Raw genomic sequence first — 72,089 nt, forward strand, 5'->3', positions numbered from 1 at the left:
GTTGCAGCAGCATAACAAGAAAAACAAACTATAAGTTATTATATATACAAAAGTATGTGAGGGATGGAATATTAAATTGAATATAAATGTAAAATGTACATGTGATTTTACGTCCAAGAGAAGCTATGGAGCCGAGAGTTCTCTGCCAGCCAGAGGTGATTTGTTATTAGTTCAATAAGTCAAACTGATTTCCCTGACTACAATCTTTAGTTACATGGTGAAACGTTATGCTGCTTGTACTAATTAGACTTATCATATAAGCCACACAGGTTTTAATAGGATGTATTCATTATCTTTACTTATGTTGCGGTCTTTTCAGCAGCGCCATCTCTAAAACGGCGATACAGTCACTACCCATCATTTACATTTCACCGTGACATGGACAAAAATGTAACGTCAGCTTACCTCATGGCACGAATCCAGACTCTCCTTTGGAAAACATTGGCCGGGAAACGATAGAACAAGCACGTTTCATGCGAAGACCTGTGGCTGCAACCCGGAGCAAAGCAACAAACCATTGCGTAGCTAACTAGTAGCGCTAGCTTTAGCTAACGTTAGCTAACGAAACGAACTGCCGAGTAAAATTGGAAAACACTGGTATATATAATATAATATAATTTGTAAAACTACGGTGTTAAAAACGACAATTTCAAAAATACAGATTCTAATAGACAGATATAGATATACAGATACTAAAGATGTCAAGGGGAGAACACTGAGGCATGAACTCAATTGCACGACTCAAAACTCAGACTCAGATAGCGTTTCAAAATAAAGACTTTACTGGAATTTGCACAGTAATAAAACAAGGAAAAACAAAAACACTCTTTCGAGGAAAACTATAATGCGATCTATAGCATAGGTCCGTGAAAGGTCCGTGAAAAGGTCCGTGAGGTAAGCCGATACGTGGTCTTCGAGAGACAACGAACTGACAATTAACAGGAGGGAGCTAACACAATATATACACAGGTAAAGGGGACACAGTTGGAAACAATCAGGGCGGGGAAAATAATCAAGGACGCAGGAGACAGAAAAGGGGCGGGGAGCGTGGAGGCCTGAAATGAGAGGAAGAAATAATTAAGGGTATAGACATAAAGCACAAGACAAAGGGACATGACTCTAACATAAAGAATAAACTTTCACAATAAGTTTCTTGGACATGACAGTACCCCCCCTTCTAGGGACGGCTCCTGACGGCCCAGGCTCCTCTGAGTTGAGGCGGTCAAAATCCTCAATGAGGCTTTTGTCCACGATGAAGCGGGAAGGAATCCATTGCCGCTCCTCAGGACCATAACCCTTCCAGTCAACCAGTAACTGTCGCCCTCTACCCCTTTTCCGACTAGCCAATAGTGACTTGACCGTGTAAACCGGACCTCCATCGATCATCCGGGGGGGCGGGGGGGGTTTGACGGTGGGAACCATAGCGCTCTCCTTCAATGGTTTTAATTTCCCTACATGGAAGGTGGGATGTACCTTCATGGCCCTGGGAAGCCGTAGTCTCACTGAGACTGGGTTTATGACCTTGGTGATGGGAAAAGGACCCACAAACCGGGGAGCCAGTTTTCGGGAGAGTACGTGGAGGGGAAGGTCTCGTGTAGAGAGCCAGACTTTTTGGCCTGGCTGGTATACAGGGGCTGGTCGGCGTTTTCGGTCTGCTGCTCTTTTAACCAGTTGTGAATTCCTGCAGAGTATCTTCCTAGCCGCAGCCCACACGCGCCGACAACGCCTGACCAGAGCGTGGGCAGACGGGACCGTGACCTCCCTCTCCGTGGCTGGGAACAGTGGCGGCTGGTAGCCATAAACACAGTGAAACGGGGACAGGCCCGTGGCAGAAGTAGGGAGGATGTTGTGTGCATACTCAACCCAGGTGAGGTGCTCGCTCCAGGAGGATGGATTCTGGGACACCAGGCAGCGCAGGCAGGTCTCCAGTTCTTGATTTAGGCGCTCTGTCTGGCCGTTAGACTCCGGATGATATCCAGACGAGAGACTGACCGTGGCACCGATGAGGCTGCAGAACTCCTTCCAGAAGCGTGACACAAACTGGGGGCCCCGGTCGGAGACAATATCCTTAGGGAAACCATGAAGCCGAAACACATTCTGCATCATGACCTCCGCCGTTTCCTTAGCTGAGGGCATCTTTGGCAGAGCAATGAAATGTGTCATTTTGGAAAATCTGTCCACTACCGTGAGAACTGTGGTTTTACCTCTAGAGAGGGGCAGGCCAGTGACGAAGTCCATGGAGATCTCTGACCAGGGCCTGTTGGGAATAGGGAGTGGTTGTAATAACCCTATTCGCGACCTGGAAGAGGTCTTGTTTCGAGCGCAGATAGGGCACGCCTCCACATACTCCTTCACCTCCTTCTCCATGGATGTCCACCAGAAACGTTGTTTCACAATGAACATAGTTCTCTTGACTCCGGGGTGACAGGTGAGCAGCGAAGTGTGAGCCCAGTGGATCACCTGTGGTCGCTCGGCCTCCTGAACAAAAATCCGGTTAGGCGGGCAACCCCTTGGTGCAGGAGCTCCAGCATTGGCACGTATTACCTCCTTCTCTACTGGCCAAGTCAGCGCTCCTACCACCCGGTTCAATGGGATGATGGGTTCCGGCTCCTTGGCTGCAGGCACAGGGTCAAACAGACGGGACAGAGCGTCAGGCTTGACATTCTGAGACCCCGGCCTGTAGGAAAGAACAAAGTCAAAACGGTTGAAAAACAAGGTCCACCTAGCCTGGCGGGAGTTCAGTCTTTTGGCCTTTCTGATGTACTCCAGGTTCTTGTGATCGGTCCAGACCACAAAAGGATGCTCGGCACCCTCCAACCAATGCCTCCACTCTTCCAACGCTAACTTCACGGCCAGCAACTCACGGTTTCCCACGTCATAATTTCTCTCTGCCGGGGAGAGCTTCCTGGACAGGAAGGCGCAGGGGTGAAGTTTGTTGTCCTTCTGTTGTTGCTGGGAGAGGACCGCTCCCACCCCCTCGTTGGAGGCATCCACTTCCACCACGAACTGGCGAGTGGGATCCGGCATGGTAAGTATGGGGGCAGTGGTGAACATCTTTTTCAGCCGAGAAAAAGCCTCCTCAGCCTGAGGAGACCACACAAAAGGCACCTGAGGGGACGTGAGGACATGAAGAGGGGCTGCAATAGCGCTGAAGCTCCGCACAAAACGTCTGTAAAAATTAGCAAAGCCTAAAAACTGCTGCACTTTTTTGCGAGAGTCAGGGGTAGGCCAACAGGCTACTGCGCTAACCTTCTCTGGGTCCATCATAACCTGACCTGGGGAAATGATGAAGCCCAAAAAAGTGACTGTTTCCACATGAAATTCACACTTTTCAGCTTTGACAAACAACTTATTTTGGAGCAGTTTCTGTAGAACCAGGCGGACATGTTGTTTGTGGGTGTGAAGGTCAGGGGAGTAGATCAGAATGTCGTCCAGATAAACAAAAACGAAACGGTTCAGAAACTCCCTCAACACGTCGTTGATCATAGCCTGGAAGACTGCAGGAGCGTTTGACAATCCAAACGGCATGACCAGGTATTCATAATGTCCTGAAGGGGTGTTAAAACCCGTCTTCCATTCATCGCCCTCCCTGATCCTGACCAAATGATAGGCGTTCCGCAGGTCTAATTTGGTGAAAACCTTGGCTTCCTGAAGCTGCTCGAAAGCGGACGAGATGAGAGGGAGGGGGTACCGGTTTTTAACCGTAATGTCATTGAGAGGTGAGTAGTCGATACAGGGCCTAAGAGACCCATCCTTTTTGCCCACGAAAAAAAACCCTGCACCTGCTGGGGATGAGGAATGACGAATAAGCCCTGTCTTGAGGGAGGCATCAATATAGTCCTTCATGGCCTCTTTCTCAGGTCCTGAAATTGCATAAAGTCGACCCTTAGGAATGGGAGACCCGGCAATTAAGTCAATAGCACAGTCATAGGAGCGGTGAGGAGGAAGAGCCAGAGCTTTGGACTTACTAAAAACTTCACTAAGGTCGTGGTAGCAGGAAGGAACTGAAAGTACATCCGGAAGATATATTTTTGGGACTGTATCCTGCCTAACACTCCCAGTGTTACATCCCCTGTCAATCTCTGCTACCTGCTTAAAACAGAGATCAATGCAATTCTTTCCCCACCCCTCCACCCTCCCAGATTGCCAATCTATGTGAGGGTTATGAAGTTTCAACCAGGGAAACCCCAAAATGAGTGGATGTTGGGCTGAGTTAAATAAGTGAAAAGACATTGTCTCATGGTGGTTATCATTACATCTTACTTCTAAAGGCTCCGTTTGGTGAGTCACTTTAAACAACAACCGCCCATCGAGAGCACTCGCTTCAAGAGGCTGGGGTAGAGGTTTAGTTTTTATGTCCCATTTTTTAACTAAACCCCAATCCATAAGACTTTCGTCCGCCCCTGAGTCAATGAGAACACCATGAGTAACTACATTGTCTCTGATTTTTATCTGGATCCGGGTCAGGGTGCGAGGAGGAAAGTCAGAGGAAGAGATCCGGCTCACCAACGTACTCCTCTTCATTGGTGAGCCTCCTCTTTTACCGGACAAGCCGCTTGTGGGTGTCCGTGCTGCCCGCAGTAGAAACACAGACCTTCCTTGAATCGACGCTGACGTTCTGCCAGCGACAGCTTGGCGCGGCCCAACTGCATTGGCTCCTCCACGGAGCCAGGGGGCGCTGTTGTCCGGAACGCAGGTGGTGAGGGGTGACGGGGCCTCCAAGAAGAAGTAATATCCAGCGGCGAGCGTCTCCTCTGGAGAGGTGGATCAACCGCATCCTTGGATTTATCCCTTCTCCTCTCCGTCAAACGATTGTCTATACGTAACGCCATGGATATGACAGAGTCCAAATCAGCGGGCAGATCGAGAGGCGCCAGCTGGTCTTGTAAAGAATCCGAGAGACCGCTGACGAAAGCGTCAAACAATGCAGCGGAGTTCCAGCCGCTGTCGGCTGCCTTAGTCCGGAACTCGATGGCGTAATCAGCCACACTCCGCTGATGTTGTCGCAGCTTGATCAGAGCCCGAGCTGCTTCCCTGCCCGGCGTGGTTTGATCGAAGGTCTTCCTCATAGTGTCTATGAAGTTTTCCAGAGACCCGCAGATAGGCGAGCCTCGGGACCATTCCGCCGTGGCCCACGCTGCTGCTCGGCCGGAGAGATGAGAGATCATAAAAGCCATTTTGGAAATGTCCGTGGGAAAAGCAGCCGGTTGGTGGTGATAGTGTAACTCACACTGCACGATGAACGGCCGGCAGCCTTCTGAGTCCCCGGAGTACCTTTCAGGTGGAGCCAGACGCATGGAAGCACTGTGCGGCTCAGTAACCCGGTTGGGATCGAATCCGGTCACCGCTGGAACCGGAGGAGTCGTAGGAGGAGAAACAGCCTGCAGGTGAGTGAGCACACGCTGAACCTCTGCTGCCAGTAGATTAACTTGGGTCGTCAACGATGTTTGTAGTTCCCCCTGGCTGCTGGTTAGATCCTGCACTCCCTGCTGCATGGTGGCCATACGCTCCTCTTGTTGCCCAAGACGTTGGCCCTGAGAACGGATAGCGTTCTTAATCTGATCTGAGTCGGCTGAGTTCATTTTGATGGTCAGTTCGTACTGTCAAGGGGAGAACACTGAGGCATGAACTCAATTGCACGACTCAAAACTCAGACTCAGATAGCGTTTCAAAATAAAGACTTTACTGGAATTTGCACAGTAATAAAACAAGGAAAAACAAAAACACTCTTTCGAGGAAAACTATAATGCGATCTATAGCATAGGTCCGTGAAAGGTCCGTGAAAAGGTCCGTGAGGTAAGCCGATACGTGGTCTTCGAGAGACAACGAACTGACAATTAACAGGAGGGAGCTAACACAATATATACACAGGTAAAGGGGACACAGTTGGAAACAATCAGGGCGGGGAAAATAATCAAGGACGCAGGAGACAGAAAAGGGGCGGGGAGCGTGGAGGCCTGAAATGAGAGGAAGAAATAATTAAGGGTATAGACATAAAGCACAAGACAAAGGGACATGACAACTCTAACATAAAGAATAAACTTTCACAATAAGTTTCTTGGACATGACAAAAGATAGGCAGGTACTTGCTTTCAAGCAGAACACAGGGGAAAACAAACTTAGCGGGACTGTTTACGTGTTCGGCGTAATGACGTACAACGGCCTCGACAATTTCTGTAGTCCTATTCAGCCACTCGGTAACAACCATCGTTTTTCAGACAGGTAAACTCTTCAAAAATCCCCAGTGGGGTCACTGCTGATGTATTTAATGTCGTAGAACAAAATATGATTTACCTCTTAAATTTGTGTCAACCACAGACCTTATTTCGAGCTATTTTCCAAAACCCTATGGAAAAAATGCATTGCTTTTAGAGGAAGGAACCGGAAGTGCTAAAAATGCTAACTTACTTCCGGGTTTTACGACGCGTCACTGCGGTTCTCTATGGCGTCACGTTCTAGATCGCTTTGGTCCTTGAAGTTTACAATGACGTAGACATACCCAGTGCTTGAATTGGAATAAAAACGGTGCCAGTACTCTAAATCAGCAACAAGTATTTGGCACAAAGTCATAGTATATCCTATAATGCTGGTGGGTTTGTCTCTTTACTGTATATTTTAGAAATGCTCACTGTACTTAAACAAAATGACTCAGGGTGCATCTGAGATTAGAGGGGGTGCAGTGGTAAAGTGCTATTTTTCTAAGTGGGGAGTGGACCTGACACCCTCTAGTCTAGGGGGTCCGGGGGCATGCTCCCCCGGGAACATTTTTTTTTAAATATTGAAGTTAGATGCATCAATCTGGTGCACTTTGAGAGCAAAATGAAGAGATATATGGATACCTCTCAACATCCATAATGAAACAACTGTAAACAGATTTACTTTTTCTTTATGGATATAAAAGAAATTAAAGCTTGACTCCTACTGGCTGGTTAAATGACTCCTCGTCCCTGAGGCCACTACCAGTTTTTTGTGCCATTTTGCTGGATTTATTTGTCAATAGCGTTGCTGCACAAAGTGATAGCCCTCTAGTTTAAATCTACTACCCAAAAAGAAACATATGGAGATGGGTTACTATTTAAAAAAAATTGCAAATCTATTTGGGAACAGTGATGCGGGGTTCAAATCCTATAGGGGGGTCTGGGGGCATGCTCCCCCGGTAAGATTTTTTTTAAAATGTTGGACTTAAATGCATCAATCTGGTGCATTTTGAGGGGGAAATAAAGAGACTACACCCATATGAAACAAAAATGTATACATTTAAATAATCATAAAATCATAAGTACAAGGCCATAACCAATAACATACAATATCCAATATGAAAAAACATTGAAACTTGTTTATTTATTTGTTTTTGGTTCATTTATAGTTGTGAGTGTGTCTGGGCTCCTGAATCGGCCTCTCCTGTCTCCCTCCTCTCCCCCCTGCTCCTCTTTGAGGCAACAGCAAAGAATAGTTTTAGCTCTCAACAAGTTTATCTTACCTTTTTTCACCTAGTTAACATTTTGTTTGTATTATTCATGCATATTTTACTAATTACTACCCCCTCAAATGGAAATATGTGTTTACATAAATGGTGACCGAACCGTTTGAGACCCACTGAGATAACTAAAACTAAGTTAACTATCTAAAGACTCAGAGAGTAATTTACCTCACCAGAGCTGTAGTTATCAGCCTCTCAGTCTGACAGCAAAGGACTCTCCCTCCACCTTGTTGTTGAAACAGCTCCTTATATCCGTTAGCGCAGATAGCTAGCACCAGATGCTAACAACAATACACGTAACCGGTGCGCGCGCTTTCTCGCTCGCTCGCGCCACACATACACCAACACACACCCTCCCGAGCTTGAATGACACACAGAGACCCATCGAGGGCATAAGTATGATCTGTATGAAAGTGGCAACGTCGGCAGGCCACGTCATGTAGACAGCCAGTCACCCTCTGTGAGAAGGAGTCAGACCCACATTTGCGCTGCGTTGAGTTTACAATATATACGTATATTGCCGGCGGCTGAGTACCGGCATTTTACAGAGTACCGCCACCTTGCCGGTACTCAGTAAGAAGTGCCGGTACCACATGGGTAAAAATCAGAAGTGCCGGTACTGCGTACCGGTGAGTACCGGCCCAATTCAAGCACTGGACATACCTTCCTGCAGATAGGAGCAGCTTCTACTGTCAGACAGTCACCTTAAGACCAGTTCCTTCAAATTTAGTACAGTAGTCCACACAGCATTGACAACAATCCACACTATTCTTTGAACAACAGGATATCTAAAAACAATCCACATTATTCTTTGAATATCAGGATATCTAAAAATAATTCAGATTGTTTTTTAAATTGCTAAATATTTAAAATAATCCCCATAATTTGTTCAGTTGCTAGATATTTAAAAATAATCAATAAAAGTATTGTTTAAATTGCTGGTTAGTGGGTTAATACAGTTGTAATGGCCATGAACAGCCAACAGACAGAGGCAATGCCAGAGCTCAGAGTGACTATGTTTCCTATTGTTGAGCCCTTTGTTAAAGGGGTGACAGGAGATCAGTGGCTTCTATTAAGATCAGGCAAACCTGATGGCGCCACCTTAATCGTGGTGGCAGACCTTGTTCTCGAGGTTGTAACGTCCCTAACTAAGGCCAGTGTTTCCCACACAATGTTAATACTTGGGCGGGCCGCCCAGGTATATTAAGGCCCGCCCAAGTATATTTCGGACCTTTTTTTATTTTTTTTATCCGTCCGCGAGCGACGCCATCTGCGAGTGATTAACTAATGGACAATGAGCCCTCGCTCTACGTCTCCTGTGCCTGTTCGCTCTGCGGTTGATTAACTAGGGGACAATAATCCCCCCCTGTTCGCTCTGCGATCGATTAACTAGTGTATGATCCCTCGCTCGACACCTCGTGTTCGTGCTGCCATCGCGTGGAGGGAAACGAGAAACGGAGAAGACGACGTTAATTTAGAAGACGTGGACACTAAGGTAGAGTAACTATTTTCTCCTTATTGTGTTGTTGTTTTCTGACTTTGGTAGGAGATTCGAATTATTTGAAGTTAGTGGCAACTAAGAGTGTATTTAACGTAATCAGGCCAACTTTGCTGCGTGCAAGTTACGTGTGCTAAATTAAATATAAAAAAGATTATAATTCGTTTTCTCTTCGAGCTATGCCAGTTAGAAGGACACAGATGAACTTTAGGTAAGGTTAGACTGTTAATTTCCCCTGCATTACTCCTCAGATATGAGTATTCAAAAATATTTTAAGAGAATATGGCGTGAGGATGAGGAGGAGAGACGAGGAGAGGAGGAGAGACCACAGGTAACTTAGCCAATGTTAGCATTTTGCTTGCAATGGCAATAATAAATGCATAAGTCTCAATAATGATATATGTCGGTTCATTTGACCTGAAATTATACAATTGCAGTCAACAGTGAGTTGCAATGCAGAGACCAAACTAGATTCAAGCTTGTTTTCAATTCTAGCCGGTGGTCAGTGAAGATGCTGGCACAACTAGTCAGAGTACTGAGGGAGAGGCAGCAGGTCCCAGTGTGGTAGAAGCAGCAGCAGGTCCCAGTGTAGAAGCAGGTGCAGGTCCCAGTGTGATACAAGCAGCAGCAGGTCCCAGTGTGGTACAAGCAGGTGCAGGTGAACAAGCAGCACAGTTCCAAGCATCACAGACACAGACACAGACATAGTATAATAGCAAGGAGAACTCTACCATTTAAATGCAGTAATACCAATGCATTATTTTCAGATTCCAAGCATCGCCACTCAGGATGGAACCCTGATTGGCTCAAAATGCCACAGTTCAAGAATTGGCTCTACCTCACCCAGCATGGTATGAATGGCATTTGCAAGTTCATATTTGTAATAAAACTTATTTTTTGTAAGAATTAACACGTTTTTCTTTTTAAAAAGGAATGTTTTGCCGAATCTGCAGGCAACACAAGCCTCCAATAAAGAAAGGCCCCTTAAAACGGGCTTTCATAGAAGTTGGGATTCTTGTTTTCCGCAAGGATTACATTGAGCGCCACATCTCCTCAGAGCCTCATCAATATAGTGTAAAGCATCAGGTCTCACTTGCATCAGGTATATCATTTTTTTATGTAAAGCTAATTTCTGCAACCTATCAACCATGTTTGGCTCATATAATGAATTATGTCTTTGCCCTTGGTCTAGGCTACTCAGTGATGCAGGCTTTTGAGCCCACAGTTATTATGGAGCATGAGGCCGTCATTGGTGGATTCAAATGTCTTTACTGGCTAGTAAAGAACGAGATTGCTCACCACACCAACTACCCTAAGCTCTTAAGTTTAGCTCAGCTTTTGGGTTGTGATTACTTTGAAAAGCTGAAGGTAAACCTAGTACAAAATGATGCTTGTGAAACTAAGAACTTTAACCAGCTAAATGTTAAATGATCTCTTTTTCTCAGGTGGATCAAAGAAACAATTATCAATCACACAGAATAGTGGATGAAATGCTGGAGATCCTTGCAGAGATAGTAGAGTCGCCTATTTTGGAAGAGATAAGGTAATCTCAAGCAATCAGCCTAGAGGTTGATGAAACCACAGATGTATCTGTAAACCGCCAGCTGGATTTACATGTTAGGTGGGGTATTTTTTAAAGGAATGATGTGCATTTAAATAAAGGCCTAGTTAAACTTAATATTTATTAATATGTGTGAAAACCTATACATTTTTATTTTAGACACCTGGATAAAGAGGGTTATGTTTTCAACCACTTCCTTGACCTGGTAACTCTGGAAGATGGGAAAGCTGACAGCGTTGTTGCTGCCATCAAGAGTGTACTACAGAAGAAGGATCTCCCGGTAGACAGGCTCTACGGACTCGGGACAGACGGTGCAGCAGTGATGACGGGTATGGAGTTTATTGTTAAATCTAATGGATTGTGTGAAATGTGTATTGTCAGCTGTTATTAAAGGAAACAAAATGACGCCCTCAACACTGCATTTAATTCTTAAACTTAGGCCGTCTGAATGGAGTGGCAAAGCAGCTCACAGACAGTTTTCCAAAGCTGGTTTCTGTAGCGTGTGCTGCTCACAGACTAGCACTGGCATGCAAAGATGCCTCAAATGCTGTCAGGTATATGGCAAACTTCAGGAACCACCTGCAGGAACTGCACCTATTCTTCCGAAATAGTGCAAATAGGTCAGCCACACTGAGTGCTGCCGCTACCACTCTTGGTCTGAACGACTTGAAAGTCAAGGTGTGTTTTCACCTATTTTCATAATACTATTGTGGTGTCATATTATTTACATATATTTTACTTACCAGTGTTTCTACTTGTTGTTAGGAGGTGAAAGATACAAGGTGGCTATCGCAGCACCTAGCCGTTCAAAACCTCCAGAGGAACCTTCCAGCTGTGCTGGCTGCTCTGGCGGAAGAAGCGAGCACAAGGAAGTGCCCAGTGGCCAAAGGTCTATACACCTTCTGTGCCACATACCGCTTTGTGGCTGCCCTCTACCTTCAGGCAGATGTGCTGCCCCACATTGCAATGCTGTCCAAGGTGTTTCAGAGAGCTGATGTGAACTTTCTCCACATAAAGGAGCAGGTAGATTACAAAAAAATGCATTTGATGCTCCCAGTTATTTGCATTATCCATCCTATTATATTGTTGTCTTTTTCCACATTTAGGTGCCAGTCACACTTGTTACTCTGAGGAGAATTCTGGAGGCAGGCGAGACCCCACTCCCCGGAACGTTCCTTGCTCGCCTACACCAAGACTTGGACAACCCAGGTGGACTTGGGGCGTTTAGCATTGCCGGAGAGGAGGAGAGGATCAGGAGGGGACACGGAATTCTGGAGCGCCCCCGGGAAGATATGTGGGCCAGATTTGTCAGAGATGTAAATACATCCCTTCTTACTTTTACATTCCAATATTTATTTTCCTTGAACTGAAAAATGTATAATATCATTCCAGGTCCTCAAACCTTACATCTGCAGCCTGGAGAGCAACATTGAGAGCAGGTTCCAGCATATTGAAGTGCTGGGGGCCTTCAGTGTCCTGGGTCCAAAGGCAGTTACCTCAAATGATGTAACCAACATTTCAATGTTGCAGACCCTTGCCAACAAATTCATCCCAGGGCAGGATGCCACAGTTATCCAAGAGTGGACCTCCTACAAGCAGCATGTTCTTGAAGGAACATTTAAGGTTGGTAAATACTTAAATTAATATGAACTTGACGGTTAGAATTGCTTGTTTTGACATCTGTAAATGTTTCAATTATACTTTATACTCATTTGCCCTGCCTTGGCTAATCTCTGAAGGACAAGACACAAGCTGAGATCATGCAGCTCCTGGCCAGTGAGAAGGACGAATGGGCAGAAATATACCCAAACCTCAGCCTTCTCTCTTCAGTGGGGTTGGTCATCCCTGTCTCCAGTGTAAACTGCGAGAGGGATTTTTCTACGATGAACAGGGTAAGTGTCATTCCCTGTTGCATGTCATTCTGTATAGTTCATTTAAAACAAACTGTCTGTTTTACAGGTGAAAACTGACATGAGAAACCGACTGAAAGGGGAGCACCTGGCTGCATGTATGCGGATAGCAGTCAGTGGACCAGCACCAGAGGCGTTCCCATACACACAGGCGTTGGAGCTGTTCTTCAACAAACCCAGACGGATTAAGTGCTCTGACAAACAGTGCCATCTTTGTACAAAATGAATATTGCCATACAGTAATGTAAAGTTAATGAATAAACATGTTGTTAAAACTTGTTGTTTATCACATGTGTTGCACATCACAAAGCCCGCCCCGTGGTCCGCCCGCACCGCGCTCCGCTCGCAGCCCCCCCCCTGGCACCTTCCCCCCCAAGTATATTTCAGATCTGTGGGAAACACTGAAGGCCATTTTGGCTGCTTGTACAGGCATGAAGACGTCTGTCTCTGAGGAGAGCATCAGGTCCAGCCTGGGGGACGCGCTCTCCCAGAATATCGCCCAAGCTCTGGACGTTGCGAGCCAGGTGGAGGACGACAGCGTGGAGCTTTGTGCAGCTGTCATTAGCAAAGAGGTGGCCGAGAGCGTAAACTCTGCCCTCTCTACCCCGATGCACACTGCTGAGCGCGTCCCCCCCCCCCGCAGGCTCACCATTATGGTGGGGCACACCTGCACAATGCTGAAGGCCTTTGCAGGAAAAATTTGAATTGGGAGATGCCAAAGTAGAACGTGTCAGAGAAAATTAAGTCCTGCCCCCCTGGAGAAAGCATGTGGATAACGGGGAGCCCAGAGCTGAGTCACCGGTCTCAGTGGTTTCCTTACTACTAGGAGTCCAGGAGCAGAGTTCGTCAGGGGACTCAGTGATCGACATCCGCAAACCAAAATCCGTCGAAGAACTCATTGACCAGGAGCTGAGAAAAATCACCGATCCTGTCCTGGACGATTTGCCTGACCAGGTTTATGCTCTGCTGCAAGAGGAGTGCTCTCTGGAGATCGCCAATACCGCGATGGGCATCACAGCCCTTCTGACCCAGCAGGAGGAGAATCAGGAGAGGACGCATGTTGGCAAGTCCACCAGTCAACAAAAACAGAAGACCAAATGTAAGCAGGGCGTAAAGCTGAGGGTGAAGAACTGCTTGGCAAAGCGTTTTGCCAAAGCTTGGATTCATCGCATGGTGGTAAAGCTTAAAAAGAAATTCCACCCAGAGCCCAAAGCTGAAACTACGAAGTCCATGTTGTCACTGATGAGCGGCGTAAGTGCTCTTCTCATGACTGAGGGAGGTGAAAAGGGGGGGAAAGAAATTAGTGTCTTTAAAAGGTCCAAGGACTTCTCCAGTGTCAAGCATTTAGTATTTATTGAGGCACTCACCGACATGTTGTACAGACACATTGCTAGTGGTATGTCGCACAGTGACTTCCCAGAGCCTGTCAGGCACTCGTCTGTCAGGACGTTGCTCGTTCCTCAGGTGCCTGCCAATATGTACGCGGAGATCCGCAAACAGCTGTGGCGTTTCGTGTCGCTGATGAGCTGGTTTGTGAACACTCAGGTCGCCACCCAGAGTCAAAGGGTCCAATAGGCCATAATGGGGCCTGAGGCTCCGTTTCAGTCAGAGGCCTTGGTGGAGAGGGGCGAGGTTTTGGAGCAAGCCACGCTTTGTGAGGAGAAAACTGCCAGTCCTTTGAAGGAGGACGCAAACAGGCAGCGGGATTTGAATAGAGTCTGCATTCAGATTTTTGTGGAGAAAGTGGTCACGCTGGCCTTCAAGAAATCTAAAGTGGGGCGCACTATTGTGGATGACAGGGACATCATTAAGAGCCTCTTTGATAGAGTTTGGGCTGAGGTGCAGCACAGGGACTTTTACACCACCCCAAGAACCTTCGCTGACCTTGACAAGATTGTCTACCAGCGCTTGTGCGAGATTGCGGGCTCTCAAGATATGGTCCTTGCCCATTTGATTTTAAAGGACCCAGGACTTGGAGCTTGTATAGTCTGGTCCGTCGATGATCGCCTGCTCAACCCACCTCAGAAACATAGAACCATCTGCAGATTCTTTAGGTCTCTTGGAAAAGCCTTCTCCAACATCTGGAGGAGCGTTCAGTAAGTGAACTGTGCCGCAGGGTTCCTCCAGGTTTTCCCTGCATTTAACTGCAAATGAAAAACCTGTAACGTGCAATATTTAGGGGGATATTAAGGGTAGATCTCCACGGGTCTTTGTCCTTCTAAATCCACACGGGTTTCCTCCGAGGGAAAAATGTGCTTCGGTTTTCCCAACTGATTCCAGAAATCAAGTAAAAAAAACTCTAAGAGTGGACAGCCATTTGGAATGAAAAATGTCCAGGGGCATTTTTCCGTTCAAAATAGAGGCGGGGTTGCTCCAATTTCCCCACATTGATTACATTAAAAAAAAACTTTTACATTTCTTAAAATGAACAATAAAAGCAATCAGAGACAAATGTCTCGAGGACAAAATCATGGAAATTAAGAACATTTAACGAGGAAGAATATTAATGATAATGATATTGTTAAGAATACTGTATTAAGCATTAACAGTATGCACATTCATTCAATACAAAAATATTGTAGCTGATTCAATCAATTAAAATCAATAAATAATTATAATCTATTCATCTCTGTATATTTTACATCTTTATTCTAAAAGTTATGTTCATATATAATTTATAGCCTAATTTGAATCATATTTTTTCATGCATCTTATTCATATTTAAAAACGTTGGTACTCAGTGGATTATCTCATTGCCACACACATTACATGGATGGTTCCCTGTTATGTTTTTTGCAAGAAAAAATTATGAGCACTCATTTAATTGAATTATGGGTATCTTAAAGTCAAAGTATTTGTGCTATCCAGCTGATTAAAATACACACACACACACACACACACACACACACACACACACACATACACATACACATACACATACACACACACACACACACACACACACACACACACACACACACACACACACACACACACACACACACACACACACACACACACACACACACACACACACACACACACACACACACACACACACACACACACACAAGAGGAGGGAAAAATGTACACACAAATGACCTAACGACCCAGGGTCGTAACAGCATATTAACACAATTAATTAAACATACATATCACGGCGACGGTGTACTGAGATTATTATTATTATGTTTTTCACAATTTTTTTTTGTTGCTAGGGGGACCCTAGTGGCTGCGGGGCCCTAAGCGGCCGCTTATGTCCATGAAATGTCCAAAATAAACGTTATTCTGTGTTGATAAATCGCTTCATCACTTTCCACTGTTTCATTTGACATATCCACATCAATGATTCTTTCCATAAATACCCCCCAAATAACATGAAATGTGTGCCACTTTCCCGTGTTATTCCGCTCCGGTAGCGAAAAGCTTGCCAGCCATTAACCCAGCTGTGTGACGTCACACGTGGCAAACAACAGCCTCGTCTGGATTGTTTGTTTTGTATCCTTCCGCTATTTTTGCTCAACATATGTGTAACCGGACCTCGCTAAACTTTTTTTATCTAACAATTCATGATGGGGAAGCGATGTGTAGTTGTGAGCTGTGAATGTTTCCTGATTGCTATAAACATTGATCATGGGTGCTGGAAGATTGTGCACAAAACTCGGGTCAGAATTAAGTTACTACAGGTGTTATGCCAGCTTGAGCTAAATGTCACCAGAGTACAGTGAACTTGCCTAGTGACTGAAATATATAAAAGTTGAAGTGAAATAAGTAAGGCCAAAAATGAATTACGTCTGAATATCTTTATTATTTTTACCACTTTTAATTATTTGTGGGCTCGCACATATACCAAAATAGACTAATGTACACTGCAATAAAGATCAAATGTTACAAGTGAAAAATTAACAAAAGAACCCTTTTTTATTTATCAAACAGTAAATTAATACAATCTTACAAACTTGTGATTTGGAAAATGTTGTTATATTTAGCTACATGTTTCTTTGGAAAAATAATATTATAAATGATGTACTTTGTAAATTATTTACATCATGCGAAACCATTTTAACCAGTTCAGCTGCATGATTTATGTCAAATTACAGATTTGGCCATTGAAATCCTTGATAGCGGCCTCCCGGTTCAGGGTAAGTCTTCCGTATCTCGGTTACAGCACATGCAGGCAGCGGGACTCTGATTTTTGGGCCGAGTACACCCCAGCACCAACGTACAAACTGTCGATAAGCTGTATATCAATACTCCCTAATGAAAAAAAAGTATACAGATTATAAATATATTTGGAGAAAAATAAAATGTTATGTAGTACTATTATGTAGCAATGGTTACAAATTGGCTTATAACATGATATTTGTATTTTACTTGTACAAAATAAATATGAGGTTGTACATGACTGCTTGACAGAATCATAGACCTCTTATATATTTCCTCACATGTGTAGTTGTTTCTTTTCCCAAGCATACATTGAACTTGCATACACAGAAAAAATAAAAGCCAAGCTGTTTTTGACTGCTTGAAAGAGTTTAATGGTATCTTTAAAAGTGTACCATATCTGTAGCGACTAAAAGTATTATATGAAAGCAAAGCTGCAATAGGCAGTTGGGTCAATCAATATTTACTTACTGGTGTAGTGGGCCATCAACTGCTCTGTGTTGTTGTTTGTATTGAAGATACGTTATTTTCAGTGTCCAAACACTGAGACAGCCTTCTCTAAAGCCTGGGTGGCTAATAATGCACCTTGGTTCAGAGTCCTGCATCGGGTCGGGTACCCGCGGGTACCTGACGGGTGACCCGCAAAAAAGGTGATTCGCGGGTGGTATTTTTTCAAACACTTTTTTCCGGGTTCGGTTCTGGGCAAAACAAAGATGATGCGGGTCGGGTCACGGGTGTTGCATAATAAATATATTAAAATAATAATAATTTAGTTTAATGTTTAAATCCTCAGACCTCTCCCCCGCGGGACCGTGTATAATCATAACCTCTGCAGCGCATCAATCTGCTTCTGAGCGCACATTCTGAATGGCTGAGGTGAAGCTCTCCAGCGGAAAATACAGCATTTTCCAACACTTCCTCAAGAGCGAAATCCAACGTCTGGGAGGCTTTTGGTGTCCTCCTAGATGGAGAAAATAACCAACATCCCACGCTTTTTGAGACAAATATGCAACTGCGTGTGTTAATAATTGCACGTTTTCACTGCTCAGTGCTCATATATGCGGGTTCGGGTCGGGGATCCTGTGCCGACGGGTCGGGTCGGGTTGCGGAAATAATTGGTAATATGTGCGGGTAGCGGGGCGGGTTCGGTATTGCACGTTGCGGGTGCGGGGTGGGAGCGGGTCTTGAAAATCAGACCCGTGCAGGACTCTGCCTTGGTTTGTCGTCGGTGTTTTCTATCTGGTCAGTAGGTTGCAAACTGTCTATTTGTTCTATCACCTGCCAGATCTCTCTGCAGCATACACATTCATCTGCAGTGGGCATGCTTTCACAGCATTGACATGCACACCTGAATATTGTACATAACATTAAAAAAAACAATATCTGCCGGACGTGTGAGGAACAGATGACAAATTAAGATCGACATTTAGTGCAGGTCAAATTAAATAAAACAGAATTTACCATTCAGTAGCCTATTGCCGACTCGAGTCTCGCCGGCTGCGGAATCCGCTTCTCTTTCACAAGTTTCTGCCTCGTTGTTCGATTGCCGGGCAGGAGGCTCGTACTGATAAGGCAAGATGCCTTGAAGTGAAAGGCTAGCTGGTTCACTCTCTACTTGTGTAACTGAATCCAGATAACCCACCGAATCTGAGCTTGAATGATCGCTGTCGCTGTCGCTGTCTGAAGTTGTCGCGTTGCTTGCCATTTGGACTGATTTGGTCAAATGGCAATATTTGCCACGTGTGACGTCACCGCTCGTTCGGGAGTGATCGGGGGCGTACTCGGCAAACTTCTGAACCAACATCGGTTTTTAACGTATATGTCATTTAATTATGACCAAACTTTAAACATTTTTATTTATTTTTATTCTGGTGATATCTAAACTACATGTTAAAAAACACCTGTGTTAGATGCATTACATGGCCTTTTTAATGGGTCGGGCCGGCTCTGATTATTTCTCTGCTCCTAGTTCATTCCTCGCAGATTCTTCCATCAGTCCCAGTCATTGCATGTCAATCAATAGAGCTTTGAAAAACGGGTCCAATTCAACTAAATGTTTTTTTGTGAGTGAAGGCCAGAGCTAAATTATAGATTGTTTGATTGTGTAATTACAAGGTGAGAGAAAAATAAATCCACATCCTCCTATGAAACGTATTTTATTTCCTTTTCCATGTTATACTTATACTTACTTGCATTAGAACATTTGCATGTTGAACTACATGCTGGATATCTTCCCAGCCTCAAGGAAATACAATAAAAATAAATGGATTCATAATTAAAACATTTTTATAAAAATGTATAAATTAATAATGTTGTGGGCAAACATTTCAAATTTAAATATAAAATTAAAAATAAGTTTACTTTTTAAATGATTTCTCACAAAAACCTTTCTAAATGATAGTAAATTATTAAAAAAGGTTTAGTCAATATACGTTTTTCTGCCTAAAATAGTTAACCTATTTTGGCCCGCTATTTAAATTGACTTTAGTTATTTAATACAAATATTGATATTATATATATGTATATATATATATCTATATATACAGTATATAGCATATATAAGATGCAGTTTTCTGAACACTTTTAAAAAAAAATACTGCAAATGAAGAATATTTTAAATGTTCTGCACAGATAGTGCCCTAACTTACATCAGTTGAAAATATGTGTGGAAGGATACATTATTGATGGACTTCAATGGCTCTCTAGATAAAGGGCGTTGTATGGTTGCTTGTATTATCCTCAGATAGTGGTATGTTTAAATAACTAGTGACATTTTAATAAATATTGCAAAAAAGGGCTCCAAAAAAGGCATATATAACCTGTCCGGATTAGCCAGTGTGTATTTCTTCAAGCACCACAAGATTCATAGTTTATAAAGTACAATTCTGGGACATTGATTGTGTCATTTCTCCAAACACACACAGTAAAAATGCCTGTTTTGAAGCCTTCAAATGGTGCAGGAAAAGGACTTTACATTGTATTATACTTAAAGACAGGGCTATTCAGTTAAGAGAAGAGAAAAAGGAAAGCAAATAGTTATAATGGGAGATTTAACATTAATGACATAATATGAGGTCCTTGGCACTCAGACTCTAGAGGGGTCATGTTGTGATCATGGGGCATCACCCTTACAGCATCAGGACAATATAATATGTAGTCAGACACTGGAAGTGTGCTGGAGGCTGAGGCGTTGACTGGGACTGATGGAAGGATGAGGCTGATGAGACTGAAGAATCTGCGAGGAACGAACTAGCGGCTGAGAAATAATCATATATTAAAAGACAGCAGCATCATAAGAGGCCAACAAGAGTGACAGAGTGTGTCATTGTACCATCCTCTTAAAATACTCTGTCCAACAATATCAGTCTCATGAAGAAAGGTTTTTTAACGCTTGTTCAAAATAGCTGAGAAACATGCATTCTTGTTCTCAGGAGGGGACATTGACAGAAGATTGTTGGAAAAGTACACTGTAAGTACTTCATAGTACTTGTGGGGGTAGTTTCAGTACTACTGAGTCGAACAGGATCGATCTCACGAAGAACTAATGGCAACAAAAAGGAATTCCCTCATCAAACTTAGCAGAAGTGGCTTGATTTTGTTCTCAGCAGGGGACTTTGACAGAGTATTTCTCAAACAATACACAGTAAAAGTACTTCAATGTATTGTAAGTAGTAGGCTAGCTAATACAAAGTCAAACAGTATCAATTTCATTAAGAACTAATGGTAAAATTATATTTTTATCATTCATCAAAGATAGCAGAAAAACATGCATTACTATGGAGGGGACTCTGACAGAGGATTACTCACAAAGTACACAGCAAAAGTAGTTCATTTTATTTCTGGTAGAAGTCAAACTAGAACCGATTCCAACAGTGTCAGTTTTCTTAGGAACTTGTGGTAAAACATATTTGTATCACTCGTCAAATATAGCAGGAATAATGAAGAGCAGTTGATTTGAAAAAGCAAACTCGAGAGGCGGCTGAGTGACCGCAGTGCAGAATCGCTGTTTACAGCCCTTAATAACATCAATTTTCTGGGCTCAATCTGTGTCTTGGCCATTTCCGTTGTGATCGCTAAATTCCCCTTGTTTATAATAATCACCGTTCCTTCAGCAGGATACTGTAGTGATTCAAAGTTAGACCCTCCAGAAAAACGCGATCGCAGAATTCACCGCATAATCAGCAAAATGGCGCAGATTTTTAAAAGGCCACATATTTATCAAAAGGCCGCATAATCCCCGCATTTTTCCACACAAAGTTGAGGGGAAAAAAAGTTAACTCGTCTTGACGTGAAGTAGTGATGATGATGATGACGTGACGTCATCAGCTCGCGCATCACAGAAGGTAAACAACACCGTAGAGTGAACGTGTGGAACTCACACGACGAAGATTTCTGCTAAAGACCAGGCAAAGCAGTACCCCGATGTCTTTCACGAAAGTGGGGGGAAACTATTCTGCACCCTGTGCAACTGTGTGTTGGAGCATACGTCTTAGAGAAAGTCGACGGTGACGACCCACTTTGATTCATTCAAACATTCGAAAATGCTTTCTGCTGCTGCGGACAAGAAAGCCAAACAACTCATGTTCACCGAGGCATCGACCTCCAAAACCCTTTCGAGGGCTACAAGAAACGAAGTGAGTAGCCTACAAGATTGAAGCTGGTCAGAGAACGAACGAGTAAATGAAAACAGAATGAGGCGGGGAAGTGTGTGTGAGAGAGAGAGAGTGTGATTAAAATAGCCCCATTGCTTTTACAATAAATAAACATTGAATGTGTTTAATTGAATAGGAAAGGGGTTTAACGTTAGTGGCAGGTTGTGTGTGAGAGAGAATAAATAAGACAGCCCAATATTTGAAAACAAATCTATTCTTTTTCGCAACTTTCCGCATATTTCGCAACTTCCCACAATTTCACCACATAAAATCACATAAAAACCCTGCATGTTTAATCACATAATCAAGGACTTTAGCCCGCATAATCAAGGATTTTTGCCCGCGTTTTTCTGGAGGGTCTACAAAGTGTGATTTTAGCAAACGAGTGCTTTTGTTTTGAAATCACTTCCGTGAGTTTCGCCCCGCCCCTCGCTCCAAGGACCATTTGACCATTTAGTAAGGTAAAAAGCAAAAAGCAAAAACGCCTCTCAGACGCTCTTCCGTTTACGTGTTTAATTAAGAAAAACAATTGGATGGTAGATACACGGATTATTTAGGCAAAGTTGTATAGTTGCTCACACATATTTCCCCTGACTGTCTAACCGTTCTGCTGAGAGGCTTTCACTGACAAATCATCTTCAGTAATCTCTGCTTTAAAACTGTTTGTGTTGTGTTGTTTCTCAGTTTAAGTTAGTTTTTTCTCTTTTGTTAGTGCCCAACATAGGAGCAGACGTTAAGGCCACACTTCGTCTCTTTTAATTCTTCTTCTTCTTTCTCTCTCATGCAAACAAACCGAGGCAGGCACAGTAATTCTCTCCTCTATCTCCCTGTCATGGTGCCTAATCCAGGTCCCAGATGCCCTGTGGTCCTTAGCCAACTCTCTCTCTCTCTCTCTCTCTCTCTCTCTCTCTCTCTCTCTCTCTCTCTCTCTCTCTCTCTCTCTCTCTCTCTCTCTCTGTCTGTGTGTGTATGTCGATTTAGCATCACACACACACACACACACACACACACACACACACACACACACACACACACACACACACACACACACACACACACACACACACACACACACACACACACACACACACACAGACACACAGACACACAGGGATTCTGTTTGGAACAAAGCAGGAAACAGCTGGAATCAGGAAGTGCGTTGTTAATTTTTTTGGAGACTCTGCAGACTTTTGGATGTGAGTCACAAACAGCAGGTCTTGCACTGGCTGATTGCTAACGTTCATGTTAAACTAGGAAAACGAGTTGGCCCATAGTCAGCAGAGACCTGAGGAATCGTAGAGACGCTGGACAATGCAGCAAAGGAGTCCAAATAAAAGAGAGGTCTTGTTAAAAAAAGCAGGACATATACGGACAAAAAGGACCTACAATTGGCAGTTAACATGATAAGACATCATAAAAACGATTTATGGAGCATGCTTTGTGTGTTATAGTGATAATAGTGATGTATAAACTATTTTCAAAGTATCTTTTCCTCTGAGTTGATACATGTAAAGTTATCAAACCTTTTGTATCTTTTGAGTTTTGGCATTTTTCTTAACATTAGTTACCTATGTGATGAGAAATGTACGGGGTACTCAAGACTTACCTAACTCCCCCACCTCTCAACACACACACACATTTATCATTTATGGGTTTTATTTCTATGTTATAGTACATTTAAGTAAAAAACTTCTTATGTCTAACTTTACATAAATAAAATATAACAACCTGTTAATTTGATTGCTTTGATTTACCCCCCTCCTGGCCCTGACAAAAGAGAAAAGTTAAACTCTTTGTTTGTTTGTCAAAAAACCAGTGTGCTCCCAATCATCATGAGGCATGAGCAGCTGCACTCCAGGCAGTGTGAGTAGTAATGGGCGACCAGTGGAACATTTGGGATTCATGACCACTCATATGTCCGACTGGCTTACCCAGTAAATACCGGACAAGTTCAAAAATACTTTTACTGTAGGTTATTTTTTGCACATCACTATGAGGTTAGTATGTGTTCCTGCATTTGTGACTTCAGCCGGATGCAAGAGGCAGGTGGAGAGTAATGAAGAAGTGGAGTGAGACGACCAGAAGGGCTGCTGCTTTTTTCACCATTTACAGAATTGTTACTGAGCAGGCTGGCAACCCCACAGGGCAGAAAAACACATATATCATCTGAAAAATAAAACACTGTTAAAAGGACAGAATGTGATCAGGCCAAAAATGTATAGCATCATCTCTGCATTTAAAACAGATCACATATTCTGGACCCTTCTTTCTTCACCAAGTTCTTTACTTGAATTTTGTAACATATGGACCACCAGATCCGAAACTTGAAGAAGTGCCTTCCACCTGCCTTGTCTCTGATATTCAACAGGACTCATTTGGTTGCCAAAGTCAGATTGTATAGAAATTTACAAGAAAATTACCGTATCGCTTGAATGTATCACCTCAGTAAACATTTTTTCTTAAAGAGTTTATGGTCTTAATCTCAAGTGTTTTAAAGTCAACGTCAATACAGCACTACACTTAGCTTAAGTCTGGCTTAATCATGAATGGGGATAGACATAGTTATATTTCGTATTGAAAAGTATTTGTAGATTTAAAAAACGCTGAAAGGAATTTATTGATCCAGAATTTTGTTTATAAAATTAGGTTGAAAACAGTCTCCCATCAATATTTCTTTCACTAGATTTCTTTTTGTATACCCATTTACACATTTAAAGAAAATGCTGGTCACATCAGTGAATTTCGAGTGTTTGGCTTTTGAATAAAGATTATTCAAAAACGCTGTTCGGTGGGTCGCTGTTATCAAGGTTAATGAGTTAATGAGCACAGCTTAAAGGTTTGGTGTCTAAAAAACATAAACTGCAGGGATTTTTTCAAAGCTTTACCAAAAGTGACAGGTCTTTTTTCTATATACTGAAAACTCAACTTGACAAGACGCCTTTCACAGGACACTCATGAGAAATGTTAGGCGACAGAGGTGAGGCCATTGGGACAAGGCCATTTTAAACGGCAGACACCTGAAAATGTTAGCCCAACAAAAGAGGTTAAGGTAACGTTTCCCATCTAGTTTCTTGACGGCTCTGCTGACATTTACAGGTGCCCGAGGAGACGTCGGGTCACAGGCTGTCTTTCAAACAGCACGACACATGTGTCGCAGGGGACCCAGGGGAATAAATTGTGCAGGATAAGGACATTTCCAGACAAAAACTGTGGGGACTTACAGGCTGATTAGTGTGATTGCAAGTCCTCCAACTCATACGACCAAATGGGCCGATTGTTCAGGCCCTTATTACGACCAAATATGTCGTTTATACAAGCGCTTAATACGTCCTATAATTAAGTTTTAAAGTTTTCACCCTCTAGTGGTCCCGTTGAATGCAAACGTTACAGATGGTCGTTTCTTCACAAATAACCCTCTCTGTAAAATCCTAAATTGTATGATAGTTTGGCCATTAAAACGCTTTTTTATTCGATTTCTAGCGAGAAGTGTATATTGTACTTTTAGAATCCACATCCAGTCGATATGTAGGATCTATAGTTTGATAGATATTACAAAGATGATTTGAGGTATGCGGCAGCCTCCATGTAAAGTTACGGGTTGAAAACAGTATTTCCGGTCTCGACGTTTTCATAATAAAACCAATGGTCAAATGATTTAACATTGACATCTGCAGTACTCATCCACTAAAAAACATCAGTTTATCCTTGTTAATTATACGACATTTATTGGTTTAAATTGTGTACAATGCTTTTGTGTTTTTCCCATAGGTTTTTCTCTTTCGATTCTGAGAGACATCTTTTTTTTTTCAGAGGTTTTGAGCTAAAACATAGATTGTTTTAGCCGCAATGCATTTCGGGATATGGTGTTTATAGGATATGAAATCGGAAAAACATTTTTTTAAAATTAAATAATACTCTATTCCGAGTGTGCTTGCTTTTCTCTTTGGAAGTCATCACATAAAGGCATTGTAATATAAGCTTTGGCTCCATTAAATATCTGCCGTAGATATTTATTTATAGAGCCCTGATCAGAAGACCTTTTGACAAACTGTAATAAATGTCACCAAAACTGAATACGTGACGTGGATCATAAATATATTAGCAATTAAACAAAATCTTCCATTTATTTTCACACAATACGTCTCCCCGCAGTATCAACACTAATTCGGCTGACTTTTATATTTGATCCAATTGGTAGATACACCATATTATATTTACACCATAACGGTGCAAAGCTGATAGAAAGGGATTTTTTTTGTAGTTTTTAAAGATATTATTTACTACCTTTCCAACTCCTCATGCAGTTGACTGTTACAGGTCTATACAGGTTCATGGTACAATGCATAAGCTTCAAATCGAGAGACTGAAACTGTATTTTCCTTTACCGTTCTGTTTTAATTTCACAATAAAGTTAATAATCATATTATGTTTGATATTATTATGTTTTATTAACTACACCACTGGTTTTTTAACCCACACCACCTAGTGGTTAAAGCACGTTATTGAATTTTGTTGTTGAATAACTTTTATTTGATGAAAACATTTAAATATTAAAAGTAGCCTTCATACAACATTGGGGGAAAGTAGAAGGCATGATGGAAATATAGAATAGAAAATATCAAGAAGATACTGTAGTGATCTCTACAATAAACAGTTTAGTGCAGGACATCCAAAGATATTAACAGGAGGATGTGCAAAACAGACAAACTAATAAGGCTTTATTTAAACATGCCAAAGAACAAAAACACAACACAAAGAATACTTTAAGTTAAGGTCTTCTTTTGAATAAGATAAAAACGTTGGGGTTATCCACAGATAAATATGAAGTCTGACAAAGTACTTAACGTCCAATATATTGCATGGTTTATTTTGGCACTTGACAATCACCTTCCCTGAATTTGACTCAGGTGTAACTAAAGTCTGATTTGATTAAGGGTTGTTTATATTTCACATCATTAATCAGAATCTGCAAAGTAACTAAAATAAATGTAGTGGAGTAAAAATACCAGATTAACCTCTGAATTGTAGTGGAGTAGAACAAAGTAGTATGCTGCTGTAACAAAAACATTTCCCAACTTGGGATCAATAAAGTATATCTTATCTTAAACCTGTTAGGCCCCAAGCCTGTTATTCAGGTTTCAGGCTCGAAAATGACATTCCCAGAACAAATGACCATATCTTCCCTTCTAAAAGGGTTAAATTAATAATATTTTTTCTCAAAGTAATGATAAACCTGTGAGTTGGATGTAGAAAAGTCAGAATCAATATAGATGTTTTTTATTTTAAAGAAAATTCAGATTGAACATGGTAAAAAACTGTAAATTATAGTGTCCGTCCAAAAAATATTTTGTACTTATAGTGAAAACTAACCTTGGATGATGGGTTAGTAGACTAAAAGCTTTAGGAATCCAAAGTACAACATATAATAAGTACCTTGTATCAAGATTGATGCAAAAACAAGTGATATTTGACCTTTTTAGACAGATTTAGCAGAATCATAGAAAAAGCGAAAACGTCCCACACACACTCACGTAAAAAAAAAAAGGTGGCGTCTCTGTGCATGCTAGCTTGCAGCAGAGGGGAGAAATATCGCTGCTCTGATGTCAAGCAACGGAAAAGCTGTTTTATTGCTTATGGATTATGTATCGTCAGTTAGCTGAGATTATTCCCGTTAATCTGGTATAACACATTAATAGGTTCTTAAATATTAAGATCCCCTGAGACACAGTGTCGTGAAAAACAAAACAAAAAGTACCCACCGGCGGGGACCTTGGGGTTTAACAGGTTGCTGATCGATGGCTACTGCCATATTTGCAAAATTTGCCTCTGAACCTTGACAAGTGCATGTTTCAGGCTTATCAATTAACAACAGGAGGGGTCAAATACATAAGACCAGCTGTTAAATAAAGCTCTTCTGACCTTAGGTGTCATGTGGCTATATTAATTCACCCATTTATTAAGTATATGTTTTAAATTTGATAACACCACAGTGTTTCGTGTATTGGACCCGTCCAATTCTAGTTTTGGAAAGTCTGCCGTGGTTTCAATCCATTTCATAGAGCTGTGACACTCAGCGTAACCTCGTCGCACTGCCACTCCAACATCCAATCACAGGGCTTGATGACTAATCACGGGGTTTGTAAAGCAAGGCGGATGTTGTAGTCCCAAACAATAGCTGGGGATTCTGGGTAGTGTAGTGTCTTCGGAAACTGTAGTGTCTTAACTCAGAAAAAACTATTTGTTTCTCTGAATCGAAGGTTAAAAACACAAAAGCTGTTACGTCCCGTCCCTCTACCAAGCGGTAGTGGCTCGTGGGAAGACCCGCAACATAAAAACAACCACGCCAAACACAGAATTTAGTTATCGATGGGCATTTATTTTCAGCACAGCCGTAACTCACATGCATGCCTACCGGCAATAAGGAACCAAGTCTGGAGGATCGTAAAACCAACAGAAAGAAATAAGAAGGGGGCCTGGGCCAGCCACACCATGAGCCGTAGGACCCAGACTTCCCTCCTCTACCCAAAGGTCCAAACACAGCCTACTGGGAAGGAAACAAAGCCGCAAAAAACCTATACTAATATCCTCGGGAGTTCACACAAAAAGAATACAGCAAAATATATATAAATCCACACGAGGTGAGAGGAAATCCACGGTCGTATTCCCTTGGTTTCAGGACGGGGAAAAAAGAGCCCCCTTCTCCTCCAGCTTTTCCTCTTTAAGTAGTCCCCAGCTAAATGTCATCAGGACACCTGGGGAAGGCGGAGCCAGGGGCGGACCAGGTGTACCTGCGCAGCAGAGACAGAGAAAACACATAGAGCACGTAACAAATGCATTGTACACAATTTAAACCAATCAATATTGTGTAAACAAAAATGTTTTTTAGTTGATGAGTAATGCAGATATCACTGTGTAATCATTTGACAGTGAGGGGAATATATCCGGTTTTATTATGAAAACTTCAAGACCGGAAAAACTGTTTTCACCCACGCTAACTTTACATGGAAGCTGCATACACGTTATCCTGGCGAGACCTCAAATCGTCTTCGTAATATCTATCAAACTATAGATCCTACACATCGACTGGACGTGGATTCTAAGAGTACAATATACAGTCCTCGCCAGAAATCGAATGAAAAAGCATTTTAATGGTCAAACTATTCCACAATTTAGGATTTTCCAGAGAGGGTTATTTGTGAAGAAACGTCCCTCCGGAGCGTTTGCAATGAACGGGCCGGGAGCATGTTATTTCTTAAGGCCGCTGCACACCAACCCGATTTTGGGAGTCAGAGGCCGTCAGAGGCAGTCGGGCATTCGCGGCGCCCTACTCAGGTTGGTGTGTCCCGCACAGTCGTCTCTTTACGGCACATTTTCACACCGATTCAACATGTTGAATTGGCCGCGGGAGTCCAAAGAAAGTCGGGACAAAGAAATCACTCTGATTGGCTGTTCAGCTTAGCGAGAAGCGAAGCGGAAGTGAGGGACCAAAACAAACGGACGGTTAATCTTTTTCATTTTCATCTCACCTGGACGCAAGAGTTTCTTTTTTATGTTTACATGTTTTCGATCGACGAGAGAGAGTGAAAATGGAACCCAGACGCTATTTGTTGTTTGTTTATATCACGCAGTTTGTTGTTCTTCTCTCGGTGTATAGTATGTCTTCCGGTTGTTCCCTCTTTTGAATGACGAATACACACTACCGCTGCCTGCTGGAAAGGACAGTTATTGCCACTCGTCAACTGAAGTCTTTGCGGTGTGTTCGTAGGCGGGCGGCGTAGGCGGGCGGCGTAGGCGGGCGGCGTAGCCGACGTAGCCGACGTAGCCGACGTAAAAGTCTGGACGCCTTCGGTACGCATTCTTTGGTCTCAGGTTTGTGTGTAGCGGCCTTTACACGACCACTAGAGCACCTCTAGTGGTCGTGTAAGAAACAATATACACTTTAAAACGTGTCTCTGGGTCGTAATAAGGGCATGAACAATCGGCCTATATCGTCGTTTTTTGTAGGAGGACAGGCTGTGTGATTGGGATTGAGAGACGATGGAGGCTCCTTTTTCTATTTTCTTCTTTGATTGAAGACACCAGGAAATATAAAACCGGAAGCAATATGAGTGAGCTATCGAGGCGACTTCTATGTGATCGTGTTTGAAAGCTTAGAGGAAAATAGATTAATCTGAGTCCAATCAGTCCAAACCAAAGCTGCTGAGTTCTTCGTGTTAAATTGGTTGAATTGGGAAAACCGTTAATCACAGTCTATGATCAATAAACCTCCACCGGGTAGAAAACAGCAACAGAATGTGAATTAACTCCCAGTTCAAGAGAACTAAAAAAATGGTGACCCTATTTTTTAAAAACCCTATAAAAACATATTTTTAGGTTTAAAAGGTGCCTACGCTTAATAGATACATCTTATTTATGCACAAACGATTAAACAATCACACATTAAATTGTTCTTCCCTCGTCATGAAATAAATAAAGTGAAAATCAAAGAGAAAATTTGAAAATCAACTATGATTGAATGCCTGTAAAGGAAATTTAAATTATAAATACATTTATACATTATAAATGTCATATTCAGCCAGTTTTTTTGCCAAGTGCTCATAACACAAAACCACAAAAACGTAGTCATGTCCTTCCAAAGCGAGCCATAACACTGTTACCTAAATTAATTATATCAATATTTATTTATTCACATCCTCTGTGAATTCACTGCAGTTATTAAATCCAACAGCAAACACCAGTCATGAAAAACTAAAAACACAAACTGTTAAAACCACTCCTGCAGTTGAACCATTTCTAACATAACGACTGACAGATAGTGGTTTTACTACCCAATAATGGGTCATTTTGACAAGCTGCATGATGAACAAAATACTGTCTGATACTTATTTAAAGCAGCCTCCATTGGACTTTTTTCTTTTCGGCCGTGACGTAGTGACATCACTTCATAACACTTGCACTTTTATTGGATAGCACTTCAACACATTGTTATATGCTAAGGGAAGGGACATCGCTTAGTGTTTGACCAATCAGGGATTTTAAAAATAGTTAGTCCAGATGTCACAAAGTTTGACTCATTTAAAGAAGAGAGCAGGACGTAAAATAGAGACACAATACAATAAATAAATGTTTCCTGATATTGTTTTTGCCTTTTATATACATCTTCTTGCTTGTTTTTATTTCTCCTTAATGACTGCCTTCAAATTTTATAATTGTATCATGTCTTATTTTTGCACTATGGCTTAATGCTTGTAATGTTCTTTGTGAAGCACTTTGAATTGCCTTGTTATTGAAATATGCTGCCTTGCCTCGCACCACTCTCACATTGTAAAGGTTTATACAACGTTGCGGAAAAACACAGGACATTCAGATGTATTTTAATGAGTGTGCTACAACACACAACATGTTCTTTTCCAATCTTAATAAATTGCTGGAGTGACAATGAGCATGCCGTGTCAGCTGTCAGCTCACACTTGTCCTGTGATTCACTCAGTGTTTCACTTTGAACTCACAAGGTCAGACAGTAATTGACCTGCCAGAGATTCACTGCCTGCGATTTAGGAGAGTCACAATATGCAGCACATACAGAATTCCTTCCGGGATGCAGAAGAGAAGGTAAATAATGCTGCTGTCCCTACATTATAAGAAACAGCAAGAAAAAACATTTGAAGTGAGAATTTGATTAAGTAAGAACAAACTTTACTTAATTTCAGAAACAACACAAGTTGATTTAGAATTTTGTTTGCAATTTTGAACCCATATAAATATTTTTTCTGCAGCTTTTTAGCTCAAAGATTTATTTTAAATCAAAGAATGCAAAGTGAATTTGAGGTGAAACAATTGCAAAGCTGGTTAGCCCTGCTTAGATATTTGAAATGAGGAACAATTTCCTGCATTTCTAGGGGATTCAAAGCTGCTACATAAACATACATGGACAAAGGGGTAGTACGTAAATAGCAGCGTTTTATGATGACTATTGTAACTGGCTAACGTACAGATGCCATATTGCCTGTATCAGGAAAATGTATAAAAGCTCCAACTAAACAAATGAAAAAATGACTATGTAAGCCCAAAATAACTAATCAATTTCCAACTCTAGAAGAAGATTTATGAATGTTTGTGGTTAATTTGTGGAGGATTTATTAACCATTGTCTGCGACAGATACTACAGATATCATAGCCTTCCATTCAAAACCCAAACTGGTTTCTACTGTAGCAGTGAATTAATATCAAAATCATAAAATCGCTTAATTTATCTGCGTCCCAAACTTTGGTGTTATTTTGGTGACATTACTTAGGGTTTGTACAACCTTTTTGTTTATGGACAATGAACCCTGCATGAGTTGTTTCCACAAATATGAGATGAAATGATTTTGAAATTGTATCAATCAATACATTTCTTTACTGGAATCAGTGTGTTTGAGTGTGACAGAGATTTCCTTCCAGTGGGACAGAGGAGCCTCCACTGTCATCTGATGCCAACCATGACAGATGTACCCACACGCACACGCACACACACACACACACACACACACGCACGCACGCACGCACGCACGCACGCACGCACGCACGCACGCACGCACGCACGCACGCACGCACGCACACACACACACACACACACACACACACACACACACACACACACACACACGCACAGTTCCAACCTCCTCCGTCTGCTCTATCTTCGTGACTGGCCTATGAATGATACATATATGTGTGTATTTGTGTGGAAGTGTGTGTGTGTTGCGCCCTCGACTGAAGGCCATGTGGGCCCCACGGGCGGTGGGACTGCAGCCCATCTACTCGCCTGTCTGGATGTCAGTAAGTGTTCATTTTTGGAAATGTTTTGCACAGACAAGAATGAATGTCTACAGTATGTGTGTTCATGTTTGTGAGCTTGTTCAGATCACACGGAAAATCTGAGACTCAAGACTTGTATATCATCTTTATACATCTTAGTAAATAGTCTCGTGAACAAATTCCCTGAAAAAAGTGTGAGGGAATAATTCTGTCTTTACTCCTAGATATTTAACCTTTTCTGTGTGTTGACATTTCTCTGTTATCTCTCTTAAGGAATGGGAGGCTCCAGCTATCTTGATAAACCAGTTCAACTCTTGGTCACAAAATGGTTTACGGCTGTGGGAACGCCGGCTTAAAGGCCATTAAGGGTCAGACACAAGTGATTCAGGGTGCCCAGTTGTTTAGTCTATCTCCCCAAATATGTTGTTTACTCTCTCTGAACTAGTTAAAAGGGCTATCGAGAGAGAGGCGCGGCAGATTTGACATGGCAACCCACCAGTGCAGTCAGAATCTCTGGCTGCTGTGACTTGTGATGTGAATCTCTCCGGCCGATACTTGTAAATAAACATCAGTGTTTGACATCAAAGCTCCAACTCTCCTCGTGTCTCTCTGAGTCCTGACTCTCCATTGCTGCAGAAGTTTCCCTTACAAAAAGGACTATTAATAGTCTTTTTAAAAAGGACTATTAATAGTCCTTTTACCTCTCTACATATTTTTTTTAAAACTTGTGATACACTGGAGCATGCTTTACCAATTAGATAATGCTGTCTCAAATGTAACGTGACATATGTCAATAACATTCAGGTTACAATAGCGGGTGTAAGGGCAGCAGGATTCTCTTCTTTTACACTTTCTTTTCCTTGAAATATTCTCTCCAACTCATGAGGTTTTAATCAAGGTCAAGAAAATAAAATAGAAAATACATGGGACGTAATTTATTTTCACTTTTCCACTGCATCTTGAAACCAAACAAATGATTGACTTGCTGTCTGTGTCTCTTAGCTCAAAGCTAGCTAGCATACTGAACGCATGCATTTAAAAAAAAAAAAACAGTAGGCTATAGATTGATTTTCTTTTTAAGTTCTCAGTTACATTCACTGTTGTAATATTTTATTGTTTTAAAAAAGGATTCCCTATCTCTTAGCTTTGTCATCATACATTGAGAAAACTACTTGGCTTTTAAGCTGCTAGCCTTAAGGCTCCTCAATGTTAACAAATTGTCGCTAGCTTTGTCTGTCTGCGGGTTAATTTGAGACAGGTGAAGCTGGCATGAAGTCGATTTATCAGAGCTAAATGCTGGAATGTGGTGACGTAAGAAGCGAGGAACCCTATCATCATAACATTTTTTAAATCTTTATGGTAATATTTTAAAACTAACTCTATAAATCAACATCATTATTAGGCATGCAGGTTAGCCACATTTTATTCAGTACAAATATTTTATTTCTGAACAAAACAACATTTGGATTAGCTTTTTGTAGGTGTAGTCATACTTGACAACCCTCCCGATTTTCGTGGGAGACTTCCGATTTCATTGCCCTCTCCCAATTTCTTCCCGGGGGCATTTTCTCCCGTATTTCTCCCGATTTCTGACAAAATCAGATTTACTCATGAATTCCTGTAAATTGAACTATACAGGTCCAGCCCACACATATACTCCATCAAGGATGGTGCTACATGCAGCAATGCATTGCACCTACAACAACAATAAGCCTGTGTAGATGCTTATTATGCTTATTGCGGACGATCTATGAGCGAATATGGCGCAATTACGCTCCACAGTTTCAGCCGAGGCTCCGGCACTAACAGTTCTAACAGTTCTAACAGCTCCAGCAATCCACTAGCCCTAGCGCCCCCCCTGGGCGGTGGTTTTTAAATGCTCCCGATTTCTGAGGTTTCATGGTTGGCAAGTATATGGTTGTAGTTGGGGATTTAAGCAACCGAATAAACTTCAAAACCAATTATTTTTTAAGTAAAAGACAGATAAAAAAGTCTATGCTGTTGATTTGAATATTAAAGTGTTTTGTTTTTTTGCCATCTCCATGTGCAAGTGTTAGGTCCCGTCTTTCATAATCAGAAGCAAACTTTGTGTCTCCTCTCCACAGTTCTGGGCTCCATCTGGACTCATCAGCTCTGTGAACAAAAATCCATTTATCCTGTCGATGCGAAGCATCCGGGGAGCGGCGCATTACGCTGACGTAGAGCCACAGTGGTGCCACCACATATCGTAAAATGCTGAGAATGAGAAAGTCACATAGAGGAAGAGTTAGAATCATAACAGAAATGCCATATTATGCATATTCTCTGAGTTTTTTTTCTTCCATTAACGCTGCTTACTAAGTTCACACATAAGTGTTCATAGTCTTTAACCTGTTTAACCCTGAGCCTGTTTTTCAGGTCTCAGGCTCGAAAATGACATTCCCAGAACAAATGACCATATCTTCCCTTCTAAAAGGGTTAAATTAATAATCTTTTTTCTCAAAGTAATGATAAACCTGTGAGTTGGATGTAGAAAAGTCAGAATCAATATAGATGTTTTTTATTTTAAAGAAAATTCAGATTGAACATAGTAAAAAACTGTAAATTATAGTGTCCGTCCAAAGATTATTTTTTACTTATAGTGAAAACTACCCTTGGATGATGGGTTAGTAGACTAAAAGCTTGAGGAATCCAAAGTACAAAATGTAATAACCCTGTATCAAGATTGATGCAAAACAAGTTAAATCTGTCCTTTTTAGAGAGATTTAACAAAAAAAAAACACTTCTGGGGTCATTTGGGTGGATTTTCCATATCTCTGGCCCCTACACTGTAAAATGTTTGGCTGTAAAATTACAGTAAATTACTGGCTACTAGTTCCATGGATCTCACAGTAATTTACTATAAATATTTCACAGTAATTTACTGTAAATATTTCACAGTAATTTACTGTAGATATTTTACAGTAAATTAGAATAAAAGTACAACTAAATACTGTGACTTTACAGTTGCCAAGCCCATGGAATTACTGTGATATAGCAGAAAAGATCTGAGGTATTATGGTACCTTGCTGTACATAAATTACAGTCATTACCTGTATTTTCATACTTTTACTGTAGAAGTAATGCAACACATTAGCCAGTAATTTACGGCAAATATAAAAATGTAAATAATACGATATTATATTGTATATCTCACTAGTTAACTGGGATTTTACCATAACTACACAATTCAATCAGCTCAATCAACAAAGAAAAACAAAGAAAATGCCCATTTTAACTTTGTATTACTCCATTGAAGTGCAAAGTGCATTTCACAGTGCCTTGGACACAGCCTGTCCTCCTACAAAAAACGACCAAATAGGTCGATTGTTTAAGCAGTGTTGATCACGATATTACGACCCATAGCCACGTAGCTTTCCCATTATTCATTTCTAGCAGCAGTTTATTACAACCTTTTGTCACGTTTTGTCACGATCGTAATCCCGTGAACTTTAACCTTGCGCATCAATAAAAGTGCGACGAGCCAAGAAGATGAAGATGAAGAAGAAGATGAAGAAGAAGAAGGATTGTTAAAGAGCGTCAGAGCTTTACAAGTGGTAAATCTGATTTCTGTATTTCATTTGATTTGTTTACGCTTTTAATTAATCCTGTCGTTTTTCTACTAATCATGTTTAACCACGATATTTCAGTTTTACGTTTTAGGGCTGGCCCGTGGCATAGGCAGTATAGGCGAATGCATGTTGTTAGCAATAGCATGGCTGTAAAGGTTAGCGCTTAGCGCTTAGCTTAAAGGACTGTCTCAGAAAATTAGAATATTGTGATAAAGTTCTTTATTTTCTGTAATGCAATTTAAAAAAACAAAAATGTCATACATTCTGGATTCATTACAAATCAACTGAAATATTGCAAGCCTTTTATTATTTTAATATTGCTGATTATGGCATACAGCTTAAGAAAACTCAAATATCCTATCTCTAAATATTAGAATATCATGAAAAAGTATACTAGTAGGGTGTTCAACGAATCACTTGAATCGTCTAATTAACTCGAAACACCTGCAAGGGTTTCCTGAGCCTTGAAAAACACTCAGCTTGGTTCAGTAAACTAAATCACAAGTATGGGGAAGACTGCTGATCTGACTGCTGTCCAGAGGACCGTCATTGACACCCTCCATCAGGAGGGTAAGACACAAAAAGAAATTTCTCAAAGAGCAAGCTGTTCACAGAGTGCAGTTTCAAAGCACATCCACAAAAAGTCTGTTGGAAGGGGGAAATGTGGCAGGAAACGCTGCACAACCAAGAGAGATGACCGCAGCCTTAACAGCATTGTGAAGAAGAGTCGCTTCCAGAATTTGGGGGAGCTTCAAAGACAGTGGACTGAAGCTGGAGTCCAGGTATCAAAAGTCACTGTTCACAGACGTGTCCGGGAAATGGGCTACAATAGCCGTATTCCCATGGTCAAGCCACTTCTGAACTCAAGACAACGGAAGAGGCGTCTGACTTGGGCTAAGGAAAAGAAGCACTGGACAGTTGCACAGTGGTCCAAAGTCCTCTTTTCAGACGAAAGCAAGTTTTGTATTTCATTTGGAAGTCAAGGCGCCAGAGTCTGGAGAAAGGCTGGAGAGGAGCAAAATCCAAGTTGCTTGAAATCCAGTGTGAAGTTCCCACAGTCAGCGATGGTTTGGGGAGCCATGTCAGCTGCTGGTGTTGGTCCACTGTGTTTCATCAAGCCCAGAGTAAATGCAGCTGTGTACCAAGAGATTTTAGAGCACTACATGCTTCCGTCTGCTGAAAAGCTCTATGGAGATGAGGAATTCATTTTCCAGCATGATCTGGCACCTGCCCACAGTGCCAAAACCACCAGTAACTGGTGTACTGACCATGGCATTACTGTCCTCGATTGGCCTGCAAATTCCCCTGACCTGAACCCCATAGAGAATATGTGGGGTATTGTGAAGAAGAAGCTGAAAGACACCAGACCCAACAATGCTAATGAGCTAAAGGCCGCTATTGAAGCATCCTGGGCATCCATAACACCTCAGCAATGCCACAGGCTGATTGCCTCCATGCCACGCCGCATTGATGCAGTAATCCGTGCAAAAGGATTCCCAACCAAGTACTGAGTGCATTAATGGACATTTTCAAATGTTTGATTGTGTTTTGCTGTTATAAATCTTTTTTTTTTACTTGGTCTGAGGAACTATTCTAATTTTTTGAGATAGGATTTTTGAGTTTTCTTAAGCTGTATGCCATAATCAGCAATATTAAAATAATAAAAGGCTTGCAATATTTCAGTTGATTTGTAATGAATCCAGAATGTATGACATTTTTGTTTTTTTAATTGCATTACAGAAAATAAAGAACTTTATCACAATATTCTAATTTTCTGAGACAGTCCTGTATATGCGCTAACGGATATGTATTGCAATATAAGAAGGTTCGTCTACAACAAGTTGTAGGGAGAGTTTTCTCCTTCGCACAAAAGGAGCTAAAATCTTGCCTAAAAACAAAACCCTTGGTAGCACGTGACATAACACATAACAATGGCAAAAGTATGTATATTCAGCTAACCAGACCAGGACATGATATGAACGTAAACAATGCGAAAGGAAATGGCACTTTAATAATAATAATAATAATAGTTGACATTTACATGGCGCTTTTTATAATGCACACACTTTTTCTTTCTTCGAAATGTCACCTAACATGTTGCATTAATGATAGTTAGGGTAAGTTCAACACTTGAATATCATCAGGTCATAGTTGTTTTACTACTTTAAACATTCGCTAATTCAACTTAAGTTTTGTGAAAGCATCACATCTAGTTAAAAAGAGAAATATATTTCCCTGTAATTACTGATTTACCTGGGACTTGATTGATTTTGGTGCCTGTAGTTTTATTTTGGCGAATGCTTAGTTATGAAGCAACAATTAAAATACATGGTAGCACAGCTAATCTGAGTTCATCTGTTTGGTTTTTTTCAGGTCATCTATCAATTCAATTATATGAAGTAGCCTATTATCATAAAAAAATCAACGGTTCTTTTCAGAGCCATATTCCTCTTCCTACTCTCTTTCACCCCTCTCGTTTTCTTGTCTTTTGTTTTGTTTTTCTCCCTCCCTGTATGTCAGTTCATCCTTTGTTTGTTGTTGCCCTTTTTATCCTCACTTAAAAATGTCATCCAAGCAACTGAATGAATGGCTAGAGATAGGGAATGCCCTCGCAGATGAGTTGGCAAATAAGGCAAGTACAACATTATCCAAAAATGTATTATAACATTTACTCAAATGATAACAGACACACACATTACAAAGATGTGTGTGCAACAATTAAGGGAAATATATAATCTCTTTTATATATTTATATATTAAGATACCAAAGAAACCAAAGAAACCGAAGATACAGAAGATACCAAAGAAAATAACGCAAGGATCAAATGTTTCCTGGAGGAAGAGGGACCTGGATGGGAACATTATAGCCCAACATTGGAATAAGAATCGATTTGGTCTGTAAAATATAATCTAGTTCTAGTGTTTCATTAAGTTTTAATGTCGTTGGTCGGTCCTCAATAATGTTTCCCATATCATCGTACTTTGTTTTATGCAGTTAAACCTTCCAGCTCTCAGAAGTCCCCAGAGGTCGAGGAGACACATGAGATTCCTCTACAGGTCCCAAGTCTTGGTATGCACAATGAATTCTTAAATTATCCTTCAACTTGAAATGTAGGTAATTGTTTGTAGTATGTAATAGCTTTGTTCATGATACATTGTAAAGTGAAAAGCCATGTATGGAATATCTTTTTTAAATTAAACTAAATTCCATGATTTGTTTTATATTTTGTTATTTTAGATCAACATCTTCAGACACTGAGAAACCTGTTGGGTTCTCTCACTGTCCCTGCATCATCAGAAGAAACACCCACTGCATCAACATGGACCCAAAGACAGTTGAAACGTGAACAAAAATTCAGAGCTGCAATGCCAGAGCTCCTTAATTTGAAATTGGCTGCAGAGATTGTCACTACACGTTCCTGTCTCCAATGCAAAACTGCTGATGCTGTGGTCCGGTGCTTGGACTGTGTTCCACCAGGAACTCCCTTTCTTTGTCCGGCATGTGACCCTATTATCCATGGTAAACATGTCTTCCATGACAGGGAAGCCATCTTTGATGGGTTTTACAGACCTATTCCTCCCACATCCTTAGTGGTTGTGGATGAAAGTGGCCAATATGGACTCTGTGAACAAGGTGGGTTCAAATAAGGTATTACATATTCCCTTACCATGGTTTCCTAATGTGCACTACATATACAGCGGCATCATTTTCACCATGTCGGAAGTTTGCTTTAACAGTTAAAATGTCTCAATTTGTATTGACTACATTTCCTAACATGTCCTAACATGCATATGAATCTCTGAAATTGTCTTTGCTGCAGTGTGTCTGCTTCCAATTCCTCCGCCATCCCAAATCTGCTTCTGTGGTCCAAGCCAAGATTTCACCATCATCCCAGGAAAGCAGACCGTGTTGGTGACTATCAATGGTTTGTTGCCACCAGAAGACGATCAAGCAGAAATACAGGATTACTATTATACTTTTGTCCTACATTGCATAGATAGCTGTCAAATTGCACATTTATATTTTTTCTCAGGTCCATACAACGTTCGTCTGCCTTCTGTGTGCTGCCCAATTTGTTCCGCCAAATGGTCCCCGAGCATAGGTGACTTGCTGGGATACAAATACTGGCCAGCAACCGACAGCTGCAAAATTATTTTTAAGTTTGATGTGTTCACATCATTCGAGCAAATTAAATTGGCCAGCCCAGCATTATCCCAGCAAGTATTTATAAAAATGCTTGAACATCGATCGTTTTCCACAGGAAGGGTAAGAATAAAATGTGGTTTTCAAGATTTTTGAATACCAAACTTTTAATTAACCAAATGAATACCATTCTTTTTTCCAGACAGGCAGAATCTGTAGCGATATCTTCCACAGAGTCTTTCGGGAGTTTGCCTTCTGTAATTACAGACAAGAAGATCTATGCCTGGTGGAGCCCTTTAAATGCCCAGCATGCACACCTGACATGCTGGCTATTGCTGTAGATGGCAATAGAAAGCATTATCGCTTCAAGAAGTCCAGAGGGTCAGTGAAATCATATTCTCATTTTAGTTGTTGTTTTATTGACTAAGCTGAATGTCTTTGCTGAAATGTCTAACTTTCCCCAACTCTGCAATTTCTTTTTCCAAAGTTTGTAGACCATCAGAAAACAATGGTTGGTGTGAAATTACACATAATTATATAAATCCAATTCATAAACATTATTATATATGACGCCTGTAAAGTTAACTCAACTTTAAAATGTTAAATGGTTGACGTTAGTTGGATATGTTGGAGCTAAGAACCAGTTTTGGATATAATCGCTTCATGAAAAATGTATTAAATTGCCCAGGAACCTTTTTCTATGCCTTCCTCTGCCCTATTCCATGCCCATCAATATAAAGGATGTACTTTTATTTTTACCTTTTTACAAGAAGTCAGTAAACTTTTCACTAATGTTAAATAATGGTGGCAAAAGACTTTACACAGAATTACAGATCAAATTCACAAAGACCTTTTCCACATTTATGAAAATGTTATGGCAAAAGCAAATTGGCCACATTAAATAGAGGACACAATCAAACTTATGTATGTATGATAATGTTGCTTACAATGTCTTTCTCGAATTTCGCAGGACAGATGAACCGTCTCTATTTGATGGACTGTTCATTGCCCAGGACAGTAAAGTGTCTGCCTTTGTCGACAAAATCAGGAGCCAGATGACGATTGTAAGAATCTATTCAATCCCCTAACCCTTTATTTATTTATCTTAGCACAGGGTTAAATGTAACAGATTGTGTCTATTTCAGAAAAGTGGTCGTGATGTTTGTGGACCGGCAACATTCACAGCTTGCAGAGAAACCTCACACAAGTCCAGGGCCAAGGTGGATGAGGAAGGACTGCAAATAGCTGTGTGCAGACATGGCATCTTACTACAAGGCCTAAATCACTACCGTGGTGAAATAAATGCCTACCCAATGTTCCTGCAGAAGGAGCTGGCTGAAGTTGCGAATGCAACATTCTTTTGTATGGATGTTGCCTGCAGGTAGTTATAACTATTGCAAAATTGGAAGTGTTTGTGGGAAACGTGTTATCTATTTAATTCTTGCACATCCAGTAGATGTAAAGCAAAAAAAACATTCATTTGGATAAATGCTGATGTTGGTTACAAGGATTGTACTGGTAATTTTAAGGACCTGGTTTATCTTTTTACTATTATGCCATCATGCAACTGGAAGAGCTAATTGATTTTGTCATTACAGGTACTGGCCTTATTTGGAGAAGATGGCAGCAAAGTTGCCTGAGCTCCAACCACTTACAGAGATGAAACCTTTTCTCTCTGTAATGCACGCCAAGGCCCACACAGGCAAATGCGAGGTACAGTATGCAAATTAAACATTTGTGTCACTAGATTCAAATGTTTTAGAAATTGTAGTGCACATAAGAATATCATGTAGTATATTCTATTCAAGCCTGTGGAATAATTGTAATAGTTACAAATGTTGACAAAATTGTTACAAAACAGACTGTCACAAGGATAGGCTTCCAAAACCCATTATGTTTATTTTAGTAAATATATCCGCACTGTAGAAATAATTAATGAATAGAGCTTCAAATAACTGCAGTTGTGACATTGTAGTTCAAAGCATAATTCAATATCAGAACATTTTAACTTTCTGAAATTGCTCCTGACACTGATGATAACTAAAGATGTACAGTACAAGAAATTATAATATTGAACTAAATAGCTAGATCTCATTGTTTATGATTCTGAGCAGGTGAAGTGGGGTGGCAGAAGCCAGGAAGGTGCTGGAAATACTGTCGGCGAGGAAGTGGAACAGGTTAACAGCTTCCTCTCAAGGGCAGCTCTGACAACAAAATACATGACCAAATCAGGTTGGTAGAGGAAAACAAATAGTTTAAGTAGTGCCACATTGTAAAGCTCATATGAATTTTCATGTTTTTGTGTTTACAGCTAGAGCAGATATGATAACCGTGCTGGCTATGCAATGGAACCACAGGAAGGTGGAGAATCTCCACAAGACACTCTCAAAGAGATTTGTCAAAGTAAGACGTCCATGCTGCATTTCAAAATGTATATTAAGACTATCCGAGTTTGTTGTTGTAGTAATTTAACACCATCCTTAGCTACATGTTGTTGAATTGAATGTATTCTGCAATCATTTCATTATGATGGTGCTGCCATGGCACACTGTTCTGCCAAGAGAGTCTCTGTTATGTTTGTTTTTAATAAAGCACTATAGGTTGATTCATCTGAATTTCTGGATAATAATAATAATAATAATAATAATGTTAATCCTGCTTGATCTTGAAAAAAAAGGGACACTAAGGTGATACTTGCCAACCTTGAAGAGAAGGTGTTTAGCATTTCATGTTGTTGTCTGGTCAGTTAATGTGCATAAAGGAATTCAGTAAAAAACAACCTTCTCAACCAACTGGAACGCATATTCACTTTTTCCTTTGAAACATTCTAACCAGACTACACAGAGAGCACAAACTGAAGTGGACAATCTTGAGAGTCTCAAGCAAGAGCTGAACATCTCCCTGGAGGACACGGAGCAGTGGGTGTTGGAGGTCAAGCAATGGGCAGCCACTGGTATGTTATATGATCACTGTGGTATAGATTTGGTTCCATATTTCCAAACATTTGGCTTCATGTTTTATGATTACACCTTGTTGTTTCTGTTTTCAAGAGAAACATGGAGCCCAGAGTAGCCAAGAGGAGCTCCAGAGAGAAATAGATGAAATTATTTATTCCCTCCGAAGAAAGAAACACGACCTCTATCGACAAAATGGTATTTATTATTACGTTATCTAGAAACAATATTTGTTTCTTGTTGTTGTTGTTTGTATTATTAATATTAGTTTATTTGTATTTTGTTTTACTTTACAGACAGCAACCAAACAAGGCAACGCAAACGGAGAAGACTGACAGAGCTCAAGAAGAAACTCAGAGAGAGGATACTGCAGTACAACACCATTGATGCCTGTTCAGAGAAAATTGACACAGAAGCAGCATGCGGTCTGTCTGAGGATGTCATTCTGCCCTGGGAGGCGCAAGGAGATGGTAAGAAACAACTTGTTTTTGTTTGCCCTAGATATTCCATAAATTCAGTTGAAGTACTAGAATACAATCACCAATGTAACACAGAGCTATCAACATAGGTGTCACAAATCATCATGATCACAACAAATCATTTTAAAATAATTATATTGAAAGGTCTGTATGATGTTGCCCTATCAAGTCTTAATAGTCTAGTCTCACTGGGACAGGCATATCTATGGAAACAGTAAAACCCTTCCTGACCACCCTGAACTGCATACTAATGTTGAATCTCAAGACATACTGAATGTAATTCTGCCAACATAGACAGAATTGAAAAAATTCAGCAAGCGGCGAGGTTGAATTTTTTTTTACCAGATTTTAAGGTTTTGGTCAATTTAATTAAAAAAGATTGAATACAAACTGATATTATTTGTTTTATTAGCCTTACCATTGTGGTTGTTATATTTTGTGTTTTTTCCATTATAGTGGTGAACCTGCGCACAAAGAGGCGACTTTTTGACCAGGTTATGCTGGTCAGGCGTATGGAAGAGGAGAAAGTCATCATTGTGAAGGAGATGACCCAGCATTGTCAAAATCTGAGGCAGGCACTGGACAAACTGGACCGCCTCCTTCATCAGACAAAAGACGACATCAGGAACCAAAGTATGTTCCACAAATACCGATTTATAATATTTGCCACTGCCCCCCTCCCAGTGTCAAATGTCTATCACTGAATAGCATCTGTAATGATTGCATTTTTTCTGAATCACAAATCTTTTTAGCTAATATACAGCCTCGGAGTTAAACATTCAAATTGCTTATATGGAACCAACATCAATGCTAATTAAAAGTTGCCTTACATAGACTGTCATTTTGTCTTTTTATTTTAGTTTCTCCAAGCGATATAACAGAAGAGGGATACAGGGGACTGCACTGCTGTATTTTACACTATCAATATCTTCTGGAGCAGAAACTGAGCAGAGTCACCAGCACCTACAGCTGTATTGGCTCGGACTCGTCTTTTCTCATGATGGAGGAAGACATTGAAGACGGTAATGAGGACGACGAACAGGACGGTGATGAGGACGGTGATGAGGACAACGAACAAGACGGTGATGAGGACGGTGATGAGGACAACGAACAAGACGGTGATGAGGACGGTGATGAGGAAAACTAACAGGACGGTGATAAGGACAACAAACAGGACAACGAACAGGACTTAACAAGTCTATTGTGTTGTATGCATGTCAACGTATTAAAACGAGTATTACGATTGAATGGCTTGTTTATTACCTTTTTTTTTATATGATCCTGCTTTGCATTTACTATGTCTGGTATCCAAGTAAATGCCATTAGCAGTTATCAGTCACCTTCAGATCCGAGTTACCTCGAGGGCCAGAGGTTCCCCACCCCTGGTATAAGGTTTTGGTGATCACCCTTATTATCATCATGTCATTTAATCATGATCTGTTTAATTAGCCAATGCTTACATCCAAAGAATGTGTCTAGACTTTACTCCTACAGACACACACTAACAATACAAATTGAGCTAAGTAATACACTCACGAGCCACTTAATTAGGTACACCTTGCTAGGATGGGTTGGACCCCCATCTGCTTTCAGAACTGCGTTAAGTCTTCATGGCATAGATTAAACAAGGTACTGGAAGCATTCCTCAGAGATTTCACTCAATATTGACCTGATCGCATCACACAGTTTCTGCAGATTTGTCGGCTGCACATCCATGACGCAAATCTCTCGTTCACCATATCCCAATGGTGCACTGTAGGATTTGGATCTGATGACTGTGGACTGTGACATTTGAGTAAAATTCATTGTCATGTTCAAGAAACCAGTTGGAGAATATTTGAGCTTTGTGACACGGTGAGTTATCCTGCTGGAAGTAGCCATCAGAAGATTGGTACACTGTTGTCATAAAGGCATGGACATGGTCAGCACAACCCGGTATCACGGCAAGACGTGAACATGTGACGATTTACCATGATGGGAGACGTGAAGCTGTCACGATTTCGTCCCTTCAAACGTGACATTTACACAGTATTGTTAACGTGGCCCAACCAGTGGAGATATACCCGGAAATGCCAAGCAAATGCTACCCCGACGGTCGGTTGTTATTATTATCAATATTAATATAATAATGATTTCATTTGTAATAGTCACACTCAATTTCGCTAATTTTCTGTTGCCCCAGCTGGTCGGCACCTCTTTTAGCAGATACAAAGGCTATATTCATTTATTAAATCGATGTGTGTGGATGTGGAATTAACGGACGTGACGTTGCACGATTGCGTTACCAGGCAACAGCTTCGGTTCATGTTAATTTATAAACTCTTCAACTCGAACCGTAGTTATATTTTAAAACATTTTAGAAAGCCTCATGAAATATTTTAATGTACATTTTAAATTAAATGTGAAGGAATGTGTGTATAACAAAATACATCCGTCAAAAACAATACCGGAAACAGACGTAGGCAAGATCCTCGGTTATGGCTAGAAAGGATCCTTCTATTGTAAATATGACGTCACGTTCTCGTTGTAACTCTCGTTGTAATCGGAGCGGCTCGGAAACACATCTACAGCAGTAACATGATGCAACATACACATTAATGCAGCAGCAATATTAATAGAGAAACATCAGACATAATAGTAAAACACTGCAAGGGAACATTTTATTGCACCAGGAGCTATCTTGGGACTTTTACTGCGACAACGTTGACTTGCCTGTGAATAAAAAATAAACCATAGTGTTGGTGATCTACAGTGTTGTCATTCTTCTTTGAACACCAGCAAGACCGCTTTTCAACGATCACACTCCCTTTCATTGACATAATTAATAGATGGTTTAGCTTCTCACCATCATTTGCTGTGGCCAACTGATGTTAACGATCCTAACTGAAAGGCTGCCTGCCAAATTTAAACATTTAGCCACGTGACATTCAGCCGAACTCTCGCGAGAGTTTTACACAAGACGGATCCTTTCTAGCCATAACCAAGATCCTCAGCTCGGTGATTCATGGTTTAGCCGCAATGCACGTTGGGAAATGGTGTTTATGCGATGTGAAATCCGAAAACATTTAAAAAAAATAAAATAATACTTTATTCCGAGTTTGCTTGCTTTTCTCTTTGGAGCTAATCACATAACGGCATTGTAATACATGGTTCGGCTGCATTACATATTACATATCTGCCGTAGTTATCTATCTATAGAGCCCTGATGAGAAGACTTCTATACAAACAGGAAGAACTGCCGCCAAAACTGAAAACGTGACGTGGATCACAAATATATCAGCCATTTAACAACATCTTAGATTTATTTTCACACAATATGTCTCCTTGCAATATCAACAGTAATTCGGCTGACTTTTATATTGGATCCAATTGGTAGATAGGCAGTATTTACACCATAACGGCGCACAGCTGATAAACGGGCACCTATTGGTTAAAGCATGTTATTGAATTTTATTATTATTATTAACTAACAGAATAAGAGACCTGACAGGTGATGGTCAGACGTTGACCTGGCTGCACAGTCACAGAAGCTGGCTGTGTCAACTGTTCACACTTCACACCTGTACAAATACAAAAAAAAGTTATATGACAGATTATCCTGTTAAACAGCAGTATAATAAGTGTTGACTCACTTCCAGCTGCCAGCAGCAGCAGCAGCAGCAGAGAGAACATGATGATGATGACTCTCATTTCATTTCATTTCAAACCTTTATTTATACAGGTGTATCCCATTGAGATCATTGATTTCTTTTTCAAGGGAGACCTGCTCAAGTAGGTTCCACACGAAACATAAAAACATAAACAGAACAACAAAAGGACATCATACAGCACCATTTACATAACTATCCACATAAACAGGTACCAATAGCTTCCGATTGAGTAGCATCCAACCGAGCTTTAAAAACATTTAGTGGCACCAGATTGCTCAGTTTCCATTTAATTTGCAGACTATTCCAAGACAGAGGAGCTGCGCATATAAAAGCTGTCTTCCCTAAGACAGTCCTAGCAGTTGGCACATTTAATAAAACCACAGCATTCGATCTCAGGCAGTAGCCACTTACAATTTTCCGTGAGATCAGGGAGCAGATATAAGATGGAAGTTTCCCTAACATGGCTTTGTATATAAAAATGTACCAGTGACTGAGCCTCCGTACAGTTAGTGAAAGCAAACCAGCCCTTGCATATAGGGTACAGTGATGGGTTAATGCTTTACAGTTTGTCACAAATCTCAGTGCACTGTGATACGCAGCATCTAACTTGACCAGGCAATTGGCAGGTGCATTCATATAGATCAAATCACCATAGTCCAGCACAGGTCAAAAGGTCACAGTGACTAGCCTTTTCCTGGCCTCAAGCAGAGAAACAGGACTTGTTCCTGTAGAAGAAACCTAGCCTAACCCTCAGCTTTTTAAGCAGGTTATTGACATGAAGTTTAGAAATGTGAGACAATCATCAAGCCAGATACCAAGGACTCTGAGAAGACGTGAGCTCCTGATCCCCTTTAATCTCCACTGACAGTCTCTTGTGAAGGCCTTATAACTGTATCACAATGGATATTACTGAGTTTGCATAGAACCAAACGTGTTCACGTGTGAATGTGAACATTAATAGAATATCACCTCCCATCTTCAGAGCAATCTGACTATTATAACATTAGCGTTAAGAAAGCTTAATTAAATATCTGCCTCAACATAACTAACTGGATCAAAGTCACAGTACAGTCCGCGGCATCACATCATAATGTATCATATATCTCCTTATCTGAGTCAGCTGAGCCGTATCTGGCCGTGCAACACTTACAGTGTCACATACTGTATGCAGAAGTATTATTTTAAGCAACACATTACGAAACACTCGAGTCAAATGTAATTAAAGTCAGATCGTGTCTTAGACGGGGCATATCATAAACCTGTTAATGTACGCATTCAAACACTTTTTCTTTTACCAGCTGTGTTCACCTTGCAGGTGCAGCTATGTGGCTTTTATCCTGGATAAAGTGTTTGAGTCATGGATGTTTAAAGTCTTCATATTTGTCTAATTATATAGTTGACTTTTCATTCAGGAAGTATACGCGCTGCGCTGTCAGTACGCTTCTCCATGTTTGTGATTGGTCGAATGCTCCAAATACTACCCCTTTTATGTGAACGCGCACCTAACTAGATAGGCACGGCTGGCTTGAGCGATCCACTTGATAACCCGTGTCGTAGTGCCGTTTAGCGAGAGGGCGTATGTTTTGGATTAGGCCAACCGGCTAACTCAAACATATCCAGGTTAGGTTGAACCAGTTTCGTGGTATACCCCCCAGGTCTTGTCCTGACTGAGCACAGGCACCTGTAGCCTTGGCTACTGTGCTCTCAGTGTTTTGTCTCCCTGTTCCTGCCTATTGGCGTCAGCTGATAGAGGTGTTGGTTTTATCTTGTTATGCACAATGTTGATTCTTCTCTCAGAACTAGCTAAATATGGGTCTGGGGTAGAGATCTTCAGAATTGGTTTGGCATCTTTTGTGTCAATTCGTGGCACACAACATGTCTTGTGAATAAACCATCAGTTTGCCATCAAAGTTCCTGCTCTCCTCGTGTCTCTCTGACTCCTGTTTCCATTGCTTCAGAAGTTTCCATCGCATATGAAAGATTTTCACATGTTTGTAAATTATTTTGGTTTCAGTGTGTGTGTTTCACATGGGTGAACAGTATATTTATATGTTATGGAATGAAATACAATGTCAGATTAGGGGAAAGTTAGGGGAGTGCATGTTAATGTGTCTGGAGGTGGCGTGTTCCAAAAGTGTTTGGGTTTGTCTGCCGTGTGTGGGCTGCGTTCCATTTCAAATTGCCGCCTGTACAATGTATGCACCAGTCTGTGATATGCCGATGTGCAGGCCCGCCCCTCCATACACGCCGATCACACAGACTGCGTCTGCCTCTCGCCCTCATCTTGTGGAGGGAGCCTCATCTGATGCGCAAATGCGGCGCAATTGAGCGCGCCACAGTTTCTGCTGCGAGGCTCCACTAGCTGTAATCGGCTTGGTGTGTCCAGGGTTTACACACCACCCCCCCGTCGACGCTCGCGAGGGCCTCATCACATCACAGCCCTGCCGATGTGATATAATGTATAGGACCTTTTTCCTCATGGGTGTCATTCACAACAGACCAATCATGACAGTTTTAGAGAATGAGTTTGTATGGATACACTTAAAACATATTTGTATTTGTCTTGGCTTCAGCTCACTGATAACATAAGAACACAAATAGGCACAACACTTACATAGATGTTTTTTTTATATGTATTTTATTACTCCAAAATAGAAAAAAAAAAGTCAGCCATATTTAACTGGAAAAGTTTTCCTTTGGCTCCCAGGAATTTTTCCACTTCGCCCCACTGTAAAACAGAAACAGTCAATCAATCAATCAATCAATGTTTATTTATATAGCCCAATATCACAAATGTTACATTTGTCTCAATGGACTTCACAGTTTGTACAGAATATCAGTATGACAATACTGACACAGCAAAAAGTATTACTTTTTGGAATATGTAGTTCTACAGTATGTTGACAATGCTATTTCAAATGAGAAGATATACTAAGTCACTCAAAAATATCATGATGAAAGTGCAGTATAATGTATATATTTATATATAACACGTACATCATATATAATACAAGGTACATTTTTTATTTCAAAGTCAATGTTTCATTTGACCAATTCTTTGAATTTGCTGTCTTATCAATGCCCAAACATACAGCACTAAACTTAGACAACTGCCTGCAAGACTGCACACAGAAATAATACTACTTATTACTACTAACTATACTTATAGTATAATTGTTAAGAACAAATGTAACAAGTCAGTAATTACAAAAGAGATCAAATACCATCCAGCCTCACATATCAATCATTTAACCTTTAGTGATATTGATCAATGATAAACTCTATTGTATATTTTAATTTCTATTTCAATGTAGGCTACTTCCCTGCTTATGTGTTACAATCAGACAACGTTTCTAGGGCGCGATGTCTGAATGACGAAGGGCAGAGAACTTGGATGTCTTACTTTATGGCGCAAACGTCTGATAGAGCCATTGATGACATGGCTCCCCACCCCCATGTGATCAACTAAATTCAATTTACTGCTGAGGAACCCAAAATGTTTAAGTTAGTGATCTCAGGGTTGATGAAGTTGGTTGGTAAGACTACTTTGTGGCCCCTGTTCTGCCAGACCCATCAGCTACACTGAAGGAAACTTCAGATTAGATACATACCATCCAGAGCAAGACTGCCACTGCACCAACACCTCGGTATGGCCCTGAGTAAAGAAACACAGATTTTAGGTAAACTTCATTTTTTTCAAATGTCATACATGTAAATACAAAAAGTCCAGTGAAATCAAATGATAATTTGAAATAATAGTAGGTACGATTAACTCAAACATATGAAGGACTGTAACATAGTCAATAGCATTTTCCCCATCAGTTTAATATTTTGGAATACTATTATTATTTAAAAAAATATTTGTACTGCCAAGAATAGGAATTCACCTACAAAGGATTACAAGAAAAAATGTAATATACAAATAAATGGCTGGACATGATGCATTAATGCGACATGAAGCATTACACAAGTACCTCAACCTTAAATTAATAATAAATTATTGTTACTGTAATTTCAATATTTACATTAGCAGTCATGCTTAAGACTGAAACACTCCTTTTAAACAAAGTATACGAAAATCCAATAAGATAAGACTTGGTTCCACGGAAACATTATTGTCATTGTTTATTTATTTAAAAATATTTTCTAAACAAACCTCCCTGATTCGTTCCCTCAGTAGTTTTTTGTAGGGGAAAGTGTCTGACCCTTGATGAATGGGACATTCTGCAAGGAATTAAAAGATGGTAATAAGTTGAAGTTCAGCAATAACCTCCTAAACATTGCCTAACATCACATTGTGCTCAATTAAACTGTTCAAAATGGCACTGAGACTTTTGATACTGCAAAGTCTTAAACAAAACAAAAGGTGGTGTATTCTAATTGTACCGATGATTGTTTTCTCTCTCTTTAACTAATTCAATGTGCAAAATCAAACACAGTTTCAGTCGATGTAAATAAGATAATTACTAATTAACCCGCACATACCATTAATTGCCACTTTATTCCTCGTTGGTCTTCTTTTCTGTGAGGAAGACACTGAGGAGAGAGCAGGAGTCAGGCCGGAGGAGAGAGCAGGAGTCAGGCCGGAGGAGAGAGCAGGAGTCAGGCCGGAGGAGAGAGCAGGAGTCAGCCCGGAGGAGAGAGCAGGAGTCAGCCCGGAGGAGAGAGCAGGAGTCAGGCCGGAGGAGAGAGCAGGAGTCAGGCCGGAGGAGAGAGCAGGAGTCAGCCCGGAGGAGAGAGCAGGAGTCAGGCCGGAGGAGAGAGCAGGAGTCAGGCCGGAGGAGAGAGCAGGAGTCAGCCCGGAGGAGAGAGCAGGAGTCAGCCCGGAGGAGAGAGCATGAGTCAGGCCGGAGGAGAGAGCAGGAGTCAGGCCGGAGGAGAGAGCAGGAGTCAGGCCGGAGGAGAGAGCAGGAGTCAGGCCGGAGGAGAGAGCACGAGTCAGGCCGGAGGAGAGAGCACGAGTCAGGCCGGAGGAGAGAGCACGAGTCAGGCCGGAGGAGAGAGCAGGAGTCAGCCCGGAGGAGAGAGCAGGAGTCAGGCCGGAGGAGAGAGCAGGAGTCAGCCCGGAGGAGAGAGCAGGAGTCAGGCCGGAGGACACAGGAGTGAGGAAGAGAGTGAACTCAGTGTCAGTCTCGGTGGTAAGAGGTACAGACAAGTCTGATCCTGGGTCTGCGGCCATTTCTGCCTGTGTGGTACAAGGGCCCTCAGGTTCAACTGCCAAAGTCACTATTGAGAAGAAAAAAAAGTAGACGCATGGTGAGTAAATGACCAAGTATAATCCGCCATATACATTTATAATCTGAGTAATTACAGCTAAAAATGAAACAGCGGAACATCAGTGATTCTGTGTTACAATGGCGTTTGTTAGCAACCAGGAAATGACACCACTAAGGACAAACAGATGAGAATGCTGCGTGGGGTCTGGGTGCCGTGTTGGCGGGACGTTGGGGGGCTCGCTGCTCCGCCCTTTGAGGCTCGAGGAGCAGACAGTGTGAGCTGGATTACTGGTGTTGTTTCCTGGTTGCTGTGTGGGGTCTGCGAGACAGCGAGGAACTCAGCCTGAGCGCACACACACACACACACACTCACATCCAGGCTGTGAGTGTGAGTGCGTGTGTGCGTGAGGAGATCCACGGAGCCTCGGCTGAGAAAAGATAAGGCTGAGTGAGTGTGTGTGAGCCGGTACGTCACTATGCCCGTTACGTCACTATACTCAGGAAGATTTTTTTTTGAAAAAGAGCAGCATAGACAGGTATTTTCTGTGTTAGAGTTTTACTCGCTACAGGGTGTACTTTGAGGGTTTGTGACTCTGCAGACCGTTTACATGCAGGAAAAGCTTCATAACACAGAAGGGGACGGGTAATAACCAGAAAAGCATGACATGGGCCCTTTAACTGACAAAACAAGACATAACGACATATTTGTACTACTTGGTAAACAGTGATTCACATTTTTTTACATTTAAAACCAGATAACTGGGCAACTAATTTACAAAAAATGTTAACAGATAAATTGCTGAAATATAGCATGCAGATTTGTATACTTTACCATTAATAAAGCTTTCGTAAATCCTCTTTATGGTAACAAGTGCATTGTTACCATCTTCTGTCTCGATTTGCCATGGACAGATGCAATCGGCAAAAACCATTTGTGCCTCTCTTGGCAAGAAGGAGGATGGGACGCCGATCTAACATTTTCCATTTGTGGAGCTGGAACACAATGGACACAAAAAAACAAGAAATATTATGTACACAACAGTTCTAAACATTTTCACACACCTAAAGCCATTATAACTCCATTTATTTTGCCTAAGTGAAAAATGCACTGATGTGATACGTGTGCACATTGAGGAAGGCACCCCACAATTAACCAGGTGTGATTTTAGACCCCTTTTAGGGGAGCCCCTAAAAAAGAACTGTAAAAAAAAAAAAGAAGTTTATCGAGCTCGGGTTCACTTTGAGTTTTTTTTACATGGGCATAGTTATTTTTATATGGGTTAGGGATGCCAGCGATTATTCTATTTTTCGAATATTCGTTACAGTCTCCATAATCGAAAATTATTTTTAAAATTCGATTTTATTTATATATATTTTTATTATTATTTATGTATTTCTTTTTTTTCCTGGCTTAGTTTCAATTCGGCGGCGAATAATCAATTAATATTCGCCAGGGCTGTCCGATTTTGATCATGGTCAGTTTCTGGCATGCCTAATATTTGTCCATTTAACTCTCACATTCAGATATCTGAATAAGCTACATTTAGCTTTGAAACATGTCAGCAAGCTATAACCTATATCATTTCAGGTTCAAAGTTCCGCATTAACAGCACTTCAGATGTAAAGCTGGTGTTACAGGGGAATTTTTAAAGGACTGTTCGAACACGGCTCAAAGTCAGAGACTCTGGTAAGCTTAATGAAAGTGCTTTTAAGGGCCTCTTTATTAATACTAACTCTTTCCAGGTCTTGATTGTCTTTCAAGCACTATATTAATATGGGCTGGTTTTGATTCACTGACATTCTTGGTTTTACCATTTATTCAAAAATGTATATGATATTTCATTTATTTTACTTTTGGAAACCATAGTCACATAATTATGTGTTTTCTATACTATGAAGTTCCAAAATAAAATATAAAACACCAAAATGCAGGTTTTTTTGTAAGATATAATTAGAAAAACATGTACATTGAAGCTCTGATTCTAGGAATTACCACTGGCCTGAACTATGTTACTTCTGGTTAAGAAATAATGTTTTACTAAAACTGGGTGCTTGCAAGTACAAACACTATCTAACATCAGTTCGAAAAAATGTGTTATGCCTTTACAGCTTTAAATACAACGGTGACAACAATTTTGCTTAACACATTACATGAAGTGCAGTAATCGTGCACTAGTCTGTACTTCTCACATAAACTTACTTAAGAAATTAGGATTATTTTTAAAAAGTAAATGAGGGCGACTGTTGGAAAGTATAAATCAATTCAGTAATTTAACAATTTGTATAAAAAGATTAAGATCAGGGATTATTTACACACTTTTTTATGATAACTGACATCTGCAAGAGAAAAAAGCTTACCAGTAAATGTGTCGAGTCATACACTTTGTTGACACTGTGGTTTTTCTTTTGCGTGGCCTTCCACTCCTGTGCAACCTTTTCTTTTTGCTTGGAGAGTTTCTCTTTGTCGGGTTGGATGGCACCACATTGTTTGCATTTTTTACTTGCTACTCCTATGCTTTGCCTGCATGTCTGGCACACTTTTTGAGTAGGCGTCTGTAACAGAAACACAGATAATGTCAGGGAATACCAAAAATAAGAATACTATACTACAAATGTTTACAGGATTCATGTATTTTATTATATCGTGAAAAATCTTGTTAAAACAATGAACTCATGTTTTTTTATCTTTTAGATAGGATGAACAAAAATCACAAGAGTAAGGAAAACAATGTTATACAGAATCAGTCACATGTTTAAAGTGACTGTTATGAACAACCCTAATCTGTCAATATCTGGTTGATCCAAAAGTTGATGCTCCATCATCACAGAAAATAATACTAAAATCATCATTACCAGGGGTGTATTGCTAATTCTATAAGTTCTGCACGTGTGCACGCGCAGTTGTGGCTTGTTTTGAAGCTTATGTAACTACTGTCAATTAACACTCCAGCCAGAATCAACAAAGAATGGTCATTTATTAAGTCTGCATTATTGAATAAATGTGTGATTCTTACAGTAAATGCTGCACACAGCTGCGTGATAGTTAAGTGATCAGTGAAGGACCTTTATAAACTAACTCCCTCCTGCTGAGGTACAAAGGTTACTATATAAAAAGTGTGCACATGTATTTAGTATCCTATCCATGTGAATATGTTTTAAGTGGGGGTGGACCTCATGTCCTCTAGGGGGGTCCGGAGGCCCCCGTGAAGTTAAATGCATCAATCTTGTGCACTTGAGGGCAAAATTAACTAAATCTATGGATACATCTGTCAACACCCATATGAAACTTAACTGTATACATTTCAATAATAAAAAAAATGATAAGAATAATACTTTTTTTAAATGTATCTTTGTGCATATTTAACTATTTACTGTTTTGTTTTTTTATGCATTTGTTGTATGTCCAATAGTATGAATTGTAATGATTTCATCGATGTTTTAGATTCATTCGATTTTTTTTAGGGTGCTGTGTGACGTTGAACCTGCGACCTGCAACCTGTGAACCTGTATTTGTATACTACCAAAGGAGCTATTGAACCTAAGAACTTGAATTTCCGACTCCTATTGTGGAACATTACAATAATATAAAAGTGTGCCTTGGAAATATGTATTTCCATATATGGTGACCAAACTGTTTCAGACCCACTGAGATAACTTAGACTAAAGTTAACTGTGTAAACATTACATTAGGTACATTAGCCTCTTAGCCTATCCGTTATCATAGCTAGCTAGCACCAGATGCTAACAACCATCCCCGTTTTAGGTGCCGGAGCGGTGTTCCGGCAGTATTACACCCCTGGTCACTCTTCACTTAATAGATAAATAGTATTTAATATAGTTATAAAGAATGTGACGTTTGATAACATTTGGATCAACCGCATGAACCGATGGATCACATAACTTCCATGCTCACGTTAACGTTAGCTGATTCTACTTTTGGCTAATTTAGCTTTGCTATCATTATTCCTAGGTAAACATAGTAATCTTAGTCACTGTACTAGACGACAAAATAAAACAACATAATACATATCCCAAAATGAATATACTTTTGATATCTGACTACTCACGTTTATTAGCTTGTCTGGGAAATAAATGGATGTTGTCTGATGCAGTGACGAGTCCAAAACCCCGGTAAGTTAGCATTTGACCACTTCCGGTTCCCTCGCGTCAGAACCAATGAGATTTCTCCATAGGATTTGGGAAAATAGCTCGAAATAAGGTCTGTGGTCGACACAAATTTAAGAGACGGATCACGTTTTGTTCTACGACAGACAGCCGTGATTTTTGAAGAGTGTACGTGTCTGAAAAACGATGGTTGTTAACAGAAGTTGTCGAGGACGTTGTACGTCATTACGCCGCCTCCCGTTGATTTAAAACGCGCCCGTGGGTCGTAAAGGTATACAGGCTGACGCACCCGTTGATTGAAAACGCTGCTCTGGGTCGTATTAATGGGTCGGAAAACGAGGAAAACAATCGACCTATTTGGTCGTATTAGTTGGAGGACTTGTTGCGATATTTAGCCGATCTCCTGCGTGTTTTGCACTGTTGTGAACGATGTGGGCCACACAGTTTGCCTTCAAAATAGAACTGTTGTTCTCTTTCAGTTTCTGGAAGACAGAGTTGTATCTCCCATAATTCACACTAGCATTGTCAGCACTATACGCAGATATCATGTCTAGTCCCAGTCCGTTTTCCTCCAGCTTGGTGACTATCTGGTTGTGGATCGCGTAAGATGTTTCATCACTGTCATCATAGAAATCAATGACCTTCGTCTGTACTCCCAAGTCTGGCGTCCAGTAACGCACTGACAGTGGGAAGAGCTTGGTGGTCCCATGATTGGAGGCATCTGAAGCCACTGAGAAGAATGGCGTGTGGGCTGTGTAGACACACACAGATGGGGTGAACTTGAGAGAGATTCTCTAAAAACAGATTATTACAAAAATACAAGACACTACTTTACTGTTTTGATCATTATTGATTTTATATAAATATAATCTATACAATTATTTAGGCCTACATCTTTTCAAAAATCATAGTTGCTTTTTTTTGTGAAATCATATAAGGTACACAGAGCCTGGTTTCACAAAGGCACGGAAGAGCCTTTAGCCTTTATGTTTGCGTTGGCTACTGATGCTATTTAATTTCATTGAAGTGAAGGAAACGTTGACTTTTAACATAGTAGAAGAATATCAATATGATTAGACATCAGTTAGCTAACGTCAGATAAATAGCTAACACAATATTACATCCATGAACATAACTTTAAATGTACCTTTAGTTGTTGCCTCTCGTTGCTCATGTAGTGGTCTTTTGAGGACTTTGAAACAATCTTCGACAGAGGCAGGGGCAAGCACATCAGTGACAATAGCTTCTGCCTTCGTCCGACCACAGGCCATCCTCTTGGCAATGTCCGAGTCCGGATAAATCGTTGGGGCTAGCTTTATGCCACAATCTCCTGCTCGATATGATGTAGCGTGTTGGACAGTGTGATACACACTCGTCACCTCTGCAGCAGTGACTTTGTCAGCTAGACAGTCGTTTTTGGGTCGGAGGAAAGCATCCATAGATTTCGATGTCTCTTTTTGTTGGACATTTTTCTTGTGTGTGTCAGTCAGTCTGTGTCGTTTGACATCGTATTCGCCTCCATGTCCGATTGAGAAGGACGTTTTGCAAATGTCACAGAAAACCCTCTCACTATCCCCCTCAACAGCCTTCAGCCACACATATTCCCTCTCCCACTCTTTCCTGTACCCACACCTTCTCTTTTTACTTACTGGTGCTTCAGACGCCATTTTCTATAGACAAGTTCACGCGACAAAACCACGGGTAGCGCGGCATAACCCTACACAAATGCACTTCATTTCCGCCGGAAGTCTTTTGCACAGCGTCTGTCGCCGCGCGTGCGGCCGTTTGCTGTCATGACGACGACGCAAAATTTGACAACCTAGTCAGCAGTTATACTGGGGGGTGGGTGTGGCAACTGTAGCGTGCTGAACTAGTCTCAAGTAATGCTAGTTTGGCTGCCAAGAGCTCAAGAAGCTAGAGCGAGCAATTCTTTTTTGAGCAAGCATTGATTATGCGTGACATGGTCTCAATTTGCGGGACGCATGAATTGGGGTTCAAACGCTGTGCGTGCACGCGCTACGCGGGACGGGTGGTCACCCTATTGCAAAGCCATGCCATGCTCCCCACAATGCAGTTCGGCGAAGATTACAAATCTTCTACGTCACCCCATTCAAGTGAATGGGCGAAGCGTTGAAAGCATTTTTTGATGCCTGTAGTGTAGACGTAGTGGTTCCTAAGCTAAAGGAGGTTATAAAGGAAGTTTGAAACCTCCTTTCCTATCATTCTAGAGAATTTGAACGGCACTTATCATGGCTGCCACTGAGGGACTTCCGGGTCATTTCACTCCATTAGGAAGGTTCCTAAGCTAAATGGACTTCAGTCTAGGTGCACCTGGGCAGAGGCGGAGTCAGGGGCAGAGACCAGGTGCACCTCGGCAGCAGGGAGACAGAAAAGAAAACAAGGAGGGGAGCAAATGTCTACACAGACATCCACTCAAAGTCAACAATTTTCTGAAGAATGTGCTGACATGGGGGTTTAAATTGCCATGCCTCTTTTTGGCTTTCGAGGGTTAATGCCCAGGAAGCACCTTTAAGTAAAACCTGCACCAAAGAAAGAAATTAATATTAAAGCCAAGCAAGAGCGATAAAAGCAAGAAAATCACTTAATTTGTTGTGTTATCACAGAGGATGGTCTGAATACAGTATTTTACTATGAAATAATACAGTAACATGTTGTGAAATCCTGGTAATCATTTATCCTGTACATTCACAGTAATTAACTGTGCCTGCATTGATTTCACTGTGAAATTCAAAATTACAGTATTATATTGTGAACATCACAGGTAAAGACTGTAAAGTGGTAAAACAGTAATTTATTGTAAAATATTACAGCTAAATATTGTGAAATCATGGTAATATTTTAAAGTGTAGGGTTGGGAACCGAAACTCGGTTCCAGATGAGAACCGATAAGAAAACACCGGGTACCGGAACCCGGTGGAATACAGGGCGGACCTGGAGAATCACAGAACGGCCGGTCGTCAGCGGGCTGTTGACGGCCGGCTCGGTACGCTGATGGCCGGCACCGCCCTTAATAATGGCATCATGTAAGTTGCGCTGACAGGCGACAGAGGTCCACAGTTGCCCCGCAGCGAGGCTCCCCCTGCCCTCCCGTAGACAATTCACAAGCTCAGTCACTTCATAACACGAAAAATGGATCGCGGTAAATGCTCTAAAGTGAGGCTCCACTACACTAAAAAAGAAAAAGGGAAGGCACAGTGTAATGCCTGTTAATAGCTTGCCACAGGCTCAGTTAAAATAAAGCACAGCTATTGTGCAATATATTTGTACTGCATGTTTATTTTTTATTTGTAACAATTGCAGTTAAAGCTTAAAAGAATAAAGATATTTTTGTTATCCAAACGTTTGACCTCTTTTTTTTTTTACAATTTTGGAATCTAAACGGGGAATCGATAAGAACCGGAATCGATAAGCAGAAGCGGAATCGGAATCGATACATTTCAAACGATACCCATCCCTACTGGGCCCCCTTTGTCGATTTTGCTGATTGACATCTCTTTCTGACCGTTAGAGCCAATAGAATTGAAGGGGGATTTCCCCACACACACACATGGTAAAAAAAAAAGGTGGGGGCTTTGTGCATGCAGATTTGCATCAGAGCGAATCTATCTCTAGCTCTGACATCTGGAAACGGAAAAGCAGGTTTATTGCTTATAGATCATCAGAAATCATTTCAAAGGGACACAGACACATTGGATTAACCTATGGATTAACTTCAGCAGCGTTTTAATCGTTTTAATGCCATTGAAGACAACTTTTGACCAGACTACGACACAGGTAAACCATGTTAGCATTTTTAGCTACCTAGCGCCACATGTTTTGATGTCTGTTTTTGTTTATAAAGTTGCGAGTTCGTATCATTGAGTGATAATGTCTGTACCCATCAATTCTGTGTCATCTCACGATCAGATCGATGGGTTGGATATACAGAATGGATAAATAATAAGGTTTTATGAGTGGGTTTCGGTGCAGTAAATCTGTTAGCATTTTTCGCTCGTTGCTAATTCAGAGGCTCAGCGTTAGCATTGTGTTTTTTTTTTTTGAATAAATAAATCAGTTAGATGAGTTTCTTCCCGTTACATGGATATAACACATTCATAGTTTATTAAATGAACATGCCCTCAGACCAAGCGGCAAACTCTGTGGAACAGCCGGGACGCCAATACGGAAGTGGCACACACTGCAGTTCATATATTGGCCGATAGGGACTGACTGCAGAAAGGACCAATTTCCATAGACCACCATGTTAAAATGCCCAACTTTACGAGAGGGGTCTGCCTGCAGACCTCCACTCTCAGGACAGTTCCGGTGCAGACCTCCACTCTCAGGACACCTCCACTGTCAGTACAGGAAGTGTCTATTCTGACGTGTGCTAGCTAATAGTGATGCTAATGATAGCTAATTCCTAATAGTAGTATGTGTGTCGTTTGCACAGTGCTACTTATGTGTTATGTAAAGCCTGCATACTTATGTGTTTTATTTCTGTATTGTTACAGTTTTACAAAGTAAAATAAGAACTGTAAAGTCAAGAAAGAAAACCTTGCATCTTTATTGGAGGACTTTTAAATGTTAGCTAACTGTCTAGCTACGCATAGGGATACGCGCTGTAAGGGCAGAATAGTTCAATCAATCTAAGTGATGAAAAGTGATACTGTACTGATATTAACTACAATACAAGGTGTTCCTATATATATACGCGGCGGAGGTGGGGAGGTTCCAGCTGGGAACCTCCACCCCGCTGCGGGAGTGGGACCCCTGGACGGTGCGTCTTGGTCACGCTTCATATCGGCCGGCCCGGGAAGGAAGAGACACGCAGAGTGGGGGAAGTCCCCCACCCCAACGCAGCACACCCTCCCGGCCATCAGAGTCGAAACCGCAGTTCGGAGGAACCGACCGCCGGGCCGGCGCGGAGGCCCTCCGACAGTGGGTCGTGTTTGCCATTCGATCAGTGAGAGGAGAAAAATGCAACAAACATTTTCAAAATCAGTTAATATATGGATGAGTGGGGGGGGGGGGGGGGGCTGGACACAGGCCGTGGGGGGACACCCGAGACCGGGCAATGTCCCCGGTAGAAACTGGGTGAAATAGCCAAAAAATAAATAATTAATAACACCGGGGAAAATAGGGGGGAAAGTGAAAAAAGTGTCAGAAAATAGGCACTCGTGAGGCGGGCAGAGTCCCCTGTCAACTCCCGTTATATTCTTGCATGGTGTCATTTGAGCGAAAAACTTTTACGAGAACCAGGCTGGGGGGGTCAGGGCTTGACCAAGGCCGACCCAAAGTGCACGGTGGGCGGACTCATCACCTCCGTGATGAGTCTCCATTGTGATTGGAAAAATTCCTTCGGTGGGCGGGAAAAAAAACGTGTTCGTCAGAATCGTCACTTCCTGTACTGACAGTGGAGGTGTCCTGAGAGTGCAGCCTGCACCGGAACTGTCCTGAGAGTGGAGGTCTGCAGGCAGGCTCCCATGAACTTTACAGCAGAAAAAAATATGTTTCTACCCATGGATGCAATACATATTATTATGAATATAGTTAGATTCCACCTTCATGATTATGTATCTGTGAGTGAATTGTTTTCTAAGACGACCCTTTTATTTATATTAGGTCTTAAAGTTTTTGCATAAATTAGGGCGTGGTCACATTGAGTGACGGCTCTGTGAAGTGACTGCTGCTGTTAGCTTCTTGTCTCTCTGCTAGCTGCTCCGTGAAGCTAAAGGGACTCTGCCTGTTCAGCTCATCCAGGGAACACAACTTGCCGCCGGCCGTGTTTGTTTGTTCTTCATGCTTATATATCGGACTATTGTGACTCGTTCTGCGGTTGAAACAGACGGTGCATGAGTGCGGTTTTGCGGTAAGTGAAATTCGAGTACTTATTTATGTGTTAATAATTTTAATCAGCTACGTAATGAATTTTAAGGCTCGGGTTAGCATGTAAGCGAGTGGTAGCTACATCGGTGCTAACGATGCTAATAGTAGCCTCCAAGTTAAAATCATAGACTATATTTATAAAGGTGAAAACGAAATAGACAAGTGTTAAGCGTTAAGTGGGATAATACTGTTGAACAAACGGCTTCTGTTTGAGGTTGATAAAATAAGGTCATCCTTGTAACTTAGAGAGATGATTATTATGTAGGTAGGAACTGTATGCATCGCTAAGGTTAATTTAAATTGGCCATGCTCAAGTATGTAGAAAAGCTAATGTCGAAGTAGTGTATGTGAAATCAACCTCACAATAAGATGTGTGTATATTACAATTATTAATGTCATATTTCAAGATGATTACTTAGATACAGACAATATGGTTGGTTGAGCTGGAGTTCATTATTGAGCTTAACCGTTAACATCTGAAGAACAAACCCAAACCTTGTTGTTTTTATGAATTGTATTACCAAATTGGTATCAAATAAACAGTAAGCATTGGTAACACAACTTCCAAAGCTACAGTAGAATAAAAAGGACCCTGACTTGGACAATACATCATCCAACATGTTCAACAGAAGGGAATCAGTTATATTGTTTGTACACATGGTACTTTACATATATATCTGTTTTTTTAAGGTGTCCAGGTGATGCAGACAGGCTGGACCAGAGAGTGAGAGACAGAACTGGACTCCTCACAGCAGTGAACTTCAGCTCAGGTACAAAGACTCTTTTGTTCATACTGTACAAAGAATCAAGAAAGATATTGGTTTAAATAAATGAAGTATTGACTTTAATACACTGATATACATTCCATTAAACAATACTAGATCACCTACACATCAGTGAAGTTGAGGGTTTTTTCCATGCAAAAAGTTAAATTTAGATGTTAACAAATAATGTGATTTTGTCAGCTTTCTAATTTAATGTATTAAAGGCAAAGATATTTAACACATAGTGCGAACTGCTACTATTTATCTCTCAATATTGTCTGTAAAAAACGTTGTAAAAGTTATTCTTTCAGTGAGACAAAAGAGCAAGCTTCTACAGTTGCACTACGTTTTGATAACAGTTAAATATTATTTTGATAATAACATATATTTCAATGTTGATGAACTTCATACTTTTCATTCATAATCTGATTGTCTTTGTAGCTCACTGTTGAAATAAAAAAAAAACATTACAATTACAAAATAATTATATCTACAGCCCCTAAACACACAAACACACCGCTTTCACAAATAACACACTTGTTCTGCAATAATATGTTTTATGTTTCATGTATTTTTTGTTAGGAAAGGACATGCCTGGAAGACACAACAATTTCTCCTTCTCTGAGGGTCAAGAAGAACATCCAAGAGGAAAATTAAAAGCTGATGCTATGAGATTTTAAGACCAGCACACTAAGAAACTACTTTTATTGTAAAAACAGTCAGCTGATCGAATGCACCTATTTCCACATCTACACTCCATCCGCTGATTATTTCTATTTGCCTCGCTTTATTAGTTTCACATCACTTGTGCCTTGTACCGCAGGGTTTGCAACGTCACAAATAAAGGGGGCCAATCTTCAGTGAGATGTGAATGTGTAATCTAACATTTTCAGTAAGAATAATGGACGAAAGGAGTGCAAATACAAATACAATTTATTGAAATGTGAAAAAGTTAATCAAATATTTTACAGTAAATAGAAAGTACATATGGACAGAAGGTGTAAACCTATTAAATGTATAAATAAACACATTTAGTCAAATAAACTGACAGACTAGGCCTGTGCAGTTGGTATCAGCTTTGCCCAGCATGGGCTCCTCCATCAGTCCTCTCCAAACCAAGAGACGGGACATCCATCACACGGAGGTTTCTCCCTGAAGTCTCTGCAGCTCTATGGACACCACACTGTCTCAATCCGTCCACACTGAATATGAGAGGGGGAAAATGAAAATAATAAATGCTTTAGACAATAAGAAATATAAAGTTGACTGTTGAGTTGCTCAGTTTTTTTAGATTGTCAATACTATTACTGTATAACTAATATATCAGGTTAAGAGGCACATTCAAATAAAGATTGGTCTTTAAATACATTTTGTCTTTTGAATTGTTTGTCTCAAGTCAAGGATCTAGAACTGGTACTTAGTTTTAATGATACAGTCTGGTTATTATGCTGTTTGGAGGAGGCCTCACAGGTAAGAGCACTAACTAGCTACCATGAAATGTACCTTAGCTTGACTTAAATGTATTAAACATATAGTTAAGTGATATCAAAATATAAATAACTAATGTCATGCAAACATATTAATATTTGCTTGATTCCAGTGTTGAATTTAACACAATTGCATACAAACGTTAAGGGATTTTAAGATTCTGAAGTATTATGCTAAAAACTCATTAACTTATATTATTATTTATAGTTTTGCTGAGTAGTCTCATGTCCGCTTACCTTAGAAACGTAAAATGCCACGGCAGTGTGCAGATGGGGAGCATGTTAGCTTAGCTTGGTAGCTTCAGCTAGCTCTGGAACTTTCAGCTCGGTGGCAGCAGGTCCCGCCTTGGCTCCGCCTCTTTGCCTTTATTTGGAGCAGGCTGAAGAAGGGGGGAGTTGAACTCTGACGTCACTGTCGAGCCGTTAGTGGCCGACTCCGCCTACTAAGGGCTTCTCGGCAACTCTGCAGAATCCTATGGGTGACCTCACAGACCCTACGTCCATTTATATATACAGTCTATTCCTCAGACACTGTTTCCTGCAAGATGTTGCAGGAGGGCCCCGGTACCGGGGTCTCTTTGGCTTAACAGGTTAACTATATCCGACTTTTACCATACTTTAAGGTTATTTATGTGTGCACTGTATATATTGTAGAATACAATTTTCTAAGATATTTAATATTTTTTACATATTTACTACTAACTAATTCTGTATATAAACAATATATATTGATGTTAAAAACTCCAACTTCGATAAAGATTTTGCTATTCTCAGATTTCTTATTCTAAAAACCTTTCTGCTTAAGGAAAGTAATTTAAGTACTATGAAGGTAAAACACACACATACACACATGCACAGATGGACAGGTGTGAAACCCACCAGGTGTTTTAATAAAGAGTCTCCACGGGTTAGAACTTTGATGAGATCACACACACACACACACACACACACACACACACACACACACACACACACACACACACACACACACACACACACACACACACACACACACACACACACACACACACACACACACACACACACACACACACACACACACACACACACACACACACACACACACACACACACGCACATGTAATGTCATTCATTTTATCTATATAAGGATACCTAAAGAGTGCCAGGTGGTCGGTGTCACACTCCACCACCTGTGTCATGGTGACCAGATGCTTCCTGTGGCGTGTGTGTGTCTCTGTGTGTGTATGGATGTGTGTGTGTGTGTGTGGGTGGGTGTGAGACTGCAGGAACTCACCGAGAGATCATCTTCTTGTTATTGTCCCCATGAGGTCTGTCAGTAGGAGGTGATTCATTAGGGTGGAAAGATTTCACGGCTCACTGTAGATCGGCTGAAACTTCACGTGGAGCTGAGAGAACGTCACGGTTGTAATGAGAATATATAACTCTAGCAACTGGAGATAAGTATTTTACTTATTATAGCATTTCTCCTGTGTTTAAAAAGATGTTAACTTGAATTTCAACAACAACAACATTAACAAAACTAACAGTTTATAACAGTACTGCAGATTAAATTGGTAGTCCTACATTAGAAACAGTTAGGACATGTTTAATTGCAGACTGAAAACACATAAAAGAAATATATACAAATATTATAAATATAGTACTTGCTGCACTTTCTGTATGTATATAAGTGCAAATTATCGGATGCTAACTGCATTTTGTTGGCTTGTCCTACGGGGTCCCATTGCAAACACGCTACAACTACAACTACAACTGCTTTTAAAAAAAACTATGCAAATACATAAACACAAATGTGCCAAAACACATGCAAATGAAGGAACCTCATCACCAACTTGACATCACTGCACAGCATTTAAAAAAAATACAACATTGTGACCGAAACTGTGACAACTTTTTTTTTGTATTTACATTGCGTTTGAAACTGCAGCGCATTTCTCCTAATGGCATGTTTTTGGGTCGTTGTAACTGTTGCATCTTTTGGCCGCCATATATTCCTGTACTATTACCCTGCATAAAGTGAAAGGGCCCATGTCATGGCCATTTCTACTGATCATATTTCCATTGTTTCGGTCTACTAGAATATAAAAAATTGTGTAATTTTCCAAACACACATTGGTTTCTCATACAGCATCTCTGTAAAGTATGTGTATTCACCGGTATTCACTCTCTGTCCTTAACGGCTTGTTGGAGCTCCTGCCCCCCCCCCTCCCTCCCTGTGAGCCCAGTGTGCTCTGATTGGTCGGGACGTTGCGAGGCTCGTTGCTGCGAGGAGCGGACAGGCTTCCGGTTCGGCGATACAGCGACAACAAGCAAAACTCATCCTGAGCACACACAAACACTCACAACCGAAGTAAAAACAATAAGTGTGACTTGATATTGGGTAAGAAAAAGGTTTATAACGCTGTGAGCATGGGTCTGCGGAGAGCATTTCTCCGCGATCCAAACTTAGCAGCCCGAAAAACGTTTACCCATTTGAACAGTACTACAATACTTACAGGTTGTGTACCCGAATCTCCCGCTGGTCCAAACCAAGCAGCAAACTGTGGGGAAGTATGGGCTCAGAACAGTCTCATAATACACACATGCACACAGAAGGATTCACACTTCTATTTAATGATCCGCAAAAGGATTCACACTTGTATTTCCGGATCCAAACTTGTGTTTTTCAATGCACACACAAATGTGATCCGTTTCATATACATGTAAATAAAATCCAAATACAGAAAAAAGTTTTACATATGTATTTTTGATCCACACCTATTTGTTTTCTGTTTAAAACCTCTGCACCTGCAAACACAAACCGCTTTCTGTCCATGGATCGCTATGCATTCGTGTGTGGGTTTTTTGAGACTCCCCTGATGCTCACCCGATTCGTACTTGTAATTTTTTATCTATCTATAGCCAATCAGATGTCTCCTCAATTCTAAGCCAATCACATGAGCGCGCCCCCACGAGGGTAGATTTCTTGCGTTCATGACGTAGCGCTTCATGTACGTATTTTGCGCAGTCCGGAGCTGACAGGTCCATGGAGCCTGCCTGCAGGCGCTAATCTCAGGACACCTCCACTCTCAGTACATTGCCACTTTCCCAACAGGAAATGCACGCAAATACAAGCCTTTGTATTACTAAGGTACAGCGCCACTTTCCAAACCATTGATGAATATAAATGTAATATATGTGTGTACCAGGGGCGGATCTAGACAAATATTCATGGGGTGGCAAGAGGGTGGCAGGAGAATTTCAGGGGTGGCATCCCCTGGCAGAAGTATATGCTGATTTAATCGCAGTCATATCAATCAATGTTAAATTGGAAAGCCACAATATTGATATTTTAACTCAATAACATTAGGTGACATTATTGTGGCACATCAGTAAAGCCTTAAATATAAATATATAAGGTGGCACACGTAATTTAATGAATTTTAACTGAATGAGTTGGTTTAACTCTTAGACCAGCAGGGGTACCAAATATGCAGACTGCTGCAATAAGTACATTAATTAACTGTCTCATCGATGTGTGTCTGTATGAATATGATAATATTAACAATCATATTATTCCTATCAGCTGTCAATCACTGTTATGATTCACATATTCAGTGTTATTATTAAATAAACTATATTTTTTGGAGGAGTTAATGATTAATGTTCCTCAAGATGCTTGCTCACCCTCCTTCAAATTTGAAAGACCAGTAATTACTATCATAATTCAAAAGAATCAAAGGAACAGTTCAGCGCCCCACAACTTCATTGCAAACAGTTACAACCTTGACTTTACATCAGAAAGAACAAACATTAAAGAAATGACTAACTGCATCAGTTAGGGTTAAAAAAAAAGTGTATTCAGCTAAAACATACATCGCTGCAGTTATTATCCAGTGGAAAGTCCTTACCTACTGGCCTAGTTAAATCAAAGTGGTTACTTTTTTTTGGCTGGGCAGTGAAGTTTTACACACCGTCTTATTTGACTTTCTCAGGACTTGAAACTGTTTTTTGGGGGCAGACCCCCACAAAGAAAAAACATGTATTTACACATGTAAGGTCATCTTCTTAAACAGTTTATTATTCTCATCGAGTCATCCGTGAGCAGAGCATCAAGTTGGCATGTCTATAACAGCTGAATGTGGCGATTACCATCTTGATCAGCAACAAAACGCCACACAAACTTATTAAGATTTAAAGCTATGGTGCGTTTTGAGTCAATGCTGAGTACAGCCAAACTTGACAGGCTCTTCTCTGTCATAGTAGACCGCAAACAGTTGCGGTGCCAGAGTATTTGTGTTGGGTAATCTATGGTAGGACTAACCCATACAGTGGTGGGGCTCAAGTCAGTATTTGCAATGTAATTACATACACGCTCCCCTTGACAGTGAAACGCCACGCGTGAGGGTTAGATTATTTCCCTGCCTCAATCCAAATGTAACTGTATGAAATAAAAAGGCACATTTGTCTTGTAGTAAATAAAAAGGGCGACCTGGAGCCAATCCTGCAATTTCCCCACAGGTGAAAGAGTTGAAAACCCAACCCCTGCAGGGGGGTCTGGGGGGATTCTCCCCCAGGAGATTTTTTGAAATACTAACATCAAATACACATTCTGGTGCTCTCTTGAGAAGAAAAATAAATAAATATATATTACTACACAAGGTATTTAAAAAAATTAATGCCATTTTAGTTTTTTGTTACTTTGTTCTGAAAGCTGAACCTGCTGCTCCTCACAGAGAGGAGAGGGAAGAGGCTGTGTGAATTACTTTACATCGTGGATAAGGGGGGATAGCCCCCATTGTTCTGTGTGTCAAAATGAAAGACAGCCCACACACCTATCAATCATCAAAACGTGGGGTCTTATAGTTGTACCGATGTATATAGAGATGTACTACAGCGCAAGTATTCTCCGTCGGGAATTCCTGCAACAACACCACGCCGTTATCGTGATTCTGATTGGCCAGAAGATATTATCAAAGATGTTCTATTGAGAAGACGATCACTACGTGACAAAAGTGTTCAAAACCGTTTCTAGTCTTCGGTATTTCCAGACAAGTGGCTACTGAAATCGATATTACTAACTGCTGTCTGTGCAATTTACTCCGCGAGTTGGCAGACTTTATTTTGCTTACTTTAACATCATTGTTCATGGTGGGGCTAAGCCATTTATTGGTATGGCTGTAGCCTACCCCAGCCATACCCTGACCTCAAATACCTCATTCCTTCTGTCTACTTGTATCCGAAATGCTTCTCGTTTTGCGCTGTCCTCCCGTGCCACCCCGTAGAACCGCCACTGGTGTGTACACAAAAACGGCAGGCAAAACCGTTTTAAATGTGTGTTTCCTGTATGGCGAATACAGCTGCTTTATTTATGTCTGCATGAAGTTGGTGTGAGTGTGGAGGGAGCAGCTACAGATTAGCTTAGCCTAATCGATCAGTGCACTACGAAGCCAGTGCTAGACAGTGAACCGTCAACGGGGGGGAGCCCGGCCCCGCCGGTCATTATCGGCCGATATTCACTCTAAATAGTTTGATCGGTGCTCTCTATAAAGGCCGATCAGGAGAGCTGGATCTGATCGATATGGGCTTAAACGCGAGTGAAGTATAACCGGACGCGAGAGAGAGATCAGATCAGCTGCTGAGTCTGACGGAGACACGAAGCTCTGCATGATCACTTGAAGCTCCGCCCTCTGTTTAGCGAGCTGACCGGACTGCGCAAAATGCGTACAGTATATGAAGCGTCATGCAAGCAATAAATCCTACCCTCGTGGGGGCGCTCTCATGTGATTGGCTTAGACTGGAGGAGACATCTGATTGGCTATAGATGAGAGAAATTACAAGAACGAATCAGGTGAGCGTCAGGGGAGTCTAAAAATCCAGCGATCCATGCACAGAAAGCGGTTTGTGTTTGCAGGTTCAGGGGATTTAAACGGAAAAAAAATATGTGTGGATCAAAAATACATATGTAAAACTTTTTTCTGTGTTTGGATTTTATTTACATGTATATGAAACGGAACACATTTGTGTGTGCATTGAAAAACACAAGTGTGGATCCGGAAATATAAGTGTGAATCCTTTTGCGGATCATGAAATACAAGTGTGAATCCTTCTGTGTGCATGTGTGTATTATGAAACTGTTCTGAGCCCATAGGGAAGAGCCAGGACGCCAATACGGAAGTGCAACACACTGCAGTTAATATATTGGCCGATAGGGACTGACTGCAGAAAGGAGCAATTTCCATAGACCCCCATGTTAAAATGCCCAACTTTACAGCAGAAAAAAATATGTTTCTACCAGGTTTCTACCCATGGATGCAATAAATATTATTATGAATATAGTTAGATTCCACCTTCATGATTATGGATCTGTGAGTGAATTGTTTTCTAACACGACCCTTTTATTTATATTAGGTCTTAAAGTTTTTGCATAAATTAAGGCGTGGTCACATTGAGTGACGGTCTGTCAAGTGACTGCTGCTGCTAGCTTCTTGTCTCTCTTCTAGTTGCTCCGTGAAGCTAGCTACAATGACTCTGCCTGGTCAGTTCATCCAGGAAACACAACTTGAAGCCGGCCGTGGTTGTTTGTTCTTCATATCGGGCTATTGTTAAAACAGACGGTGCATGAATGCGGTTTTGCGGTAAGTGAAATTTGAGTGCTTTATTTATGTGTTAATGATTTTAATCAGCTACGTAATGAATGTTAAGGCTTGGGTTAGCGTGTAAGCGAGTGGTAGCTACATCGGTGCTAACGATGCTAATCATAGCCTCCAAGTTAAAATCATAGACTGTATATATCAGAGCTCTCAAGTCTCACGCATTTCACTCCATTCACACGCTCACACGCCACACCTTGTATTTCTCACGCAGAGATTTCTTTCCAGGGTACCGCCCACCAAATCGCGCCGCAATTTTGTAAACAGACTAGGCTTGTTTGAGACGCGTGCACTACACTGGCCCCCCCCCCCCCCCCCCGTTGACATTCGGGATACAGAGGGCTTCATACTCCACTAGCACCCCCCCCGCCCCCCCCCCCCGTTGACATTCGCGGTACAGAGGGCTTCATGGGAACTTTGAGGGGAGATCTGTATATACGTAATGAATGGGCTTGGGTTGCGAGTGGTAGCTACATCGGTGCTAACGATGCTAATCGTAGCCTCCAAGTTAAAATCATAGACTGTATATATAAAGGTTAAAACAAAATAGACAAGTGTTAAGCGTTAAGTGGGATAATACTGTTGAACAAATGGCTTCTGTTTGAGGTTGATAAAATAAGGACATCCTTGTAACTTAGAGAGATATTTTATTATGTAGGTAGGAACTGTATGCATCGCAAAGGTTAATTTAAATTGGCTATGTAGACAAGCTAATGTCGAAGTAGTGTATGTGAAATCAACCTCACAATAAGATGTGTGTATATTACAATTATTAATGTCATATTTCAAGATGATTACTTAGATATTACAATATGGTTGGTTGAGCTGGAGTTCATTATTGAGCTTACACGTTAACGTCACAGTCATCTGAAGAACGAACCCAAACCTTGTTGTTTTTATTAATTGCATTACCAAATGGGTATCAAATAAACAGTAAGCATTGGTAACACAACTTCCAAAGTTACAGTAAAATAAAAAAGGACCCTGACTTGGACAATACACAATCCAATATGTTCAACAGAAGATAATCAGTTATATTGTTTGTACACATGTTACTTTACATATATATCTGTTTGTTTAAGGTGTCCATGTGA

At 41.0% G+C, this 72,089-nt stretch overlaps 4 protein-coding genes and 1 long non-coding RNA gene across 11 annotated transcripts in view; 3 read left to right on the forward strand and 2 right to left on the reverse strand.

Annotated features, from left to right (window-relative positions):
- The first annotated feature begins 10,020 nt into the window (after positions 1-10,020).
- LOC307016417 (zinc finger protein 862-like) lies at positions 10,021-12,724 on the forward strand. The gene is made up of 9 exons (XM_079645528.1): positions 10,021-10,346; positions 10,424-10,599; positions 10,699-10,868; positions 10,979-11,217; positions 11,305-11,562; positions 11,646-11,855; positions 11,932-12,162; positions 12,279-12,431; positions 12,499-12,724. The coding sequence occupies exons 3-9, from the start codon at positions 10,862-10,864 to the stop codon at positions 12,673-12,675; spliced, it is 1,275 nt and encodes a 424-aa protein (XP_079501654.1). The 5' UTR covers positions 10,021-10,346; positions 10,424-10,599; positions 10,699-10,861; the 3' UTR covers positions 12,676-12,724.
- Positions 12,725-35,357: 22,633 nt separating this feature from the next.
- LOC307016363 (uncharacterized protein) lies at positions 35,358-44,477 on the forward strand. Of its 5 annotated transcripts, none has more exons than XM_079645439.1 (17): positions 35,358-35,637; positions 38,026-38,284; positions 38,414-38,546; positions 38,648-38,722; positions 38,891-39,286; positions 39,474-39,919; positions 39,999-40,177; positions 40,767-40,860; positions 40,942-41,177; positions 41,395-41,509; positions 41,911-42,028; positions 42,108-42,199; positions 42,632-42,749; positions 42,847-42,948; positions 43,047-43,220; positions 43,686-43,862; positions 44,090-44,477. In XM_079645439.1, the coding sequence occupies exons 2-17, from the start codon at positions 38,216-38,218 to the stop codon at positions 44,374-44,376; spliced, it is 2,811 nt and encodes a 936-aa protein (XP_079501565.1). In that variant the 5' UTR covers positions 35,358-35,637; positions 38,026-38,215; the 3' UTR covers positions 44,377-44,477. The 5 variants fall into 5 exon arrangements, 4 of the variants coding, with proteins under 4 accessions (XP_079501565.1, XP_079501566.1, XP_079501568.1 ...); XM_079645440.1 differs by having other exon boundaries at positions 38,173-38,284; XM_079645441.1 differs by lacking the exon at positions 35,358-35,637 and having other exon boundaries at positions 37,455-38,284; positions 39,474-39,578; positions 39,687-39,919.
- Positions 44,478-49,036: 4,559 nt separating this feature from the next.
- LOC307014072 (uncharacterized protein) lies at positions 49,037-56,601 on the reverse strand. Of its 3 annotated transcripts, XM_079641766.1 has the most exons (7): positions 56,163-56,601; positions 54,454-54,648; positions 52,928-53,088; positions 51,365-52,105; positions 51,036-51,103; positions 50,491-50,534; positions 49,042-49,607 (listed from the first exon to the last, which is right to left on the reverse strand). In XM_079641766.1, the coding sequence occupies exons 3-7, from the start codon at positions 53,025-53,027 to the stop codon at positions 49,556-49,558; spliced, it is 1,005 nt and encodes a 334-aa protein (XP_079497892.1). In that variant the 5' UTR covers positions 53,028-53,088; positions 54,454-54,648; positions 56,163-56,601; the 3' UTR covers positions 49,042-49,555. The 3 variants fall into 3 exon arrangements, with proteins under 3 accessions (XP_079497894.1, XP_079497892.1, XP_079497893.1); XM_079641768.1 differs by lacking the exon at positions 51,036-51,103 and having other exon boundaries at positions 49,037-49,607; XM_079641767.1 differs by lacking the exon at positions 56,163-56,601 and having other exon boundaries at positions 54,454-54,817.
- LOC307016156 (uncharacterized protein) lies at positions 56,574-58,253 on the reverse strand (the record flags this gene model as incomplete). The annotated part of the gene is made up of 2 exons (XM_079645189.1): positions 57,368-58,253; positions 56,574-56,971 (listed from the first exon to the last, which is right to left on the reverse strand). The coding sequence occupies exons 1-2, from the start codon at positions 57,885-57,887 to the stop codon at positions 56,574-56,576; spliced, it is 918 nt and encodes a 305-aa protein (XP_079501315.1). The 5' UTR covers positions 57,888-58,253.
- Positions 58,254-70,432: 12,179 nt separating this feature from the next.
- The window catches only part of LOC307014009, a 3,383-nt gene continuing 1,726 nt past the window's right edge, over positions 70,433-72,089 (forward strand). Inside the window, exons 1-2 of the long non-coding RNA XR_013801127.1 lie at positions 70,433-70,980; positions 72,078-72,089. The exon at positions 72,078-72,089 is cut by the window's right edge and continues 68 nt beyond it. This is a non-coding gene — a long non-coding RNA (uncharacterized lncRNA). The remainder of the gene's footprint in view (positions 70,981-72,077) is intronic.

This window comes from Notothenia rossii, assembly GCF_949606895.1.
Source record: "Notothenia rossii genome assembly, chromosome: 8".
NCBI lineage: Eukaryota > Metazoa > Chordata > Actinopteri > Perciformes > Nototheniidae > Notothenia > Notothenia rossii.

Bases quoted from the DNA above. Each gene is read 5' to 3' on its own strand.
- LOC307014072 (XM_079641766.1), bottom strand. From the start codon at position 53,027: ATGGTTTTTGCCGATTGCATCTGTCCATGGCAAATCGAGACAGAAGAT. The intron at 51,104-51,364 runs GTATGTGCGGGT...AATTCCTTGCAG, and splicing joins GAATAAAGTGGCAATTAATG to AATGTCCCATTCATCAAGGG. The intron at 50,535-51,035 runs GTTTGTTTAGAA...TTCTTTACTCAG, and splicing joins TGAGGGAACGAATCAGGGAG to GGCCATACCGAGGTGTTGGT.
- LOC307016363 (XM_079645439.1), top strand. From the start codon at position 38,216: ATGTCATCCAAGCAACTGAATGAATGGCTAGAGATAGGGAATGCCCTC. The intron at 40,178-40,766 runs GTCAGTGAAATC...CGAATTTCGCAG, and splicing joins CGCTTCAAGAAGTCCAGAGG to GACAGATGAACCGTCTCTAT. The intron at 42,029-42,107 runs GTTGGTAGAGGA...TTGTGTTTACAG, and splicing joins AAAATACATGACCAAATCAG to CTAGAGCAGATATGATAACC.
- LOC307016417 (XM_079645528.1), top strand. The intron at 11,218-11,304 runs GTGTGTTTTCAC...ACTTGTTGTTAG, and splicing joins TGAACGACTTGAAAGTCAAG to GAGGTGAAAGATACAAGGTG. The intron at 12,432-12,498 runs GTAAGTGTCATT...TCTGTTTTACAG, and splicing joins ATTTTTCTACGATGAACAGG to GTGAAAACTGACATGAGAAA.